This window comes from Bombina bombina, chromosome 5, assembly GCF_027579735.1.
Source record: "Bombina bombina isolate aBomBom1 chromosome 5, aBomBom1.pri, whole genome shotgun sequence".
NCBI lineage: Eukaryota > Metazoa > Chordata > Amphibia > Anura > Bombinatoridae > Bombina > Bombina bombina.
In genome coordinates, this window is record NC_069503.1 from 1,069,751,720 (window position 1) to 1,069,823,808 (window position 72,089).

Genomic DNA, 72,089 nt, shown 5'->3' on the forward strand with positions numbered 1-72,089 from the left:
ATCGCTTCTTCAAGCGCTATGTCGGTGAAGTGTTTCGTATTCATCTGCCAGTCGGTGACCAATCTGGCTAAGGCCGCCCAGTTGTATAACTTGAGATTTGGCATACCCAAGCCTCCTCCCAGGTATGGGAGGTGTAGTTTGTTCGCTGCTATTCTAGATTTACCTCCCTTCCATATATATCGCGACATGGCACGCAAGAGCATCCTCAGGTCCCTTCTGGACATCAGAAACGGTAACATAAGCAGTGGATATAAGATTTTGGGCAGTATTGTCATCTTGATCAAGCCAATACGACCCGACAAGCCCAGAGGGAGGTTAGACCAGTTCGTTAGCTGAGAGGCCAACTCTGAACATTTACGTGATATGTTGAGATCATACATCTTAGAGGGACCTCTATGGAGTTTAATGCCAAGGTAGGTTAGCCCCTCCGAGACTTCCACGAATGGATAGCTTTGGGTAGAGGATGTATGTCTATGTAGCCATAGTATCTCTGACTTTGAGGTGTTTATTTGATATCCCGAAAAGGTACAGAAGTTCAAAATCATGTGTAGTATGTGTGGTATATGAACTGCTGGTGTGTCGACAAATAGTAGCATGTCATCGGCGTACAACGCCAGATGTAGGGGGACCCCTCTTATCGTGATCCCTGGGAAGAGCTGTCGCAGTTTCATCGCGAGGGGTTCCAGTGCTAGGTTGAACAGCAGCGGCGAAAGGGGGCAGCCCTGCCTGGTGCCCCGACGTAGCTGAAAATCATAGGAAAAGAGGCCATTTGCGATAACCCGCGCCACCGGCTGGTGGTACATTTTACCTATAACCTCCAAGAACGGACCCGTAAAACCGAACCTCCGCATAGTATCTAAAAGATGTGGCCATTCTACCCGGTCGAAGGCCTTCTCTGCATCCAAGGATAGCAGAAAGGCCTCCGGTGTGTCTTTCCTATCCCTTTCCTGCCCCTGCGCCCAGTAATGCTTTATCACCTGCATGACCCTGCGAAGATTCACCACCGATGAACGTTTGAAGACGAAGCCCGTTTGGTCCGGGTGGACTAGGTCAGGGAGAATCACCTTCAATCTGTTAGCAAGAATCTTCATGAACAACTTGTAATCTGTATTTAACAGAGATATCGGTCTGTAAGATTCAGGCTTTCAGCGATCTTTACCCGGCTTGAGGATCAGCGTAATGTGCACTGAAGTGAAATTGTTAGAGGGGGGGGTCTCCGTCTGAAGGAAGGTATTGTACAGTCTGGTCAGAGTAGGTGTGATCTGGGCCTGTAGTGATTTGTAAAATTCAGCCGGTAGACCGTCTGGCCCTGATGCCTTACCTGCTGGCAAGGACCCCAGGGTGAAGGTGAGTTCCTCGAGTGTCACCGGGGCGTTTAAGCTGTCAATTTGAGTCTGTGTTAATTGGGGTGGCTGCAGCGAGCGCCAGAACTGCGTCTGAGTTCCCTCTGGAGCCGCGTCCTGTTGGGTATAGAGTTTCGCATAGTACTGTGCAAAGCACTGCGCTATGTCCTCTGGTTTAGTGTACGTTAGGCCTTGCGCTCTGATTGCTATTATGTTGGCTCTTGCTGTCTGGGGCTTCGACAAGGCAGCCAACATCCTGCCTGCCTTCCCACCGAATCTATAGAATTTTCCTGCTGTCTTTAATAGCCCAGCAGTCGCCTGTTGTTTCATAAAAGCCTCAAGCTCCGCTTTTGCCGCTAAGTATGTCTCATAGGTTGTTTTCGTCTTAGCCTGTAGATATATTTAGTATGTTAGACCCAGTTGTTTTTGTAAGTTCTTTAATTTATATTGTGTCTTGTGTCTTAATTTAGAGATGTATGAGATTATGGCTCCAGCAAACACTGTCTTGGCCGTCTCCCATAGGAGTTGGGTGTTTTCAGTATGTACTGCGTTATCAGTGAGAAAGTCCGTCCAAGTGTGCTGTAAATATTTGGTAAATGCCTCTGAGGTGGTCAGGTAGGTCGGAAATCTAAGGGTATTTCTGTTAGTGTACCTTCTCTGGGTCCCAAGTGACAGTTCCACTGGTGCGTGGTCTGAAATCAGAATATTGTGTATCTTACAATGATGTACTTGTGTGGTTAATTCCCCAGCAATCATAAATAAGTCAATTCTGGAGAGGGTATGCTTAGCTTTGGTCAGGCAAGTATAATCTTTCCCCTCTGGATTCGAGATTCCTTTTTTTTATATAGAATGAGAACTTTGTAAAGATTGGATTTGACCCCTCTCTCACAAGATGAATAAACATAAGCATTTGAGAAAAATTAAATCAGACTTATAATTAACGATTTAATTGACACCAACATTGGTGTTTTTCCCATATGAAACTTTCAAAAGACCTTAAAACTTTTAAGAGTTGGACCTGCACAAATATTGTTTAGTTTCTTATCTTCAAATACATGTATTAAGAAAAGGTTGGTGGTAAAACGTTATGGAGTGACCTTGATAACTTTTCTTATAGGGTTTGAGGGCCTAGAGAGTCTTTTATGTATTAAGCTTTATCTGTTGACCATAAATATAAATTGCTAGGTATACAAGGTAATAATCAGAAAGATCTGCTTATTTCATTTATATGTAAATGTTAATTATAGCTAGAAAAGAAATAGAACTGCAGTGAAAACCCCACATGTTCTGACCTGGCAAGTTATGGCCCTTAAAAATGTACTTATTTGCTCAAAAAGGATGGGGAAGTTTAAAACATTGGTATTTAGGGTAACACATCCCCTTAATATGATCTATATAACATTTTTATTCAACACTGAATGCCATGGGAATATGCTAAGCATGTAAATGATAGGTTATCTTTATTGTTTCTGGTTGAGGTGCTGTTTTTTAATGTGAGGTCAGGTATCATTTTAGTTGTGTAGTGCAATTGTTAGGTGCTTACAGTATACTTCCTCGGCAAGCATTGTTGCGAGCTCAGCATGCACATCCTGAGACTTACACAGTTCCAAAAGTCCATGGATAACACTTTTTGCTTGTGAGAAATGAGTGGGCAGAATCACTTCCCACATATAATTTTCTAGAACAGACTACATTTCATGGAATTTTAGTGCTCCTTGAGGCCTGTAGTAAGAGGATAAGTGCAAGTAATATTATGAATCCTCAACCAGATGTCAAGCAACAGCAGACTGTACCCCCCAGTTTTTTAATGTCACTTAAGGCCTTTGGGGGATGGTAGTCACACACTTCATGAATATTCAGAACCCTCAGACCTTGAGCAGCAACAAAAGCCTATGGATTGCACTCTCAGCTAGAAGAAACTGTAATGCGTGGGTGTGATTGCACATACAACATTCATCTTTCCTCATCTACTATACCACCAAAAATTGGTCTTTCTTTCCCTCTTTTTAAAAAAAAACTGTATTGCGTGTGTTACTTATCCCCGGTTTCTATGCCAATACTGTTAAATCCATGTATGTTACTTATTTATCCTCTGTAGCAGTGGTAGTTCTTGAGTGGCTCTATAAAATACTACATCATCCACAGTCATTACTGTAGAACCACAAACCATCCAAAACCATTGTTTATGCTTACCTGATAAATTAATTTCTTTCATGGTGGTAAGAGTGCACTATCAAGTACTCCTGGGAATTACTCTTCCTTACCACTAGGAGGAGGCAAAGATTCCCAAACACCAAGAGCTCTATAAAACCCTTCCTACATTGCAGTTCAATGTATTGCTAATCAAAATAAGGTAGAATAAAGGAACAAGAGCCATAAAAGGAGCAGGAAAACAGATTTAGGAACAAATACTCAAGCTGAGGAGTCAATGAGTGGGATTTAAAAACATCTTTTTCATTGGAAAAACAAATACACATCCTCACAGATGCCCAAAAAGTGCATATATATATATATATATATATATATATATATATATATATATATATATATATATATATATATATATATATACACAGTATCTCACAAAAGTGAGTAAACCCCTCACATTTTTATAAATATTTTATTATATCTTTTCATGTAACAAGACTGAAGAAATGACACTTTGCTACAATGTAAAGTAGTGAGTTTACAGCCTGTATAACTGTGTAAATTTGCTGTCCCCTCACTCAACACACACCCATTAATGTCTAAACCATTGGCAACAAAAGTGAGTACACCCCTAAGTGGAAATGTCCAAATTGGGCCCAAAGTTTAAATATTTTGTGTGGCCACCATTATTTTCCAGCACTGCCTTAACCCTCTTGGGGATGGAGTTCACCAGAGCTTCACAGGTTGCCACTGGAGTCCTCTTCCACTTCTCCATGACGACATGATGGAGCTGGTGGATGTTAGAGACCTTGCACTCCCACACCTTCCATTTGAGGATTCCCCACAGATGCTTAATATGGTTTAGGCCTGGAGACATGCTTGGCCAGTCCATTACCATTACCCTCAGCTTCTTTAGCAAGGCAGTGTTCTTCTTGGAGGTGTTTTTGGGGTCATATGTTGGAATACTGCCCTGTGGCCCAGTCTCCGAAGGGAGGGGATCACGCTCTGCTTCAGTATGTCACAGTACATGTTGGCATTCATGGTTCCCTCAATAAACTGTATCTCCCCAGTGCCGGCAGCACTCATGCAGGCCCAGACCATGACATTCCCACCACCATGCTTGACAGTAGGCAAGACACACTTGTTTTTGTACTTCTCACCTGGTTGCCGCCACACACGCTTGACACCATCTAAACCAAATAAGATTATGTTGGTCTCATCAGACCACAGGGCATGGTTCCAGTAATCCATGTCCTGTGGTCTGCTTGTCTTCGGCAAACTGCGGCCTTTCTTGTGCATCATAGCAACATAGAAACATAGATATTGACGGCAGATAAGAGCCACAGTTTGTAGGATAGCCTTTTGCTTGTCCCAGGCATTGTTATAGTCCCCCACAGTGTTTGACATTACTACATCTTGAGGAAGTTTATTCCATAAATCAATCACTCTTTCTGTAAAGAAGTGCTTTCTCAAATTACTCCCGAATCTACTACCCTTCAGCTTGAGATCCTGACCCTTTGTTCTTGAATTTTCCATTTTATGTAAAATACCCACAGCCTCAGTTTTACTAAGCCCTTTAACGTACTTGAAAGTTGCTATCATATCAAAAGTTGCTATCATATCAAATCATCATCTTTAGAATAGGCTTCCTTCTGGGACTACAGCCTTGCAGACCAATTTGATGCAGTGTGCAGCATATGGTCTGAGCACTGACAGGCTGACCCCCCCACCCCTTCAAACTCCGCAACAATGCTGGTGGCACCCTTACGTCTATTTCCTAAAGACAACCTTTGGATATGATGCTGACCACGTGCACTCAACTTCTTTGGTCGACCATGGTGAGGCTTGTTCTGAGTGGAACCTATCCTATAAAACCACAGTATGGTCTTGCCCACCATGCTGCAGCTCAGTTTCAGGGTCTTGGCAATCTTCTAATAGCCTAGGCCATGTTTATGTAGAGCAACAATTCATTGTTTCAGATCCTCAGAGAGTTATTTGCCATGAGGTGACATGTTGAACTTCCAGTGAACAGTAGGAGAGAGTGTGAGAGTGATAACACCAAATTTAACACACCTGCTCTCCATTCACACCTGAGACCTTGTAACACTAATGAGTTACATGACATCGGGGAGGGAAAATGGTTAATAGGGTCCAATTTGGACATTTCCACTAAGGGGTGTACTCACTTTTATTGCCAATGGTTTAGACATTAATGGCAGTGTGTTGAGTTATTTTAAGGGTACAGCAAATTTACACTCTTATACAGGCTGTAGACTCACTACTTTACATTGTAGCAAAGTGTAATTTCTTCAGTCTTGTCACATGAAAAGATATAATAAAATATTTACAAAAATGCGAGGGGTGTACTCACTTTTGTGAGATACTGTATATATATATATATATATATATATATATATATATATATATATATATATATATATATATATGTATATTATCACTCCAAAAACAGCGGAAGACCAGGATTTTCATCAACAAAATAAAGCCAAATTTATTTGACATTTTGGGGATAAAGTTCCCCTTCTTCAGAACAATAATTACACATTCCTGTGGAAAAAACACCAAATTACATCAATTTGCTGCTCCTAGGACTACACACCTATTTGAACCAGAAGTACTCATGTGCATCCAGTGTTATGCTAAACATTTCTCTCCCCTTAGGCAAATTCACCCAATTGGACCGGGAGTGCATGCCATGTACTTGTTTTGTACAAATACATTTCCTGGTATGGTCACCCATAAGAGTATTTCATAACATAAACTCCAATAATTGTGAAATTATAACCACATAGTGTGTCTATTATCATCCATCTATATCGCCATCTTGTATAGCTTTACTAACATGGAGACCAGAGGGATTCCTTCCTAATTCCAGTACGTGTTTGGCCGGACATTACGTCACATTCGGTTTCGTCAATACCGGAACCTCATTGTAACACGTAACATCCGGCAGAGGACATAACCGTAACACTTTCACAGCAAACATAAAAATGACATATATAGAAATTACAAATGTAATCCTACATCAAAGGTAAGTGAACACATCTAAACACATATCTTTTTCTATATATGTAATTTTTATGTTTGCTGTGGAAGTATTACGGTTATGTTCTCTACCGGATGTTACGTGTTACAATAAGGTTCCGGTATTGACAAAACCAGATTTGATGTAATATCCATCCAAACACGTACTGGAAGTAGGAAGGAATCCCTCCGGTCTCTATGTTTGTAAAACTATACAAGACGGCAATATAGATGGATGATAATAGACACACTATGTGGTTATGATTTCACAATTATTGGAGTTTATGTTATGAAATACTCTTATGCGTGATCATGCCAGGAAATGTATTTGTACAAAACCGGAAGTACATGGCATGCACTCCCGGTCCAATTGGGTGAATTTGCCTAAGGGTAGAGAGTTGTTTAGCACAACACCAGGTGCACATGATAAGTACTTCCGGTTCAAATAGGTGTGTAGTCCTAGGAGCACTGGATATGATGCCATTATTAGGTGCTTTTTTCACAGGAAGTAGGAGGTATTACAATATATTTGTACACTATCTAAGCACTGCACTTGTTTGTAATTATTGTTCTGAAGAAGGGGAAATATATCCCCGAAACGTCAAATAAATTTGGCTTTATTTTGTTGCCGAAAATCCTGGTATGTCACTGTTTTTGGAGTGATTTACACTGGGACTTTATATATATATATATATATAATGTTTAGGGAGAAGATACTGTCTAAAAACCGCAGCGCTATAAAATGAAACTGAATGGAAGTAACTATTCTATAAATTAAATAAATAATATATAAGTAGTGAGAATAGTTCGTCGGCGAATAGTTCCCGGCGAACATAGCTTGTTCGCGTTCGCCGCAGCGGGCGAACATATGCGATGTTCGATCCACCCCCTATGCGATGTTCGATCCGCCCCCTATTCGTCATCATTGAGTCAAACTTTGACCCTGTACCTCACAGTCAGCAGACACATTCCAGCCAATCAGCAGCAGACCCTCCCTCCCAGACCCTCCTACCTCCTGGACAGCATCCATTTTAGATTCATTCGGAAGCTGCATTCTTAGTGATAGGAGGGACAGTGTAGCTGCTGCTGATTTAATAGGGAAATTGATAGCTAGGCTAGTGTATTCAGTGTCCACTACAGTCCTGAAGGATTCATCTGATCTCTGCTGTAAGGACAGCACCCCGAAAAAACCTTTTTAGGGCTAGAACATCAGTCTGCTTTTTTTTTTTTTTTCTTGTGTAATCTGGCTCACAGCGTATACTGTGCCCACTTGCCCGGTGCCACCACTCATATCTGGTGTAACATTAGTGTACATTTAAAAAAACAACACTTTTTTGACTGTGTTAAATAATAGCAGTCAGTTTCCTTCACACGTGTGTGTTTCAGTGCCTGCCTGCCAGGGCACAGTGTCACCCCAGTGCAACTCATATCTGGTGTAATAGTAGTGTACATTTAAAAAAAAAAAACAGTTTTTTTGATTGTGTTAAATAATAGCAGTCAGTTTCCTTCACACGTGTGCGTTTCAGTGCCTGCCTGCCAGGGCACAGTGTCACCCCAGTGCAACTCATATCTGGTGTAACAGTAGTGTACATTTAAAAAAACAACACTTTTTTGACTGTGTTAAATAATAGCAGTCAGTTTCCTTCACACGTGTGCGTTTCTGTGCCTGCCTGCCTGCCTGCCAGGGCACAGTGTCACCCCAGTGCAACTCATATCTGGTGTAACAGTAGTGTACATTTAAAAAAAACAACACTTTTTTGACTGTGTTAAATAATAGCAGTCAGTTTCCTTCACACGTATGCGTTTCAGTGCCTGCCTGCCAGGGCACAGTGTCACCCCAGTGCAACTCATATCTGGTGTAACAGTAGTGTACATTTAAAAAAAAAAAAAAAAACTTTTTTGACTGTGTTAAATAATAGCAGTCAGTTTCCTTCACACGTGTGCGTTTCAGTGCCTGCCTGCCAGGGCACAGTGTCACCCCAGTGCAACTCATATCTGGTGTAACAGTAGTGTACATTTAAAAAAAAAAAAACACTTTTTTGACTGTGTTAAATAATAGCAGTCAGTTTCCTTCACACGTGTGCGTTTCAGTGCCTGCCTGCCAGGGCACAGTGTCACCCCAGTGCAACTCATATCTGGTGTAACAGTAGTGTACATTTAAAAAAAAAAAAAAACACTTTCTGGACTATGTTAAATAATAGCAGTCAGTTTCCTTCACACATGTGCGTTTCAGTGCCTGCCTGCCAGGGCACAGTGTCACCCCAGTGCAACTCATATCTGGTGTAACAGTAGTGTACATTTAAAAAAAACAACACTTTTTTGACTGTGTTAAATAATAGCAGTCAGTTTCCTTCACACGTGTGTGTTTCAGTGCCTGCCTGCCAGGGCACAGTTTCACCCCAGTGCAACTCATATCTGGTGTAACAGTAGTGTACATTTAAAAAAAAAAAAACTTTTTTGACTGGGAAATAATAGCAGTCTGTTTCCTTCACACGTGTGCGTTTCAGTGCCTGCCTGCCAGGGCACAGTGTCACACCAGTGCCACCACTCATATCTGTTGTAACAGTAGTGTAGATTTAAAAAAAAAAAACAACACTGATAGGGGACGTAACAGGGATTAAACTGATAAGAATAGTACTACTTAACACACCACTCCTATCTGGTGGCACATTAGATTGCACGTGCAGTGCCCCAAATTTGAAGTAGGAAGACCGACCAAGCATCTTTTTCCATCTCCCAGTTCCTAAAATCGATGCCATATACACGTCCCCTGATAGGGGATGTAACAGGGATTAAACTGATAAGAATAGTACTACTTAACACACCACTCCTATCTGGTGGCACATTAGATTGCCCCGCAGTGCCCGAAATTTGAAGTAGGAGGACCGACCAAGCATCTTTTTCCATCTCCCAGTTCCTAAAATCGATGCCATATACACGTCCCCTTATAGGGGACGTAACAGGGATTAAACTGATAAGAATAGTACTACTTAACACACCACTCCTTTCTGGTGGCAAATTAGATTGCACGTGCAGTGCCCCAAATTTGAAGTAGGAGGACCGACCAAGCATCTTTTTCCATCTCCCGGTTCCTAAAATCGATGCCATATACACGTCCCCTGATAGGGGACGTGACAGGGATTAAACTGATAGGAATATTACTAATTAACACACCTTATAATAATGCAGAGAGAGGCAACGCAGAAAGAGGAGTCTGAAGAAGAGGAGTCAGAGGAGGAAGGTGGCTTTGAGGAGTTTGAAGACCAAACACAGCAGGCGTCCCAGGGAGCTTGTTGTCACCTTTCGGGGACCCTTGGTGTTGTACGTGGCTGGGTGGAGGAAGAGACCTTCAATGACATCAGTGAGGACAAGGAATGGGACATGGCTAGCTTGGTATCCAACCTTGTGCAAATGGGGAGTTTGCGGTTGTGCAAATGGACTGTTCACGGTTGTTTGCGGTGCGTTAAACATGGAGTTTGGTCTGTCACTGTGAAGCGGGCATAACCCTTACACTACCTGATCGATACAACATCATACCTGATGTTTTAAAGCATGTTATTCCAAACAATTTAGGAATGTTAGGTGATTTATGCCCTTTATGGATTAAAACCAAACTCTGCATCAACTATGTAATTTTCCATGGGAGTTTTGCCATGGATCCCCCTCCGGCATGCCACAGTCCAGGTGTTAGTCCCCTTGAAACAACTTTTCCATCACTATTGTGGCCAGAAAGAGTCCCTGTGGGTTTTAAAATTCGCCTGCCTATTGAAGTCTATGGCGGTTCGCCCGGTTCGCCCGTTCGCGAACAGTTCTGGAAGTTCGCGTTCGCCGTTCACAAACCCAAAATTTTAGGTTTGTGACATCACTATATATAAGTGTATACACTATATCTACAGCTGATAATGATACTAAATAACTAAATAATATATACACTTTATCTGAGGTAGATAATGCTGCAAGGAAAAAACATATAAATATGTATAAACTAAAAAACTAATAAATAATGTTTGCAACTTATATTAGGTACATACAATGAACCGTTAGTAATACATATTTGCAGCTCAATGATTTGTATACAAGAATCACTAAATAAAAAGATTCTCAGTAGGACTTATAACCTTTTAAACTTGAGGTACAAAGTACTGTATATGGAAGCCTAGTTCAGAATGATGTTATATTGATACTATGTGTACCAAAAAACATACTCACACATATGTCCTAACGATACAATCTCACAGTTATAAATCAGGTGAGCAAAAAGTTCATATGAGTATCATACGGGTATCCCTGAACGATACAATCTCACAGTTATAAATCAGGTGTGCAAAAAGTTCATATGAGTATCATACGGGTATCACTGAATATCCTGGGGCAAACATACAGTTCATATAAGTATCAATAAGATTTCTTCAGGCAGAAGCCCCTATTGGGTATTCACTTACTAGAGATAACCTCAATCATATGAGGTAAGGCAGGCACGGATGGACAGGTGAAGCTGTGTCCAGAACTGAATCCAGTACTCAGTATCTGGTAAACTGTGTGTCTTGATAAACTTGATATATATATATATATATATATTTAATTTTTTAATGCACTTATAAATATATCAGTTAAGTGGAGACAACTGCCTGAAGGACCTTCCTACAAAAAGCTGCCTCATAAGAAGCAAGCACATCAAAGTGGTAGAATTTAGTCAAAGTATGCAAAGAAGACCAAGTATCTGCCTTGCAAATTTGGTCAACTGAAGCCTTATTTTTGAAAGCCCAAGACGTGGTGACTGACCTATTAGAATGAGTAGCCTTATAAATCAAAAGTTTTAACCAAGAGGCCAAAGAAACAACAGAAACGTACTGTCCTTTTCTAGAACCAGACAACTGAACAAACTATAAGTTTGTCTAATGTCCTTAGAAGCATCAATATAATACTTCAATGCACCAACAACATCCACAATATGCAAAGATCTTTCTGAAGCATTCTTGGGATTAGGACACAAAAAAGGGACACCAATCTTCCGTCTGATATTGTCTGAAGAAACAACCTTAGGAAAAAAGTAATATGTAGTCCTTATAACTGCCTTATCCTGATGAAAAATAAGATAAGGATAATCACAGGAAAGAGCAGACAATTCTTAAACCTTTCCAGCAGAAGAGATAGGCAAAATTAATAAAACCTTCCAAGAAAAAAAGTTTAATATCCACTTTATGCATAGGCTTAAAAGGGGGAGGCTGCCACACCAAATTAAGATTCCATGCTGGAGAAATTGCCTTGATCACAAACTTAATACAAACCAAAGCCTGAACAAATCATGAATGTCAGACAAATAAGCAATCTTCCTATGAAAAAAAAATGAAAGAGCAGAAATCTACCTCTTCAGAGAACTGGCAGATAGACCCTTATCCAAACCATCCTTTAAAAACTACAAAATTTTAGGAATGCTAAAAGAATGCCAGGAAAAGTCATGATTTATCATCAAGCAATAAAGGCCTTCCAGACCTTATAATAAATATTCCTACTTACAGGCTTACAAGCCCCACTCCCCTGGATGTAGAGATTGATGACTGTGAAAGTCTACTTCCCTGTTGTTCACTCCAGGAATTTGAATTGCAGAGACTTCCTATGAAACAAAACTGAAAGAGCAGAAATCTGCCTCTTCAGAGAACTGGCAGATAGGTCCTTATCCAAACCATCCTGTAAGTACTGCAAAATTCTAGGAACTCTAAAAAAATGCCAAGAAAAGCCATGACCTATCACTAAGCAATAAAGGCCTTCCAGACCTTATAATAAATCTTCCTACTTACATGCTTACAAGTCTGAATTAAAGCTTCAATCACAGAATCTAAGAAACCGCTATGTCTAAGAGCTTACCATTCAATTTCCATGCCATCAAGCTCAGATACTTGATATCCTGATGGAGAAACAGACCTTGAGACAAAAGGCCTGTTCATAGAGGAAGAGGCCAAGATGGGTAACTGGACATATGAATCAGATCTGCATACCAAATCCTGTGAGGCCAATCTGGGACAATCATAATTACTGACAATTTCTCTAGCTTTATCTTTGAAATCACTCTGGGAATAAGTACCAGAGGAGGAAACAGATGAGCAATCTGAAATGACCAAGGAACTACTACAGTATCCACAAACTCTCCCTTAGGGTCATTGAACCTCGTAAAGTACTTGGGACGTTTGTTATTCAAACAAGAAGCCATCAGATCTATCTCTGGGAGATCCCCAAAAATCCACAATCTGATTGAACACATCCTGGTGAAGACACCACTCCCCTGGATGTAGGGATTGATGACTGAGAAAGTCTCCTTCACAGTTATTCACTCCTGGAATTTTTTTTTTTTATTATTATTTTATTTGAGACTTTTTCACACATAATTACAGTATTCATTCATATCAAAGTCAATGTATAATATATATACTGTATATATATATATATATGTATATATATATATATATATATATATATATATATATATATATATATATATATATATATATATATCCAGAAAACATCTCAGTAATAAATGTGCAAATATAATAGGTAACATTAACCTGTAAATTAGTTTTTGGTAAACAATGTCTGACAGCCCATGTTCTGAACAAATTTCCAAACAAATGACTGTTATTATTAGGGTTATTTATAACAATTACCTGTTAAATACTAAATAGTTATACACCTTACTGTAAGGTGACAGGACAGCACTGCTTTTCTTTTTTTATTTTATTTTTATTATTTTCTTATATCAAAAATACAAAGTTCAGGTACACAATTGCTTTACATCTCATATATAAAAGGAAGAACAAGAAAGGGAAAACCTTTTACAAGAAAGAAGCATTTAAACTGCACATTCATTTCTTTCCCAAAAAGAAAAGATACGTTTTTCCTTAGTCCTAGCATTGACCAAGGAGGTAATTCTTGAATAGGTTATTTATCACTATGTGTGCTCTTAAAGATTTCAAGAAGTGCCGGATTCCTTCATTTCCTTGTTTCCAAGTATTTATCACTATGTCTAGGGAGGCGCTTTGGGGAGAAAAAAAAAAAAAAAAAAAAAAAAAAAAAGAAGGGGGGGGGGGGAAGGGAGGGGAGAGGTTCTCTTCCCCCCCTCTCCCCCCCATATTAATAGAACTCCTCTCAATTCCTCACAGCTCCTCTCAATGCCCTCTCTCCCCCTCTCCAGATGGTTGGGGGATATTAATAATTCCATTAATGTGATTCGTATAGTCATTTCCCATAGATTTAATAAATGGACCCCAAACATTAAAAAATTTATCTGCCTTAAAAGGGCAAAACTTTTTATAGTCATATGCTTCAAGAATGCCTTCTTTCAACATTGCTTTTTTAAGTTGGCTAACATTTGGAGAGTACCTATCGATCCAGCAGGAAAAGATCAATGATCTTGCTTTTATTATCACTTTATGTACAAATCTGTTATTTCCCTTCCATAAAGGAGAATGTGTAAGGAAGAAAATGTTTACTGCTGATAGTTTAATATCTAGTTTTAGTATGCTAGAAAGCCAAAAACTCACTTTCGACCATAATTGAAGTTGTTTAGGGCACTCATATATCAAGTGGAGTAAATCTGGGTTAGTTTTTGAGCATTTAATACACTTATTCTCCACCCCTTTATTCCATTTACAAACTCTATTCGGAGTTAAATAATCTTGGTGCATAAGTCTGAAATGCGATTCCCTTCCTGCCATTGAGTTCTCCAATTTATATATTGTCCCAAAACTAGTTTGTATGGTTTTATCTTCTCTGCAGATAGGTATACTGTTTTCCCATTTATTATAAAGATCTTCTAGTTGCCTTGACTTAAAGCCATTTAGAAGTATTTCGTAGATAACTGAGAGTGGCCTCTGCCTGATTTTTGGATGGTCTAAAAGAGGGTGAGGCTGAAAGAATGAATCAGAGTCCTGGTAAAGAAATGACTTTAAATAATGTTTTGCTTGTATAAAATAAAATCTATCCTTACCCGGAATCTGATAAAGCCTTTGAATTTCCTCAAATTTAAGTATTTGCTTAGTCTTCCAGTTACATAGATGTCCTAAGTTGGATACTCCACAGTCTCCCCAACGCTGAAATGTTGAATAATTTAGGCCCGGAATAAATTGGGAGTTCCCCACTAATGGTACCCATCTGGAATACATTTTCTTTTTTATTGATATAATTTTCATAGCTGCAGTCCAAGCAACCAGAATGTCTTTCAACATAGGGTGTTGATATATTTCCCTCCCTCTTTCTTTGTTAGATGCATACAAAACAAATTCTAATGCCAATGATTTACATAGTCTTCTATCTAATGAACAATTTGTATAGGTATTAGAATGGAAAATCCAATCTAGTGGGAACCGCAGTAGGGTGGCATAGTTATATAGTAACAAATTGGGCAATGCTAAGCCCCCGCTAATAAAGGGTAGATATAGTTTATCCATCTTAATTCTGGGTCTCCTGCCTCGCCAGATAAAATATCGTAGGGCTTTCGTGAACTTATTTAGATCATGTTGTTTAATTAATAAGGGAAACATACGCAAGGTGTAGAGTATCTTTGGGAGAATAAACATCTTATACGCTGCCACTCTTCCTGAAAGGGAGAGTGGCAGGTCTACCCAGTTTTTAAGCTTCTCTATACAGTGATTTAAAACATATACTGTGTTATCCCTATACCAATTTTGAGGAGAAGGGGATAAATATATACCTAGATACTTTAATGTATCTGTTTCTACAAATGGGTGAACCATATTTGTTTTTGTTTTTTTGAGCCATAAAATACTAGACTTGGAAAAGTTTATTTTATATCCTGAGATCTTTCCGTATATCTCTAACTGAGAGATCACTTCATTAATTTGAGAGTTTGGATCTGATACACATATTAGAAGATCATCCGCGAAGATAGATAACTGAAATATCTCCTCGTCCAGTCTGCAGCCTAGTACTTTCCTCCTGAGTTTCATAGCCAGGGGTTCAAGTACCAAGTCAAAAAGCAGTGGTGACATAGGGCACCCCTGTCTTGTTCCTCTAGATAGGGAAAAGGGAGCAGAGATATCGCCGTTTACCAAAAGAGTGGCCCTGGCGTCAGAGTATACATTAGATATTAAGTTTAAAAAATTACCTCTAAGGCCAAAATTAAACAGTGTCTGCTGGAGAAAGACCCATTCAACCCTGTCGAAGGCCTTCTCCGCGTCTAATGACAGGAGAAAGGCCCCCGGCAGTGCGCCGCCCCCCCCAGCATCCTCTTCAGCATATTGACAAATAACATGTTGAATTCTTCTAATATTCATTTCAGAGGTTCTCCCCTTAACACTCCTGGAATTTAAATTGCAGAGATTAGACATGAATTGATTTCTGCTCATGAGAGAATTTGAGACACTTTCCTCATGGCTTATGAACTATGGGTTCCCCCTGATGATTGACATAAACCACTGCTGTGACATTGTTTGATTGGAAATGGAGATAAGGCTCCCATTTCAATAGAGGTCAAGGGGTAGATTTACCAATTGCCAGGCGAACATGATTCTACTAAAAGGTGGTGGACAAGTTAAGGAGCAGCAATCCGGAAACTTCAGGCGTAGAAAGCAGCATCCGCTGCTTGTTAAATCGACCCACAAAGTCCTGAAAATAACACGGAGTTCTAAAATATTTATTGGCAACCTTTCCTCCTGAGGAGCCCAAACCCCCTGTGCTTTTGGAGACTCACAAAAAGCTCCCCAACCTGAATGACTTGCATTTATAGTGATCCAAGTCCAAGTAGGATGAGCAAAAGAAGCCCCCTGAATAATGAACTGATGATCCAGCTGCCAAGACAGAGACTTTTTTTTTTTAAATAGCTGAGTATGATCCCTACACCACTAATGAAGCACCACTAATGAAGCATACAAAGCTGATGATTTCTCATGTGAAATCAAGTAATTGGAATTGCATCTAAAGCTGCAGTCATGAGGTCCAGAATGTCCATACAAAGTGCAACCAAAGAAAAAGACAAGACAAGAACAAATGTAACTTTCTTCTGTTCGGTTAGAGAAAACCTTATGGAGACTGAATCTATTTAGAAAAAAACAAAATCACCTTTGTCTGAGAAAATAAAGAACTCTTTGGAAAATTGATCCTCCAACCATGCTGTTGAAGAAACAAGAAAAGTCTGTTTGAGTGTTCATTTTTTAAATAGATATCTTTATATATCTAAATATTGTTTTGAAAAATATATATCTATACGAATATATACAGATACACATATAGATACATATTGTATTTTCTCTGGTTAGCGTGCTTTAACATGTACTTGTAATATAAAATTGCGTGGTATTGTAAGCAAGTCCCAGCAATATCGCGTATCGCAACCCGTGCTATCACTAGCGAGCTACTTGTAATCTTGGCCTAAAAGTTTGTTTTTTTGTTTCATGTTATGTTTGTTTTTAGTCATCTATGGGCTAGATTATGGGTGGAGTTGTAGTTTGTGCTCCCACCCGTGCGTTAAAGTAAAAACATTTTTGCATGAGCACTCACCCAACGTGTGCAGAAAGCCAAAGGGCCTATTTATTAAAGTGTCAACCGAAAATACGCTGGAATTCCGCATCATAATTGTTGCGAGATTGATCCAACCTAGTTATCAAAGCGTTAAGATCGGCAAATTTGTGACGTAACATACAATCCCACGATCTCAATCCGACGCAGATCGATGCTTACGTCATTACAGATGTTCCGAATACACTTTCAACTCTATTTGACACTTTTTCCAATTTATCAAACTTTTAACAGGTACGATTGTGACTATTCCAACGCACCATACCTGGTCTTCAAACCCCCACCCTTGAGGCCGCAGATGCCATAGAAAACAATGGGAGCCTGAAAGCAACGAAAGCTTATGTTCGATGCTGCAAGACAATGAAATATACCCCATTGATTTGTATGGTTTAAAAAAAGTTACGTTTACACCTAACACCTTAACATAAACCCCGAGTCTAAATATCCCTAATCTGCCGCCCCGACATTGCTGGCACAAATAAAATGTCTTAACCCCTATTCCGCTGCTCTCCGACACCGCAACCACTAAATAAACGTATTAACCCCTAAACATCTGGCCTCCCACATCACCACCAATACATAAACCTATTAATCCCTAAACCGTCAGCCCTCCACATCGCCAAAAAATTAATTAAGCTATTAACCCCTAAACCTAACAACCCCTTAACTTTATATTAAAATTACAAGATCCCTATCTTATTATAAATTAAAACTTACCTGTAGAATTAAAATAAACTAATTTTAAACTATAAATTAACCCACCCTAACTATTATACTAAAATTAAATTAAACTACCAATTAAATAAACTAAATTACATATTTAGTGGGATTATTTAAGCTTAACTGGAGCTTTTGTATATATTTTAGATTTGTATAGGTTGAACTCGATGGACTTCGGTCTTTATTCAACCTCATCTACTATGTTACTATGTTAAAAAACCTAACCCTACTAAAATTATTTAAATATACAATTAAACATTATTACAAAGTACTAAATTACAAAAAAACAAACAAACACTAAGTTACAAAAAATAAGAAACAAAGAGGCCTAGATTTAGAGTTGGGCGGTAGCCGTCAAAACCAGCGTTAGAGGCTCCTAACGCTGGTTTTTACCGCCCGCTTGTATTTGAAGTCAGTCAGGAAAGGGTCTAATGCTCACTTTGCAGCCGCGACTTCTCCATACCGCAGATCCCCCTACGCCATTTGCGTATCCTATCTTTTCAATGGGATCTTCCTAACGCCGGTATTTAGAGTCTTGGCTGAAGTGAGCGTTAGAAATCTAACGACAAAACTCCAGCCGCAGAAAAAAGTCAGTAGTTAGGAGCTTTCTGGGCTAACGCCGGTTTATAAAGCTCTTAACTACTGTGCTCTAAAGTACTCTAACACCCATAAACTACCTATGTACCCCTAAACCGAGGTCCCCCCACATCGCCGCCACTCTATTAAATTTTTTTAACCCCTAATCTGCCGCTCGGTACATCGCCGCAACCTACGTTATCCCTATGAACCCCTAATCTGCTACCCCTAACACCGCCGACCCCTATATTATATTTATTAACCCCTAATATGCCGCTCCCAACGTCGCCGCTACCTACTTACACTTATTAACCCCTAATCTGCCGACCGGACCGCACCGCTACTATAATAAATGTATTAACCCCTAATCCGCCTCACTCCCACCTCAATAACCCTATAATAAATAGTATTAACCCCTAATATGCCCTCCCTAACATCGCCGACACCTAACTTCAAGTATTAACCCCTAATCTGCCGACCGGAGCTCACCGTTACTCTAATAAATATTTAAACCCCTAAAGCTAATTCTAACCCTAACCCTAACACCCCCCTAAGTTAAATATAATGTAATTCTAATGAAATAAATTAACTCTTATTAAATAAATTATTCCTATTTAAATTTAAATACTTACCTGTAAAATAAACCCTAATATAGCTACAATATAAATAATAATTATATTGTAGCTATTTTAGGATTAATATTTAATTTACAGGCAACTTTGTATTTATTTTAACCAGGTACAATAGCTATTAAATAGTTAATAACTATTTAATAGCTACCTAGTTAAAATAATTACAAAATTACCTGTAAAATAAATCCTAACCTAAGTTACAATTAAACCTAACACTACACTATCAATAAATAAATTAAATAAACTACCTACAATTATCTACAATTAAACCTAACACTACACTATCAATAAATTAATTAAATACAATACCTACAAATAAATGCAATTATATAAACTAACTAAAGTACAAAAAATAAAAAAGAACTAAGTTACAAAAAATAAAAAAATATTTACAAACATTAGAAAAATATTACAACAATTTTAAACTAATTACACCTACTCTAAGCCCCCTAATAAAATAACAAAGCCCCCCAAAATAAAAAAATGCCCTACCCTATTCTAAATTTAAAAAGTTCAAAGCTCTTTTACCTTACCGGTGTGTGATCGGAACAGCCAATAGAATGCAAGCTCAATCTGATTGGCTGATCGGATCAGCCAATCGGATTGAACTTGAATCTGATTGGCTGATTCCATCAGCCAATCAGAATTTTCCTACCTTAATTCCTACCTTAATGACGTCATTTAAAGGAACCGTCATTCGGCGAGTAGGCGTCGGTAGAAGAGGATGGATCCGCGTCGGCTGGAAGATGGTGGCTCCGGAAGAAAGAAGATTGAAGATGCCGCTTCATAGAAGACTTCATCCCGATGATGGACTTCTACAGCGCCCGCTTGGATGAAGACTTCAGCCCGATGATGGATTTCTTCAGCCGCTGCTTGGATCCAGACTTCAGCAGGAGGATGGACGTCACTCTTCAGCCCCCGCTTGGGCTTGGATGAAGATTTCGGAGGATCTTCTGGACAGATCGGGACCCGGTGTGGTGAAGACAAGGTAGGGAGATCTTCAGGGGCTTAGTGTTAGGTTTATTTAAGGGGGGTTTGGGTTAGATTAGGGGTATGTAGGTGGTGGGTTGTAATGTTGGGGGGGTATTGTATGTTTTTTTTTTACAGACAAAAGAGCTGAATTCTTTGGGGCATGCCCCGCAAAGGGCCCTTTTCAGGGCTGGTAAGGTAAAAGAGCTTTTCTATTTTAATTTTAGAATAGGGTAGGGCATTTTTTTATTTTGGGGGGCTTTGTTATTTTATTAGGGGGCTTAGAGTAGGTGTAATTAGTTTAAAATTGTTGTAATATTTTTCTAATGTTTGTAAATATTTTTTTCTTTTTTTGTAACAGTTCTTTTTTATTTTTTGTACTTTAGTTTATTTAATTGTATTTATTTGTAGGTATTTGTATTTAATTAATTTATTGATAGTGTAGTGTTAGGTTTAATTGTAGATAATTGTAGGTAGTTTATTTAATTTATTTATTGATAGTGTAGTGTTAGGTTTAATTGTAACTTAGGTTAGGATTTATTTTACAGGTAATTTTGTAATTATTTTAACTAGGTAACTATTAAATAGTTATTAACTATTTAATAGCTATTGTACCTGGTTAAAATAAATACAAAGTTGCCTGTAAAATAAATATTAATCCTAAAATAGCTACAATATAATTATTATTTATATTGTAGCTATATTAGGGTTTATTTTACAGGTAAGTATTTAGATTTAAATAGGAATAATTTATTTAATAAGAGTTAATTTATTTTGTTAGAATAAAATTATATTTAATTTAGGGGGGTGTTAGGGTTAGGGTTAGAATTAGCTTTAGGGGTTAAAAAATTTATTAGAGTAACAGTGAGCTCCGGTCGGCAGATTAGGGGTTAATACTTGAAATTAGGTGTCAGCGATGTTAGGGAGAGCAGATTAGGGGTTAATACTATTTATTATAGGGTTATTGAGGTAGGAGTGAGGCGGATTAGGGGTTAATACATTTATTATAGTAGCAGTGCGGTCCGGTCGGCAGATTAGGGGTTAATAAGTGTAGGTAGGTAACGGCGACATTGGGGACGGCATATTAGGGGTTAATAAATATAATATATGGGTCGGCGGTGTTAGGGGCAGCAGATTAGGGGTACATAGGGATAATGTAGGTTGCGGCGGTGTACGGAGCAGCAGATTAGGGGTTAATAATGATATGCAGGGGTCAGCGATAGCGGGGGCGGCAGATTAGGGGTTAATAAATGTAAGGTTAGGGGTGTTTAGACTCAGGGTTCATGTTAGGGTGTTAGGCGCAGACTTAGGAAGTGTTTCCCCATAGGAAACAATGTAGCTGTGTTAGGAGCTGAACGCTGCTTTTTTGCAGGTGTTAGGTTTTTTTTCAGCTCAAACAGCCCCATTGTTTGCTATGGGGAAATCGTGCACGAGCACGTTTGTTAAGCTGGCCGCGTCCGTAAGCACCGCTGGAATTTAGAGTTGCAGTGGCGGTAAATATGCTCTACGCTCCCTTTTTGGAGCCTAACGCAGCCCTTCTGTGAACTCTAAATACCAGCGGTATTTAAAAGGTGCGGGAGAAAAAAAGCCAGCGTAGCTAACGCACCCCTTTGGCCGCAGAACTCTAAATCTAGCCGATAATTTATATTTTTTTTTACAGGTAAAAGAGCTGATATCTATGGGGCAATGCCCCACAAAAGGCCCTTTTAAGGGCCATTGGTAGTTTATTGTAGGCTAGGGTTTTTTTTATTTTTGGGGGGCTTTTTATTTTATAGGGCTGTTAGATTAGGTGCAATTTTTTTATTTTGGATAATTTTGTTTGTTATTTTTTGTAACTTAATGTTTTTTTTTTAATTTAGGACTTTGTAATATTGTTTAATTGTATATTTAAATAATTTTAGTAGTGTTAGGTTTTTTAATATGTAATTTAGTTTATTTAATTGGTAGTTTAATTTAATTTTAGTATAATAGTTAGGGAAGGTTAATTTATGTTTTAAAATTAGTTTATTTTAATTCTATAGGTAAGTTTTAATTTATATTAAATTTGTAATGTGCCCCAAAATATACATATTTTGGGGCACATTACAGCAACCTACTTAGATCCCATCTAAATACCTGCCCGGCATTTAGCCTTAAATTTATAAGGTGCCGTACGCAGCAGGGTGTAGTAGCTTGACTTTTTGTCCCCCAGTAATATATCTTTTATGTAACATGTATATGTACAATTAATGTTTAGACTTCTAATAGTATTAATTCATCTGCATACGTGTTGGGGCACACTAACTGTAACTACTTAGATCCCAGTTATAAATCTGCCCGGCATTTAGCCTTACATACTAAGGTGCCGCTAGCAGTAGGGTGTAGTAGTCTAATTATTGTTCCCCATTCTAATTCTGCAGTTAACACATAAGGCTTTCCAGGCCTGTGTAAACAATTACATATCATGTTGATGATTTCTGTTCATGTATAGACACTATCCCCTGACCGGTCATGTTTGTAAGTATGTTGTATTTTTTATGCTATTCAACATCTTTATAAAGTGATCATATATACCTTTTGGGTCTTTTGGCATTTTTTACCATTTTGTATATACATTTGTAATTATACCGTTAGTGCCAGAGAGTTCTCTCCTTTGCAGCTACACTAGCTTTTTTGGTCGACACATCTGATAGTTCATTTTGAGCTTTAGTTTAAATTTTGAAAAAGAGTGCTGAATTCCCTGTCTTTTATCCTGGTCTTTCTTTTGTTTCCAGGATTTACTCTCTCTACATAAACTCTTCTATTTTATATAAGGGCCTGCACCAAATATTTGATATACTCTAGACCATACCAGTATTAGCCTAGAAGCCAACTGGTTGGGTACTCCCTGTTTCTAAAAAAGCTCATAGCAATTGCGTCCCCTCCGTTATTAAATTTGATATATATATATATATATATATATATATATATATATATATATATATATATATATATATATATATATATAATATAGGTATAGCTATTTACAGATATATATATATAGGAATATCTATTTAAAAATACTTAGAACATATTACCCTATGTGAAGAGCATTGGAATGTTGTATATTATGTAACGATATTGCTTATATTTATCTCAGTAGTTGCCACCAACGTGTTACGTAACTATGATTAAGATATTAATTATGGAAATTATGAATATTAATAATTAATAACAATAATAAAATTATCGTCAGCAAAACCTCCAATTAATATAGTAGAATCTTATCAGTACACTCCAGTGAAATGTTATATAATCGTTGTAGTGTATTCCTAAATAATACTATTGCGATATCTAGAAATTAATGACAATAAACTTATTATTAAATATTAATATTTAATTCCAAATTAAAATAGTTCCTAAGTTCTGAACAAGTATATATCTTCATAAACACAGTGATTATATTTATGCAGTAAACAGAATATGACTTATGAACAGATATATATTGCTTGATTATTACAATATTAAAATAATTTAACAAGCTATATAAATCTTTAGATCAATTAATATTCAATTAAATCATCTGTTATCCCGCATATGGACACATTATTATCTATAAATTTACCCAAAATGAATCAAATATCACACTTGAAGTTTACTTGAACAATTTATAATTAACTAGTAACATTAATCAATTCAACATATAGCTTATTTACTAACATTCGGCTAACAAGTATGAACCACATATTACAGTACAAATCTTAACCAGTAAACACAGTAGATTTGCATATTCAACAAATACAAGATAACAAAACAATACAATAGCACTTACTCTGAATTTCAAATGAGTAGTAGATTTTTTTCTAACAAATTTCAAAGTTATGTATATTTCCATTCTCCATGTACTATGTGATAGCAATCAACCAATCACAAATGCATATACGTATAGTCTGTGAGTTCTTGCACATGCTCAGTAGGAGCTGGTGACTCAAAAATTGTTAATTTAAAAAGACTGTGCACTTATTTTTTAATGTAAGTAAATTGGAAAGTTGTTTAAAATTACATGCTGTATCTGAATCATGAAAATTTTATTTGACCTGAGTGTCCCTTAAATCTTATTCGGCTAGATTTAGAGTTTTGTCGGTAAAGACCCGCGGTGCTAATGAGGCATTTTTTCCCAACGCACCCTTCCAACAACGCTGGTATTTAGAGTTGTCTGAGGGGCTGTGTTAGGCTCAAAAAAGGGTGCGTTGAGCCTAACTTAGCTCCACTTCAACCCTCAATACCAGCGTTGCTTACGATAGCGGTAAGCTGGGAAAACGTGCTAGTGCACGATATCCCCATAGGAAACAATGGGGCTGAGCTGGCTGAAAAAAAACACCTGCAAAAAAGCAGCGTTCAGCTCCTAACGCAGCCCCATTGTTTCCTATGGGGAAACACTCTCTAAGTCTGCACCTAACACCCTAACATGAACCCCGAGTCTAAACACCCCTAACCTTACACTTATTAACCCCTAATCTGCCGCCCCCGCTATTGCTGACCCCTGCATATTATTATTAACCCCTAATCTTCCGCTCCGGAAACCGCCGCAACCTACATTATCCGTATGAACCCCTAATCTGCTGCCCCTAACACCGCCGACCCCTATATTATATTTATTGCCCCCTAATCTGCCCCCCCAATGTCGCCGCTACCTTACCTAGACTTATTAACCCCTAATCTGCCGACTGGACCTCGCCGCCACTAAAATAAATGTATTAACCCCTAAACCGCCACACTCCTGCCTCGCAAACACTAGAATAAATAGTATTAACCCCTAATCTGCCCTCCCTAACATCGCCGCCACCTACCTACAATTATTAACACCTAATCTCCCGCCCGCACCGTCGCCACTACTATAATAAAGTTTTCAACCTCTAAACATAACTCTAACCCTAACCCTAACACCCCCTAACATAATATCATTTATATTAAACGAAATAATATTCCTAAAATTAACTAAATTATTCTTATTTAAAACTAAATACTTACCTATAAAATAAACCCTAATATAGCTACAATATAATTAATAATTACATTATAGCTATTTTAGGATTTATATTTATTTTACAGGCAACTTTGTATTTATTTTAACTAGGTACAAAAGCTATTAAATAGTTAATAACTATTTAATAGCTACCTAGTTAAAATAATTACAAAATTACCTGTAAAATAAATCCTAACCTAAGTTACAATTAAACCTAACACTACACTATCATTAAATAAATTAAATAAATTAGCTACCAAAACCTACAATTAAATACAATTAAATAAACTAAACTAAATTACAAAAAAAACAAAACACTAAATTACAATAAATAAAAAAAATATTTTTAGAAGATGGCTCCACTCCGCATGGATGAAGATAGAAGATGCTGCTTGGATGAAGACTTCTGCCGGTCCGGATGACCTCTTCTGCCCCATCGGATGAAGACTTCGGCCCGGCTGGGTGAAGATGACTCAAGGTAGGGAGATCTTCAGGGGGGTAGTGTTAGGTTTATTTAAGGGGGGTTTGGGTGGGTTAGAGTAGGGGTATGTGGGTGTTAGGTTTTAATGTTGGGGGGGTTGTATTTTTTTTTACAGGCAAAAGAGCTGATTACTTTGGGGCATGCCCTGCAAAAAGCCCTTTTAAGGTCTGGTAAAAGAGTTGATTACTTTGTAATGTAGAATAGGGTAATATTTTTTTATTTTCTATAATTTAGTGGGGGGTTTTTTTGTAATTTAGTTTAGTTTATTTAATTGTATTTAATTGTAGGTATTGGTAGCTAATTTATTTAATTTATTTAATGATAGTGTAGTGTTAGGTTTAATTGTAACTTAGGTTAGGATTTATTTTACAGGTAATTTTGTAATTATTTTAACTAGGTAGCTATTAAATAGTTATTAACTATTTAATAGCTTTTGTATCTAGTTAAAATAAATACAAAGTTGCCTGTAAAATAAAAATAAATCCTAAAATAGCTACAATGTAATTATTAATTATATTGTAGCTATATTAGGGTTTATTTTATAGGTAAGTATTTAGTTTTAAATAGGAATAATTTAGTTAATTTTAGGAATATTATTTCGTTTAATATAAATTATATTTATGTTAGGGGGGTGTTAGGGTTAGGGTTAGAGTTATGTTTAGGGGTTAATAACTTTATTATAGTAGCGGCAACGGTGCGGGTGGGAGATTAGGGGTTAATAATTGTAGGTAGGTGGCGGCGATGTTAGGGAGGGCAGATTAGGGGTTAATACTATTTATTCTAGTGTTTGCAAGGCGGGAGTGCGGCGGTTAAGGGGTTAATACATTTATTATAGTGGCGGCGAGGTCCGGTCGGCAGATTAGGGGTTAATAAGTGTAGTTAGGTAGTGGCGACGTTGGGGGGGGGCAGATTAGGGGTTAATAAATATAATATAGGGGTTGGTGATGTTAGGGGCAGCAGATTAGGGGTTCATAGGGATAATGTAGGTGGCGGCAGTGTCCGATCGGCAGATTAGGGGTTAATTTTTTTTATTAGAGTGGCGGCGATGTGGGGGGGCCTCGGTTTAGGGGTACATAGGTAGTTTATGGGTGTTAGTGTACTTTAGAGCACAGTAGTTAAGAGCTTTATATTCCGGCGTTAGCCCATAAAGCTCTTAACTACTGACTTTTTTTGGCGTTAGGAGTCCTGTCGGTAGAGGGTCTACCGCTCACTTCTCCCAAGACTCCAAATACCAGCGTTAGGCAGATCCCATCGAAAAGATAGGATACGCAATTGGCGTAAGGGGATCTGCGGTAGCCTGGAATCGCGATAGGGAAGTGAGCGTTAGACCCTTTCCTGGCTGACTCTAAATACCAGCGGGCGGCCAAAAGCAGCGTTAGGACCCCTTAACGCTGCTTTTGACGGCTAACGCCAAACTCTAAATCTAGGCGATTGAATTTCCAGGAAGTTTAATTTAGCTATCTTACCAAAATAGTCTTATATAATTTCAAATAACCATACCAGAGATTTTTACACAACATTATCAATTCAACATATATCTGTCAGTATAGCATTAATAAATCCAATTCAGCCACAATAATAAGTGCAATTTCTAAAATATATCACAGTAACTTAAAATCAATTTATAAGTATGGAATACAAAATCTCTCTTTTCCTCAATGGTAAATTTACCTAATGCTAAATATAATTATAATCTAGAATACCCTGGTCTGTGCAATATTAAATTATAAATATAAAATACTCTTTTAAACCACAGCTTCAATTAAACTATTGCTATAAAGAATATCTTTGCTTCAAACTATAGAAATATTTAACCCCTATTATACTTCACCAGTTTAGAAAAGTTGAGAGTTCCAACTTCAGAATTCTTTCTTGTCATATGTGAAGGTATTTACTATATTTCAAGCAGGGTAACAGATCACAGAGTTGTATCTCTTTTTCCCCAAAAGAGAGTGCTAGCAACGTTCATAGACTGTCCACCAGAGACTTTTCCAAAAATCAGGCCCAAAAACAATGTGCCAGTCTGTGTAACAAAGTGAGTCTGTTTCCTTTCTTGCGTATTGCAAAGCTTTTGCGTGTTCACTAGCTCCTCCTCCATTATTAAATAGAAAAACTCTGGGTGTGACTCCTCTCTCATAGGCCCTTGCTCACTTGCACCTAGATTACGAGTTATGCGCGCTATAGGGAAATTAACTAACGCAACAAAAGTTGAGTTATTTAACCCCTATTGCCATTACAAGTTTTCAAACAGCTGACTTGTTCGTGCGATATGGCTGCATTGAGCTCCATACCACACACAATCCCAGCGCTGTTTTGACATGCTCGTGCACGCTTTCCTCATAGACATCAATGGGGAGAGTGGGTCAGAAAAAAGCCTAACACCTGAATCGCAAAAAGAAAAGCTCCGTAACGCAGCCCCATTGATGTCTATGGGGGAAAAAATAAAGTTTAAACCTAACACCCCTAATCTGCCGCCCCCAACATCGCCGCAACCTACATAAAGATATTAACCCCTAATCTGCCGATCCCGATATCACGGCCACATAAATAAAGCTATTAACCCCTAATCTGCCCCCACCGACATCGCTGCCACCTACACAATGTTATTAACCCCCAATCTGCCGCTCCCGATATCACCGCCACCTAAATGAAACTATTAACCCCTAATCTGCTACTCCCAATATCGCCGCCACTATACTAAAGTTATTAACCCTTATTCCCCTTTTCCCTTAACATCACCCACACTATAATAAATCTATTAACCCCTATTCCGCCACTCCCCCACAGCACTACCACTAAATAAACCTATTAACCCCTAAACCACCAGTCCCCCACATCGCAACAACCTAAATTAAACTATATTAACCCCTAACCCTAACCCTAACGTAAACCTAACCCTAACCCTAAACCTAACTCTAAACCTAACAACCCCTAACTTTACACCCTGTTCCAAATTATTATGCAAATTCTATTTCAGTGTCACAAAGATTAAATATTTTTTTCTTCAGTTTAACTCATGGATGGCATTGTGTCTCAGGGCTCTTTTGATCACTGAAAACAATCTCGGACACCTGTGATAATTAGATTGCCAGGTGAGCCCAATTAAAGGAAAAACTACTAAAGGAGGCTGTTCCACATTAATAAGCAGAGCACCATTTTCAAGCAATATGGGGAAGAAAAAGGATCTCTCTGCTGCCGAAAAGAGTGAAATAGTTCAATGCCTTGGACGAGGTATGAAAACATTAGATATTTCATAAAAACTTAAGCGCGATCAACGCACTATTAAGAGATGTGTGGCTGATTCAGAGCACAGACGGGTTTGTGCAGATAAAGGCACATTGAGGAAGATTTCTGCCAGATCCATACATCGGATCAAGAGAGCAGCTGCTAAAATACCATTACATAGCAGCAAACAGATATTTGAAGCTGCTGGTGCCTCTGGAGTCCCACGGACATCAAGGTGTAGAGTCCTCCAGAGTCTTGCAACTGTGCATAAACCTTCTATGCGGCCACCACTAACCAATGCTCACAAGCAGAAATGGCTGCATTGGGCAGAAAAATACATGAAGGGCCGGAATCATGGGAAGAGAGCTGGTCGGCCCCTTTAGGGTCCCCGAAGGTGTAAAGATGACCTCTGCAAAGTATGTGGAGTTCCTGATTGACCACTTCCTTCCCTGGTACAGAAGGAAGAACTATGTTTCCGTAATAAAATCATCTTCATGCATGACAATGCACCATCTCATGCTGCAAAGAATACCTCTGTATCAATGGCTGCTATGGGGATAAAAGGAGAGAAAGCCATGGTGTGGCCTCCATCCTCCCCTGACCTCAATCCTATTGAGAACCTTTGGAGCATCCTCAAGCAAAAGATCTATGAGGGTGGGAGGCAGTTTACATCCAAACAGCAGCTCTGGGAGACTATTCTGACATCTTGCAAACAAATTCAAGCAGAAACTGTCCAAAAACTCACAAGTTCAATGGAAGCAAGACTTGTGAAGCTACTATCAAATAAGGGGTCCTATGTTAAAATGTAACATGACCTGTTAAAATGTTTAAACAGTTAAAATGTTGTTCAAAGTTTGATTGAAATAGCTTTTGATTTCAGTAAATATGCTGCAAACACAACAAATGACAATTTCAGTTCTTTGCAACCTATAAAGTGTTTTGAAACTTACTCTACGTAATAATTTGGAACAGTGCATTGTAAGTTTTTTATTTTGAAAAAAAAATAGTTAGTTATCATTAGGAGGTTTGTTCAATAAAATTTGAATTGTACTCTTAATAGTTGATAACATGAGAATTATGCTGACTTTTGTTTACATCAATAATTTAGGTAAATGAGAAAGATATCATTGGCATAATAATTTGGAACAGGGTGTAATATAATTAAAATAGAGCTAAATTAAACTTAGAATTATTAACTAACGGCTAGATTACGAGTTTTGCGGTAAGAGCTGCTCGGTGCTAACTTGCAAGTTATTGTAACCGCTCACCTCCCTGCAGCGCTGGTATTACAGGTTTGCAAAAATTGAGCTCCATACCACACTCCAATACCAGCGCTGCGGTGAGCTGGTTTTACGTGCTCGTGCACGATTTCCCCATAGACATCAATGGGGAGAGCCGGCTGAAAAAAAGCCTAACACCTGCAATAAAGGAGCGTAAAGCTCCATAACGCAGCCCCATTGATTCCTATGGGGAAACTAAATTTATGTTTACACCTAACACCCTAACATAAACCTCGAGTCTAAACACCCCTAATCTGCCGCCCCCGACATCGCCGACACCTACATTACACTTATTAACCCCTAATCTGCCACCCCCAATGTTGCTGCCACCTACATTATACTTATTAACCCCTAATCGATTGTCGTAATGAATAGGTCATATTTTATACAGGAGGCCCATAGACAATTAAGAGACTCAAAACAATACACTCTTTTGAAAAGTGATCCTACATCACTATATGATAGAGAAATGAGAAATGTATTAGATGATAGAAGAGAATTGGGAATCTTTAATGAATATACATATGATTATTTATTATTATTTTAAAGATCCGGTAATTCCAGTCTTTAATCATTTGCCCAAAATTCATAAACAGGGCCCAGACATACAAGGTCGTCCTATAATAAGCGGCATTGGCTCCCTTATAGAACACCTTTCACAGTGGTTAGATGCCATATTACAACCCTTTGTGATGAGTCTAACCAGTCATCTAACTGACACAAAACACCTTTAAAGTTTGTTGAAAGAACAAAAGTGGAATGGAAACAAGTTGTGTCTAACAATTGATGTAAAAGCCCTATATTCTTCAATACCACACAAGGAGGGCCTTAGAGCCATATAATTTTTTTCTAAAAAGGTCTAGTCAATTTAGTGAGGAACACTTTCAATTTATTCTGAGGGTAACCAAGTTTTTGTTAACCCACAATTATTTTTGTTTCAAGGGTGACTACTACTTACAGAGATGTGGGACCACTATAGGGGTGAAATTCGCCCCCTCCTATGCAAACCTCTATGGGGTTCTGGGAGCAGTCTCACATCTATGGGGGTAGAAACTCATTCAGAAACAACATTACATTTTTCAAGAGGTTTATTGATGACCTCATCCTGATTTGGAATGGGGATAAGAAAGATATAGGGGAGTTCATAAAGCCATTAATACCAATGATGTTGGGCTCTCCTTCACTTTTGAAGTAGGTGAGACACAAATTAATTACCTAGATGTCACACTAAAACTGCAGAATTACATATGTAGTATACTTATTGACGGGCTCTACCTGTAATCTGCAATACACAGGTATTACCTCTAGGGAAATCCGATCACGTATCCGCGAACATGTTTCCAATATAAAAGCTGGTGTTTTAACTACACCACTAATTATGCATTTTATAATTTATAATGATAAGAATCCAGAAAGTCTAAAATGGACTATAGTAGAACAAATACCAGTTTCACAAAGAGGATACTAACATTGAAAACACGAAAACCGTATGGTTTAAACAGTGAATACAATTTGATTAAATTTTGGAACTAACTAATCTAGTTAGAAATAACAGGTTGTCTGACAAAAATAAATCTAATGTATATGGTCTGTTGTTTATCATGTGGTTTATTGAGGGTTACTCTATCACCTAGAAAGTGGATATGGTGAATAAAACAAAAGATAGTCCAGTCTACTCTAACTACGCAGTCTAAGCCTGATTATGCAAAATGTAAAAAGTATATGTTATTCATACTTTCTGCCAACAATATTATCTGTCAAAGAATTTAAAATTTAAAATATTTCCCTCCAAGTATTGAATTCATCGATATACCATATTAGTATATGATCTTAAACCACTATCAGTTATCTTTAAGTAACTCTAGCTGTATGAATACATAAGTTCTTCATTCAGAAACAGTAATAATGAATTCAACACTTAGGAGAGATTAAGCTTAATCAACATGGTGGTAAAACAATAAACTTAAGAATGTTCTTCAAATTACCAAACTAGTGTTAAAAGGAAAAAGAGTATCATGGTATAGTCTACATTGTATATAGATATTGTAAATATAGTAAGTGCTTCTTAGCAATTAAGCAGTAAAGTGATGTCACTTGATTTTAGCCAATCGTTGGAGAGTAATTGTTTTCTCCTGGTTTGCCTGTCATTATCATGCTATGACTACAGCACACAGCCGAAATGCATCAGCACTAATGACAAGCGAACACTACTACTGAAGAAAGGTGGTCTCTGTTAACCATGGAAAGATGTACTGAAAATTAAAAGTTTTTATCTGTATGGATATCGAATAAAAGTGGTTTTATTCCAAGCAAGAATCAAGGTGTACTCGCAACTTTCTTTCAAGTCCCTAATCTGCCGCCCCCAATGTCGCGGCCACCCACCTACACTTATTAACCCCTAATCTGCCGCCCCCAATGTCGCCGCCACCTACATTACACTTATTAACCCCTAATCTGCCGCCCCCGACACCGCTGACACCTACATTACACTTATTAACCCCTAATCTGCTGCCCCTAACATCGCCGCCACCTACCTACATTTATTAACTCCTAATCTTCTGCCCCCAATGTTGCCACCACTATACTAAAGTTATTTACCCCTAACCCTAAATCTAACCCTAACACCCACTAACTTTAATGTAATTAAAAAAAATCTAAATAAAACCTACTATGAAAAACTAAATAATTCCTTTTTAAAACTAAATACTTACCTGTAAAATAAACCCTATGCTAGCTACAATATAACTAATAGTTACATTTTATCTAGCTTAGGTTTTAGTTTTATTTCACAGGTAAGTTTTATTTATTTTAACTAGGTAGACTAGTTAGTAATTAGTTATTAACTATTTACTAACTACCTAGCTAAAATAAATACAAATTTACCTGTGAAATAAAACCTAACCTGAGTTACACTAAAACCTAACCTTAGACTACAATTAAATAAATTATATTAATTAAATACAATTAACTAAATTACACAAACAAACAAACACTAAGTTACACAAAATAAAAAAGAAATTATCAAATCTTTAAACTAATTACACCTAATCTAATAGTCCTATCAAAATAAAAAAGCCCCCACAAAAAAAAAACCCTAGCCTAAACTGCCAATAGCCCTTAAAAGGGCCTTTTCCCCAAATAAATCAGCTCTTTTACCTGTACAAACAACCCCCCAACAGTATAACCCACCACTCACACAACCAAATCCCCCAAATAAAATCCTAACTAAAAAAACCTAAGCTCCCCATTGCCCTGAAAAGGGCATTTGTATGGGCATTGCCCTTAAAAGGGCATTTAGCTCTTTTTTTGCCCAAACCCTGAGCTAAAAATAAAACCCACCCAATAAACCCTTAAAAAAACCTAACACTAACCCCCGAAGATCCACTTATAGTTTTTGAAGACCCAACATCCATCCTCAATGAAGCCGGGAGAAGTCTTCATCCAAGCGGCAAGAAGTCCTTAATGAAGCCGGTAGAAGTCTTCATCCAAGCAGCAAGAAGTGGTCCTCCAGACGGGCAGAAGTCTTCATCCAGACGGCATCTTCTATCTTCATACATACGGCGCGGAGCGGCTCCATCTTCAAGACATCCGGCGCGGAGCATCCACTTCTTTCCACAGCTCTTCTCGAATGAAGGTTCCTTTAAATGACGTCATCCAAGATGGCGTCCCTTGAATTCCGATTGGCTGATAGAATTCTATTTAGGATTCGGAGTCCCAACATGTTAGATCAAGATTATTTGGGGCATACAAATTACAGAGAGTAAATATATGATTTGCTATTTTTAGCTTGACTATCAAGTATCGACATTCTGGGTCTACTATGGTTAGGATCATTTCATATACTAAGTTTTTGCCCATCAAAATTGCAACCCCCCTTTTCCTAGCTATGCTAGGAGCAACAAATACCTCCCCCACCCAAGAAGACTTCAATTTCAGGGATTCTTCTAAATTCAAGTGTGTTTCCTGTATGAATGCAATATTAGTATTTAGTTTTCTAAGGTGAGAGATTATTGTTTTGCGTTTATACATGTTGAAATTGTAAGATTCTTTAAGTTATGCATATCAAGGTTTTAGGAAAGGTACACCTGTCTTGAATAATTGACCGCGGGGAGAGAGAAAAAAAAGGGGAGGGGGAGGGGGAAAAAAGAGGGGGAGGAGGGAGGAAAAGCCCCTGGGAAGGGAGATAACATATTGAATGTTGTACATTTTTAACCATTCTGTCCAATGGGGAGTGACCATCAGCAACTTTAACAATATGTAAGAAAAGAAAAAAAACAAAAACACAAAAGGGTAGCCATAATATTACTTTATATTTTGACATTTTTCAGCAAACTTTTTCTCCGCCTCTACAGCAGAGTCAAAAAATAAGTTTGACCATCAAAAATAACTCTTAGTCTGGCTGGATAAGTTATCGTGGCCTGAAATCCTGCTCTGATCATCTTACTACAAACTGGGGAGAGCTCCCTCCTCCTCGTAGACGATTCAAAGGAAAAATCTTGAAAAAGTAAAATTTTGGCTTCTCCAACAAATATCGGTTGGTTTTCACGGAAGTACTGTAAGAATCTTATTTTATCCTGAAAATTCAGGAATTTGGTGATTACCGGCCTAGGTTTAGAAGATACGTTAGAGGATGAGGGAGGCCTTCCCAGCCTGTGCGCCCTTTCGACTATAATTGGGGAGGTAAAGGTAGGTATGTTTAAAAGCTGTGGAAGTGTATGTGACATGAAAGTTACCAAATCTTCTTGTTGCTTATTTTCAGGTTGACCTATGATTCTGATATTGTTTCTCCTTGACCTATTTTCGAGATCTTCTAATCTGTTCTGTAATTTGACTAGGTCATTATGATTACTTTCTATTTTTGAATCATGAGATTCAGTTAGATCCTTCAAGTCTGAAATTCTTTGTTCTGCTTCTTGCATTCTTGTGGAGAACTGTCTAACTTCTTTTGTTAAGGAAGATAGGTCTTGTTTGATCTCTAATCTTAGTGAATCAAACTTGGGAGTCAGTGCTTTAATTATGCTGTGAACAAGAGGTTGAGAATCCTGGGAATCAGCATATTTTGGAATGTTGCTCTCATTTCAGGGTGGATTTCGACTAGGATTTCTGAGGAGTTTTTGTTCCTCCTTTCTCTGTGCTTGGCCGCCATTGCTGGATTCAGATTTAAGGGATGTGAAGGTGATGTGAGAAATGTATCCATATACATTGAATTTTAGTGACTAAATCAATTTGTGAAAGAGATAAACACAGGCAAAATAGTGTTAAAGCCTGTGTACATGGGCCAAAATGTGAAAGGAGAGAAATATGCCTTTTTAGAGACATTGTGCACTTTAGAACATTTATCTTTAGCACTCCCTCCCCCTCACTCATTTACCCACCTCTCTCTCCAAGAACCTTTCCTTACCCTCTGATCCCCCATCCACTCGGATCCTCTCTACCTCATCCTCCCTCCCTGCCGCTCTCAAAAAAAAAATTCTTCAGCACAGCGGTCCTACCCGCTCCCGCCCCCTCCAGTAATGGGCCACCTACTCACCTCCCTCCTTACTCTCCCACGACATCAACAATCGGCACTACCGCTGCCCAATACAGAGAGGAACACAGAGTGTCCCTCTCTGCTTCTGTACCTCTGCAAGACTATTTCTACACTGCCCCACTTGTGGGGCATGCAGAAATAGTGCAATCTCGCTACTTTTAGCGAGATCGCAGCAGAGAGAGGCCCAAAGGCTTTAATGACCAGCGCCATACATTGAGCCCATATAACTTTTTGTATTGCATTTTTTCTTAATAATTTTTATTAGATGTTGTTATTATGAGTCTAACTGTACTTTTAAATGTATTTTTACTGTTTTGTGTGCAACTTTTTAGTTGGGCGTAACAGTTAACTAAAACTTGCATTTACTTTTAACTTGTAATACACACGCTACTTCCAACATGTGCAAAGAGCAGCGATAAACACCTTATCCCACGCATACAATAGTTAGTGCCCCAGTCGTAATTTGTTATAGTTAGCCCCTGTGCCTCTGTACTCCAGAAACAAATAATAGCAATGCCACAGGTGGTACCTTGAAACATAATTTCTAAACTATGAAACACACTGGTAATTTCTCATCCATACTTTTTTTTATTTATTTATTATTTGTATAACTTTTACAAGTATACATCGGATAAATACATATCTCTTCTAGTTTCAAATATATTAGGATATCAGTATTCAGAGATACTGGTTAGGAACAAGACATAATAAAATATACCTCCTCGTAAGGAGGGTGAAAGGGGGGATGGGATAGCTCATGGATGGGGAGGAAGGAGGAGACTCAGGGGAGTACAGGGGAAAACAACAGGGGAAACATTGCTCACTGCTTATGACTTATGTTACCGCTCTTCTTTAATACAAAGTTAATGTGTATGAGAGGTGCGTCCATCTGCTGTATTCTGTGTCCTCAAAGGATGTAATTTTGTAGCGCGTTTTGCAACAAGTTAACAACATATCCACAAAATGTGTAAGAAACCAAGAATGATTACTGTAAAGTGACTAAATAGTTAGATGCCCTGCTCCTAGGGATTAATATTTAGCGGAGTCATACTTTTTTTTTTAAATTCATCTATATTTTATTATTATTTATTTCAAACACGCATACATTTTAAAATAACAATTAAAAATATAATATGTCTTTAGAAACAAAATAAACAGAAATATAAAGAAGAAATATCAAAGAAGCATTAGAATTGGTTTTAAATACACGCTCATTAATCTACAGTGATTCATTTCTTTTTTTGTAAATATAATTTTTTTTTTTTATTATTTTAACCAGTCTCTGAAATTAAAAGTTTTAGAAGTAGTCTGGTATTTAGAAGCAATGCTGTAAAACTCTCATCCAAATGTGCGATACATAGATGCAGAAATCTCATAAAACTAACTCATTAGCTTAGTATTGGCAGCTTACATGATATAAATTCACAGTGTCTGTGCAAATGGCATTTTTTTTTTCCGTGTTTCTTTTTTTGGAATGTTCTCAAAGCAACATAATGACCTGAAATCGAATAAAAAGTCTGGATCTATAGAGCAATTGCGTGTCAACAAATGAAGAAATATTATTTTATTCAACAGTCTCCAGCGTGATGTAGTTGAAAAAAAGGTTATAAATAATTTGAATAGCAAATAAAGAAAAAAAAAAACTGTTTGACATGCAACAATTTAGTGCTGTTTTGATTTCAAAGAACTGGTAATTTCTTATAAAGAAAAACAATCTCTCAAATCCCTCTTCTACCAACATAGAAGCCAAAAAAAAAAAAAAAAAACGTAAAGCTCATTAAAATGTAACAATCATTTAAAATAAAAATAAAAAATTCAGAAATGTTTGACTGACACAATTCTATTAATGGAAAAGGCAAGCAGATTATTATTTTGCTGTAGATACCAAAATACAAATTTTGAAAACAGGTGATTAGGAAAAGGAAATGATTACATACAGAAACAAAAATGATCTGGGTATTTTTCTTTGAGAAGTCTCACTGAGCTTTACTTATATATTCAGATTCATGGCTTGGAGATACTTATTCTGCCCCTGTTTTCAGTTTTCCCTTGAGGAAATAAAGCTTTACAGAACAAGTAAGTCGAAGAATTAGAATGAAAACGGGGAATAATATATGACCCTTTGCATATCCCACTGAGTAAAAATATGCAGTTATGTCTTATAAAACACATTGATATTCTAGTGTCAATAGCAGTGCCTTTTTCCCCCTGAATTACAATGAAGGAATTAATCTAAGTAACAATTTTTATTACAGATAGTATTCCTGAAAAGTGGAAATTTATATTCAGTTCTTCAACATAGTTTATTTACAAGCTTTGTTAGTGGACAATTTTTTTTTGATGCAAAAAATATTGATTTGGTGTGATGTATTTTCTTGCATTTCATGCAGGGCTATTTCTAAAGCTAAATCTCAGAGGGTATGGATTATTTAGGAGAGGAAAAGAATATTGGGGAAGGGGGGGTGAAATCAATGGAATCGAATGGCATGAAGACAAAAACTGTTTTTCATAAATGTTATTTATTTGGTCACAAAGGTAATGCACAGTAAAACTCCCTATTATATTAATTTTGAAATATGTAGACAAATTGAATATTAGTATTTATAAATTTTATGTAAAAGTTTCATATAACATCTTGATATTGTAAATTACTTGTACCCATCATTATTTTGGTCAGAATACAACGAGAAACAGTTTATCAAATATATCTAAATATTAATTGTAACTGCAGACACCTATTAAAACCTGCATATTAGGCCAATAAAATATGTATAGAAATGGGTAATGTTTTAATACTACTAAACCCTGTATTTATGTAAACATCTTTGATTTAACCTTTAAAATCTTCAGTCATTGAGACATTACCCTCAAGTTATTAAACTGATCTACCCGAAAACCATATGAACTTGTTGGAGGGCTGGAGGGAAAAATGGTTGCCTTAACAACAAATATGCCCGTTTGTGGTGCACAATAAATAATCAGCCATTACAAGTGGCTGGTTATTGCTTCCGGAAGCTCGTTTACAAAATTAACCAGCGATGAGATCACTGATTAATTTTATAAATGTCCACCAAACTCCCCCAAAATCAAGTGTACTATACTTTTTTAAAAAGAAAAGTAGCATCTTTATTTTTTAAAAAGGAACTGCACTTAGCAATGTTTGGGGGCTAGTTGGGGGCTGTATGGTGTTAGAAACAAAAACGACACTGAAAAGTGCTTTACATTGCAGTCTACGGGAACTGTGTGTTCCCCGTAAATATATACACTGTATGTACTGTACATGCTTATATACATATATATTTATGTGCCAATATGTGTCTTTGTTACCATTGTTGCGTGACGTACCCCTTGTGTGTCTCACAGCATATGAATGAGGTTCCCATTGGAGCCTATGGAAGAGCACTTTCATGAGCGCAATGCTTCCCAACATTTGCGTGCACTGGTATTACTCAGAGGAGCGTAAAATCGAGTTCGCTGGACATCCACAATATCTGTTAAATGTATATATTACATATGTGGCATTACATAAGATGCTTTAATTCTCCTACTTAAAGGGATATGAAACCCAAACATTTTCTGTTGTAGTTCAGACATAGCATACCATGTTAAGAAAAGTTTCCAATTTACTTCTAGTATCAAATTTGCTTTGTTCCCATAGTATTCTTTGTTGAAGAGATATAGGTGTCTGGTGCACTACATGGCAGGAAATTGTACTGCTATCTAGTGCTTTTACAAATAGTTAACATGTTTGCACAACTGTTCCAGACACGTTCATGACCCCCCACTTACATTCCTGCTTTTCAGCAAATGATACCAAGAGAACTAAGAAAATTTAGTTACAGAAGTAAATTGGAAAGTTATTTAAAATTGTAGGCTCTATCTGATTTAATGCACCTATAAAACATTCATATACTTTGATGATTAGCCTATTCTTTAGAGATATTGGTTAATAATGCCAGAAACCGATACCAAAATTATGGAAATCGAATATCACATGTATACGCCGGTCTTGGGTTCAACACAGATCTGTGCAGAAGGGGCATATGTGATTACAAGCGGGACTTACCTCATGTCGATTGATGTCATTTAACCCCTTAATGACAATGACTTACCCTGTAATATTATATTTATCCTGACATTGAATCTTCAATAAATTACTTAATGTGCATGGATTTTGAATAATTTACTATATTCTGTACATTGTATTTTCTTTGCAATTTTTTACTGGAGAAATGTTTATGTTATTTTCCATTGTTTTTAAAATGTGCTTTTTATTTAAGTGCCTGTTTTCACCTATAAGCAAACAAGAATACTAAAGATTATTACCATGAAAGCTGTGTCACATTAATCTCCTTAGGACAAGATCCTTTAGATATACTAATGTTCCTAATGAGAGTAGATTAACAAAATTTAATTCAGATATAGAGATCATGCTGTAGGAATATATTGCACTATTCTAAAAAGAGAGAACTTCAACACAGAAAAATGTAAAATGCTTTGGACAAATGTAAAATATGCACATGACTAGCCAGACACTGGGCTATCTAAAATCTTTGTCCAAAATATATATTAAAAAGGAGATGTTTAGGAGGGCTTGTCTCTGGGCAGCACCTTGAATGGTTGCAATATTGGTTGCTCTGAGTGAAACGCTGATAATATGCCTTTTATCTGTGTCTAAGAGGATCATCCATCTACCCCACCCTGATACCTAAGGAATACACATCAAGCTGAATTGAATGGTACCACAATATTGAGAATATCACTCTGAATAACCAATCCGGAACGTTGAGGCCTAAGGCAGGCTCCACAGCAAGAGGCTCTCAACACCCCCCCCCCCGGTATCTTCTACACCGGGTATGCAGTGTAATATCACTGAAAACTTCACTACTATCAAAGCATCATGCAAACATTGGAGAAAACGCAGATTATTGCTATGATGAGTTCAATCTTAGAGACCTACAGGATCCAGCTATGAGACCACATAGAGAGGGCATTCCGAACTGACTTCGGCTGCCATGTGACAACAGAGGAGCATTAGGAAGCAGTAAATCCACCTAGCTATTGTCAGGAGACTTACATGGAAGGGGAGAGTGGTGCCGCGGCTGCCGGCAGTGGCGTCGAGATCAAAGTTATTTCTGACCAACATGGGGCGAAGGAACGGCAGAGAGTTTACATTGCTACTACAGAAACTACACCATATGTTCCTGATGCTGTGACAATGCAGCAGCGACCCTCGCAGAGACAGGCCCAAGCTACAGCACTCTTACCGCTACTTTGGAGGATCCCGGACTACAGCTCCCGCAGCACTGCAACGAAACATAGGGGAGAGGTTATGCAGATCTCATTTGGAGGAGTCCGATATAGGTCAACGCCACACACGTTATTAAACTAAGCTATCTCAGAAACTCGGGGCTCATCAGGGTACTATGATCGTAGCGCACCTACAACAGCCCTTCTGCAAGTGGTTGGTGCCCTCACTTATCTGTGTACTCCTGTGACTGTACCTTTGATGCCGAAGCCTTTGATCCTGTCCCCCTTCATGGTTGAGGCGGTACCGAAGCAGTCTAGGGGCATTGATAACACTCCACTACAGGTCAGTAGGCTTCCCACGGATCCGGACAGTACTGTCTCAAAGGTCCCATATTCTACTAGTGGCCTTGGATTTATACCTCCTGTGCGACAGCAGCTAGCCACCTTAATACTCCTAGAGAGTGCCCCTCGATATGTGAGATGTGGTGTGGGCTAGGCTGACATGACAATACAGAGTACAGCCGCAGTATACAGAAATCTGTGCTATCTTCCACCTCACTTTTGCCGGCTTGGAGCATGAAGTATGTATATAACTTCCCTCAAAATAGACTTGGGGTTGTGTTTAGTTGAAACTCCGCACTTTTGATTAGGTTGTATTTTTAAGTAGAGACCTGGGCTATTTATGATTACATACAAGTAAACTACTGGACTGTGCCTAGTCGCTGTAATTGGACTTGATTAGGTCTCAGTCACATTCCAGCACTGCATGTCATTATTTACATATATATCACCCTTTAATCTCTTACTCATTTTCTGCTAACGGTCCTTCTGTTGTGCCGATAAAAAGATACCTCTCTTTACTATGACCACCAATGTAGCTACACCGTAACTGTTTGACTAACAATGGGGGAGAAAGCTAATGATGTATACTCTTGTTGGGTTATGTGAGTACAAATATTTCACTGCTCCGTTACTTTTGGAAACTAAAAGGAGACCCATGGTACCATAACTGACCGCCATAGCTTAGTTTTCCTTATTGTCGCTGTCACTGGACATTATATAGTGGGGCTTTATGACCCATAATTTTGCTAGACGAGTTTGTTAATACCATGAGCATTGTTCCTTAATCGCTATGACAAATGGCTTAAAGTCTTCATGGCATTAGTATATTATGAGCCAAACAGGTCACTGCTATCAGGGGGTTTATTTTAGGCATCCTATTTTTTAAATTTAAGGTTTGCTAAACCCTTATTTGTCCTATTGACCTAGGTTATACTTTAAGTTGCTAGATCCCGGGATGGTATATGACCACCATTACTCCTTCCATATTAGCCTCTGTTCTGTTGCCTGTGGCCAGGGCAATAGAGCATGCAGCTGAAGCTAGCATTACTATTACCCCCCTACATACAGCTTTACTGGTAAGGTAGCAAGGTGAGTTTCCACAATTAGGAGACCTTTTTATACCAATAGCAGACTACTCTATATATATCTCTATGTACTGTGAGCACTGATATACCCCCTTCTAATACTTATGTCATAAGGTACTACATTTTTTCCTGTTATGCAGGTACCTCCTTACCTCAATCATTTGTTCTTGAAAATAATGCTTGCTATGAGCAGAATGTATGTTGTATTAGTATGTATATATTAGTTGATATAGCTACATAGCCTGTTAATTAAATCCTCACGCCTTCGCTTAACTTGCTGCCCCATATATATTCTAGCCAAACACTACGTATCTTCATATACCATATTAAGGGAACAAGTGTTCTTTAAGTTATATAATTGGTTGCATGTGCCAAGAGATATAATTTAGTGCACTTCCTCTCACTAAAGTTTCAACTATTACCCCTAAGATACCATGCCCACCACCCTATTATATATATTAATGAGCTCCAGAAAGTTTTGCATTCCCATATGCATATAAGCTAAACCATGTAAAATCTCTACTGGCTTCAATCTTGGTGTATAGTTTGCTCCCTTTCTATCTGGTATGACATCCGTACTCTGTGTCTGTTTGTCTTCTATTGTTATTCTTATTTGAGCTAAAAGTCTTTTAACTTTATATAATTCTTGAAAGCGTTTAAAGTGTTGTCTCATTTGTTAAGCATATACACATTTAAGCAAATAACAAAATCCAAAATGAGGTTTGTTTTGAGGCCCAAAAGTGGTCTCCTTTATGTCAATATAACCTTCCGTAATGGTTGCATTCTATAATATGGTCCAAGAGTGATCTTCTGAGTGTCTGAGAAGGTTAACCTTTAAAAAGACAAGCTATTTCAATACTGCATGATCTTGTCTGCAAATGTCTTATTTCCTGTATTTTTTCAACTATTTGACATTGAAATGTGTTTGAAACGTGTTGTGTATTATAACTTGTATGCCTTCAGCCTAACCTCAATAAAAAAAAAAAAAAAAAAAAAAGGAGATGTTTAAAGATTTGAAAGAAAACATTGAAATATATTTTTGCTTAGACATGGCTTATAGGCTTGCCACATTCTATTGCTTCCTTTTTTCTGATATTTTTTTTCTTAGGTACTCGGGGAGCATGAGAACAATTTGCTTTAGTACCTGCCTCTCAAGCGCTCAACCTATACCATCAGCATGATTTCAGTTCCCCAGGGCTGGTAAGTTGATATCTAGGGTTAATACTCCCTGACCATAGCTCACAAAAGGTAAATACTGATCTAAATATGACACAAAGGGAATAGTTTGGAGATGGTCCAGACTTCTCTTCTTAGTTAATTTAACACTGATATGACAAGCTGATGATAAAGGTTACTTCATTACTCATCATCTGTGATTGATGCAGAATGTCTAGGAGATTTTTTAATAGCTTCTGAAAAGCACACTCTTTACAGAATCACGCAAACATAATTATATCAAAATAAAAGTTATCAGCGCAAAATTGATCATTGTAGCAAAAAGTCATATTTAGCAATTGATATTAATAAACAACAAGTGTTTAATAAACAATTATGTTTATAAATCGGTTGTTTTGGTAGCAGGATCATAATAATACCATTACCTAGCAGAAATAAGTTGAAGTCACTTGCTTGTTCTGTGTAGTTTTACAATATACTCCCTAAGAATGCATAAACATTATAATTGATTGTTGACTGCTTTATAATATTGCATAACAAAGAAAAGACTGGTGTAAAGGAAGATAACCTAATTAGTTCTCATGCTCACAAACAATTTGCTTTAATAGGTCTAGCAGGTTAATTTAAACAGAAATATTCACTAGGAAGGTCATAAAAGCACTTTATTTCATCTTAGCAAATATACTGTGTGATAGAAACAAACATAATTTAAAGGTACTTAAAAAAAATGTTTAGGCCTCGATCCGATATACAGCGTTGCCCGCAGAAGCCGGCGACGCCAAAATTTGCGCTGGTTTGGTATCCTATATATGGCGTAACCTAGAAGTTACGCTCGTATATTTCTGCCTTTGCCCGTAGTTTTTTGGGCCATAGACAGGTATACCAAACCCGCGCAGTTTGGTATCCAATATACAGCGTAAGGACTTACATGGCGAAAATGGAGAAATCTTACTCCATTTTCACCTTGCCACAAATTGCAGCCGTATAAGCCTTACGCTGTGTATTGGAGCCCCGTAACTCTCTAAACTACCTGCAAAATAAAACCTAACACCTAACGCATGCGCAATGTCTATCTACCTGTCAACCGCGATCCCCGCCGCAATCCCTAATAAAGTATTTAACCCCTAAACCACCACTCCTGGACCTAAACCACCACTCCTGGACCCCGCCGCCACCTACATTAAAAGTATAACCCCCTAATGTGATCCCCCTACACCGTCACCAGCTACATTACATACCCCCTAATGTGAGCTCCTACCCCGCCGCCAGCTATATTAAAATTATTAACCCCTAATCTAATCCCCCTACACCACCGCCAGCTATATTAAAAATATTAACCCCTAATCTAATCCCCCTACCCCGCCAACAGCTATTTTAAATGTATTAACCCCTAATCTAATCCCCCTACACCGCCGCCAGCTATATTAAATTGATTAACCCCTAATCTAATCCCCCTACACTGCCACCAGCTATATTAAATAGATTAACCCCTAATCTAATCCCCCTACACCGCCGCCAGCTATATTAAATACATTAACCTCTATTACCAGCCCTTAAAAGGGCCTTTTGCGTGACATTGCCCCAAAGTAACAGCTCTATTGCCAGCCCTTAAAAGGGCTTTTTGCGGGGCATGCCCCAAAGAAATCAGCTCTTTTACCAGCCCTTAAAAGGGCTTTTTACAGGGCATTGTCACAAAGTAATCAGCTCTTTTGCATCTAATCTAAATCCCCCTATACCGCCGCCACCTATAATAAATGTATTTCCCCCTAATCTAATCCCCCTACACCGCAGCCATCTATATTAAATAGATTAACTCCTAATCTAATCCCCCTACACCGCCACCCTAATTATATTAGGGTTAATATAGTTAATATAGTTATTATATTATATATATTAACTATTTTAACCCTAATTATATTAGGGTTAATATAGTTAATATCGTTATTATATAATATATATATTAAGTATAATAACCCTATCTAACTCTAACATCCCTAACTAAATTCTTATTAAAATAAATCTAATTAATATTAATATTATTAATTAAAATATTCATATTTAAATCTAAATACTTAACTATAAAATAAACCCTAAGATAGCTACAATGTAATTAATAATTACATTGTAGCTATTTTAGGGTTTATATTTATTTTACAGGTAACTTGGTATTTATTTTAACTAGGTAAAATAGCTATTAAATAGTTAATAATTATTTAATAGCTACCTAGTTAAAATAATTACCAATTTACCTGTAAAATAAATCCAAACCTAAGTTACAAATACACCTACACTATCAATAAATTAAATAAACTACAAATATCTAAACTAAACTACAATTAAATACACTAAACTAAATTACAAAAAATAAAAAAAGATTACAAGAATTTTAAGCTAATTACACCTATTGTAAGCCCCCTAATAAAATAACAAAGCCCCCCAAAATAAAAAAATTCCCTACCCTAATCTAAATTACAAAAGTTAACAGCTCTATTACCAGCCCTTAAAAAAAACAACCCCCCCCCATTACAACCCACCATCCACATACCCCTATTCTAACCCACCCAATCCCCCCTTAAAAAAACCTAAGTCTAACCCCCAAGTGCTCCTTACCTGTCCTGAAGATCGGCGGAGAAGGTCCTGTTTCAGGCAGAGATGTCTTCTTCCAGGCGGCGACCTCTTCTTCTTCCAGGATCCAGCCGGCGCGGAGCGGAGGAGTTGAAGACCGATGACCGCGGAGCTGAAGACCGTCCATCTGGAACTGAAGACCGGCGACGCTGGAACCGAAGACCTCTGGAACTGAAGACTGGAGCCGGAACGTGGAGGATCCTCTTCATATGATCGCCGCCGTACACTGAATAGGAATTCAAGGTATGCGATTAAAAATGGCGTCCCTTGAATTCCTATAAGCTGATTTGAGCCTTCAAATTCAAATCAGCCAATCGGATGCAAGCTACTTTAATTCTATTGGCTGATTTGAATAGCCAATAGAATAAGAGCAACTGTAATTCTATTGGCTATTCTAATCAGCCAAGAGAATTAAAGTAGCTCGCATCCGATTGGCTGATTTGAATTTGAAGGCTCAAATCAGCCAATAGGAATTCAAGGGACGCCATTTTTAATCGAGCTCCTTGAACTCCTATTCAGTGTACGGCGGTGATCGTATGAAGAGGATCCTCTACGTTCCGGCTCTGGTCTTCAGTTCCAGAGGTCTTCGGTTCCAGCATAGCCGATCTTCAGTTCCAGATGGACAGTCTTCAGCTCTGCAGTCATCGGTCTTCAACTCCTCCGCTCCGCGCCAGCTGGATCCTGGAAGAAGAAGAGGTCACCGCCTGGAACATGACCTTCTCCGCCGGTCTTCAGGACAGGTAAGGAGCACTTGGGGGTTAGACTTAGGTTTTTTTAAGGGGGGATTGGGTGGGTTAGAATAGGGGTATGTGGGTGGTGTGTTGTAATGGGGGGGGTGTGTTGTTGTTTTTACAGGCAAAAGAGCTTATTTCTTTGGGGCATGCCCCACAAAGGCCCTTTTAAGGGCTGGTAATAGAGCTGTTAACTTTTGTAATTTAGATTAGGGTAGGGAATTTTTTTTATTTTGGGGGGGCTTTGTTATTTTATTAGGGGGCTTAGAATAGGTGTAATTAGCTTAAAATTCTTGTAATCTTTTTTATTTTTTGTAATTTAGTGGGGTTTTTTTTTGTAATTTAGTTTAGTGAATTTAATTGTAGTTTAGTTTAGATATTTGTAGTTTATTTAATTTATTGATAGTGTAGGTGTATTTGTAACTTAGGTTTGGATTTATTTTACAGGTAAATTGATAATTATTTTAACTAGGTAGCTATTAAATAGTTATTAACTATTTAATAGCTATTGTACCTAGTTAAAATAAATACAAAGTTACCTGTAAAATAAATATAAACCCTAAAATAGCTACAATGTAATTATTAATTATATTGTAGCTATCTTAGGCCTAGATTTAGAGTTCGGCGGTAGCCGTGAAAACCAGCGTTAGAGGCTCCTAACGCTGGTTTTGGCCGCCCGCTGGTATTTGGAGTCAGTGATTAAAGGGTCTAACGCTCACTTTTCAGCCGCGACTTTTCCATACCGCAGATCCCCCTACGCCAATTGCGTATCCTATCTTTTCAATGGGATCTTCCTAACGCCGGTATTTAGAGTCGTTTCTGAAGTGAGCGTTAGAGCTCTAACGACAAAACTCCAGCCGCCTGAAAATAGCAGGAGTTAAGAGCTTTCTGGGCTAACGCCGGTTCATAAAGCTCTTAACTACTGTACCCTAAAGTACACTAACACCCATAAACTACCTATGTACCCCTAAACCGAGCTCCCCCCACATCGCCAACACTCGATTACATTTTTTTAACACCTAATCTGCCGACCGCCACCTACGTTATACTTATGTACCCCTAATCTGCTGCCCCTAACCCCGCCGACCCCTGTATTACATTTATTAACCCCTAACCTGCCCCCCACAACGTCGCCGCCAGCTACTTAAAATAATTAACCCCTAATCTTCCGACCGCAAAGCGCCGCCACCTACGTTATCCCTATGTACCCCTAATCTGCTGCCCTAACATCGCCGACCCCTATATTATATTTATTAACCCCTAATCTGCCCCCCTCAACGTCGCCGACACCTGCCTACACTTATTAACCCCTAATCTGCCGAGCGGACCGCACCGCTACTATAATAAAGTTATTAACCCCTAACCCGCCTCACTAACCCTATCATAAATAGTATTAACCCCTAATCTGCCCTCCCTAACATCGCCGACACCTACCTTCAATTATTAACCCCTAATCTGACGACCGGAGCTCATCGCTACTATAATAAATGGATTAACCCCTAAAGCTAAGTCTAACCCTAACACTAACACCCCCTAACTTAAATATAATTTAAATCTAACGAAATAAATTAACTCTTATTAAATAAATGATTCCTATTTAAAGCTAAATACTTACCTGTAAAATAAATCCTAATATAGCTACAATATAAATTATAATTATATTATAGCTATTTTAGGATTAATATTTATTTTACAGGCAACTTTGTAATTATTTTAACCAGGTACAATAGCTATTAAATAGTTAAGAACTATTTAATAGTTACCTAGTTAAAATAATACCAAATTTACCTGTAAAATAAATCCTAACCTAAGATATAATTAAACCTAACACTACCCTATCAATAAATTAATTAAATAAACTACCTACAATTACCTACAATTAACCTAACACTACACTATCAATAAATTAATTAAACACAATTCCTACAAATAAATACAATTAAATAAACTAGCTAAAGTACAAAAAATAAAAAAGAACTAAGTTACAAAAAATAAAAAAATATTTACAAACATAAGAAAAATATTACAACAATTTTAAACTAATTACACCTACTCTAAGCCCCCTAATAAAATAACAAAGCCCCCCAAAATAAAAAATTCCCTACCCTATTCTAAATTAAAAAAGTTAAAAGCTCTTTTACCTTACCATGCCCCAAGAATTTCAGCTCTTTTGCCTGTAAAAGAATAAATACAATACCCCCCCCCAACATAATTGTATTTAATTAATTTATTGATAGTGTAGTGTTAGGTTAATTGTAGGTAATTGTAGGTAGTTTATTTAATTAATTTATTGATAGGGTAGTGTTAGGTTTAATTATATCTTAGGTTAGGATTTATTTTACAGGTAAATTTGGTAATTTTTTTAACTAGGTAACTATTAAATAGTTCTTAACTATTTAATAGCTATTGTACCTGGTTAAAATAATTACAAAGTTGCCTGTAAAATAAATATTAATCCTAAAATAGCTATAATATAATTATAATTTATATTGTAGCTATATTAGGATTTATTTTACAGGTAAGTATTTAGCTTTAAATAGGAATAAGTTATTTAATAAGAGTTAATTTATTTCGTTAGATGTAAATTATATTTAAGTTAGGGGGGTGTTAGTGTTAGGGTTAGACTTAGCTTTAGGGGTTAATACATTTATTAGAATAGCGGTGAGGTCCGCTCGGCAGATTAGGGGTTAATAATTGAAGGTAGGTGTTGGCGATGTTAGGGAGGGCAGATTAGGGGTTAATACTATTTATGATAGGGTTAGTGAGGCGGATTAGGGGTTAATAACTTTATTATAGTAGCGCTCAGGTCCACTCGGCAGATTAGTGGTTAATAAGTGTAGGCAGGTGTCGGCGACGTTGAGGGGGGCAGATTAGGGGTTAATAAATATAATATAGGGGCCGGCGATGTTAGGGCAGCAGATTAGGGGTACATAGGGATAACGTAGGTTGCGGCGGTTTACGGAGCGGCAGATTAGGGGTTAAAAAAATATGCAGGGGTCAGCGATAGCGGGGGCGGCAGAATAGGGGTTAATAAGTGTAAGGTTAGGGGTGTTTAGACTCGGGGTACATGTTAGAGTGTTAGGTGCAGACGTAGGAAGTGTTTCCCCATAGGAAACAATGGGGCTGCGTTAGGAGCTGAACGCTGCTTTTTTGCAGGTGTTAGGTTTTTTTTCAGCTCAAACAGCCCCATTGTTTCCTATGGGAGAATCGTGCACGAGCACGTTTTTGAGGCTGGCCGCGTCCGTAAGCAACTCTGGTATCGAGAGTTGCATTTGCGGTAAAAATGCTCTACGCTCCTTTTTTGGAGCCTAACGCAGCATTTGTTTGAACTCTCGATACCAGAGTTAAATTTATGGTGCGGCCAGAAAAAAACCCGCGGAGCGTTAACAGCCCTTCTACCGCCAAACTCCAAATCTAGGCCTATGGGTTTATTTTATAGGTAAGTATTTAGTTTTAAATAGGAATATTTTAATTAATAATATTAATATTAATTATATTTATTTTAATAAGAATTTAGTTAGGGTTGTTAGGATTAGATAGGGTTAATATAGTTAATATATATAATATAATAACTATATTAACTATATTAACCCTAATATAATTAGGGTTAATATAGTTAATATAGGTGGCGGAGGTGTAGGGAGGTCAGATTAGGGGTTAATCTATTTAATATAGGTGGCGGCGGTGTAGGGGGATTAGATTATGGGGTAATAAATTTATTATAGGTGGCGGCGGTGTAAGGGGATTTAGATTAGATGCAAAAGAGCTGATTTCTTTGTGACAATGCCCCGCAAAAAGCCCTTTTAAGGGCTGGTAAAAGAGCTGATTACTGTAGGGCAATGGCCCGCAAAAAGCCCTTTTAAGGGCTGGCAATAGAGCTGTTACTTTGGGGCAATGTCACGCAAAAGGCCCTTTTAAGGGCTGGTAATAGACGTGATTACTTTAGGGTGATTAGATTAGGGGTTAATGTATTTAATATAGCTGGCGGCGGTGTAGGGGGATTAAATTAGGGGTTAATCTATTTAATATAGCTGGTGGCGGGGTAGGAGCTCACATTAGGGGGTAGGTAATATAGATGGTGGCGGTGAAAGGGGCTCACATTACGGGGTAGGTAATATAGATGGTGGCGGTGGAAGGGGCTCACATTAGGGGTAATATAGATAAAATAGGTAGCAGCGGTGTAGGGGGCTCACATTAGGGGGTAATATAGATAAAATAGGTAGCGGCGGTGTAGGGGGCTAACATTAGGGGGTAATATAGATAAAATAGGTAGCGGCGGTGTAGGGGGCTCACATTAGGGGGTAATATAGATAATGTAGGTGGTGGCGGGGCCCGGGAGCGGCAGTTTAGGGGTTAATAACTTTATTAGGTGCTGCGGGGTCCGGGAGCGGCGGTTTAGGGGTTAATACATTTATTATTATTAGGAGAGTGAGGGGGGATAGCGGATAGAGGGTTATACGTGTCGGGCTATGTTTAGGAGGCGTGTTAGACAGTACGGGAGATTTAATAACTTAGTCAGGTTATTAAATGCGGCGGCAGTTTCTAAAGTGCCGTAAGTCACTGGCGACTCCAGAAATTTGTACTTACGCAGATTTATGGACATCTCTGGTTTGTGAGACTTACGGCACTTTAGCCTCTGACGGCGCCGTATATGGGATAGCTCGAGTTGCGAGCTGAAACTACGGGCGGCGCAGGTTTCCACACTTGCGCCGAAACCTGCACCGTATATCGGATTGCGCCCTTAGCATCTAAATATGTTGCTTTTTTCTGATAAAAAAGGGAAGGAAAATCAGTTAAATGGATATTTCAACCAAAATTGGAAACCACATGGGGGCATTTTAGTTTTGAATAGAAGCATGATGTATTAGCAAAAATGCTTCTAATTAAAGCTGTAGCTGTTTCAAAAGTATATTTAAGTAGGTGGGGCACTAAGAATATCTAGCTATGCTTCACGTGCACGTGCAGAGAAAAATGTTAACACTAAAACAATGATAACTTTTACTAGAAGCATTTTTGCCAATACACGTATATTATAAATATGCGTATATTCAATTATGTAATTCATCTATGTGCAAATAAACTGAAACTAACAAATCATTCATAGTTATTTAATTCCTTACTCTTATTGGTTGATAGGAATTTCCAACTGAAGCTCATTGGCTGAAATAGTACATATTGCTTATGCTCAAGAAGTTGCAAAGTTACTACTTGCTAATGTTTATTTTGCATTAGTAGAAAACACCCATAATACAAATAATATGAGTAAGAAATGCGTAACTGATACATGTATATTAGTTTACATTTATATTTAAATAGCTTTTATATAATAATATGTTTTCAGACAAAAAATGTCAGCATTCGCTGCTCTTTCATATAGAAGATATAACATTGTTTAGTACAATGTCCCTTTATAGACATCCCTGTGTAACTACAGCTCAGACACTTTGATTTACTTACACAGGAATATCCCTATAATCAGGTCTGTCCCCTGCATGGTTACATGTTGGGCAGCCCAGGTCCTGCTATGTGTATCCACACTCTAATACTTACAGTAAAATATTTTTTTGTGGTCAGATTATGTTCTTTTACATTTATAATAAAAAATGTTTAAATTCAACGTAGACATGCCTTTTTTTAAAGGACCACTCAATGCAGTAGAATTGCATAATTGGCAAGTACAAAATAAAAAGACAATGCAATAACACTTAGGGGGCAAATTATCAAGGTCCGAATGGAGCCTTCAGGCTTGCCGGAAACAGAAGTTATGAAGTAGCAGTCTAAAGATGGCTGCTCCATAACTCTGAGGCCGCGGACAGAAATGGACACCCCCTGCTAGCGGCCGATTGGCCGCGAATATGCAGGGGGCAGCATTGCACAAGCAGTTCACAAGAACTGCTGGTGTAATGATAAATGCTGACAGCGTATGCTGTACATTGTATCATGTCCGCTTGCACATTTATAAATAGGCCCCTTATTCTGAATTTCAAATAAGCAGTAGATTTTTTCCCATCAAATTTATTTTGTCTCCCATTATCTGGCCCCTTGTATCATGTGACAGACATCAGCGAATCAAAGACTACTATACGTATACCCTGTGAGCTTGTGCACATAATCAGTAGGATCTTTTTCCCCAGAAAGTGTGTATAAAAAAAAGACTGTGCAAAATGTGATAATAGAAGGAAATTGGATTTTTTTTTTTTAAAACTGCATGCTCTATCTGAATCATAAAAGTGTATTTTGACTTCAGTGTCCCTTTAATCATACAATTGTTGTCAAAAACTTAAATCTATCTCCATTCACTGACCTAACTGAGTTCACCATTGCATGCAGCACTTCACCAAACATGTTTACTTTCAGCGGGGAGATGAGCTATTGTAATAAATATAATGTATTGACTGCCATAATTAGTTTGCATATAGATTGTTTGAACTATTACAAAACATAATCAATGTTTACATTTCTGAAACGCACTTTATGGGCCAGATTACGAATGGAGCGGAAACATTTGCGTGCAAGCTGTAAGGGGTTTATCACGGGTGTTTGCACTTGTTGGGCTTACCTCTGGTATTACGAGTTAAAAGTAAAGATTTATGATAGATTGATTACCGTGATTTCAGAGCCCTAGTTAACTGTTTCGCGAAACTAAAAAGTTACACAACAAAACACATCAAAAATACAAATTAGAGTTACACTCATAATAACACTGTCTAATGAGATATTTTTTTAAAAAAACTCAAAGATATGAGGTCTCAGGTGTTAGGAAAAAAAGGCAGGCAAAGGGTTTTAACATAGACATGCATACATATACATGTCTAAATATCATATTTATGCAATATTCATATTAACTAAAAGTTTAACTATGGGGAATTCATGATACGCACGCAATATTCTAAGTTTGGCTTTTTGCATTCATCGGGTAAGCAAGTCAAAATAATCACCACTCACCTGTACAGCAAGGATCAGCCCACTTTTTTAGAACATTTTTTTTTTTTAATATCTTTATTTATTGTTGGAATCCAGTACATACATGGCAGAAAAGCATAAGTCAACTCAAATTTATGACAATGTTCTGTTAAAGTCCAATATGAAGGTCTAAGAAGCAGTACAGTGCAAGATTCTGCATTTGGTTACATAAACAACGACCTGTATAACTCCTCCATGTAGAGGTATGGGTTCACATTTTCTTATATGTAATATAACAGCATAAAACAGAAACAAACAGAAATACAAACAAACAAAAGGTAGCGCAGACGCATAAAACAAACACAGAATAACTCACCTGGGGCCCCCCGGTGTAGTTCACCCCCCACGGACACGCGCTTGGAGCAAAAAAAAAAAGGGAGAAAGAGGTGTCAGTGAAAGTGACATCATGCAAAAAGGCATCAGGGCAGGAAAGCTTGTGTCCCACCAGCGCGGTATTACTGGTTAACTTTGGCGGGGGCAGGGAAAGACCAATTTCCTTTAAGGTTTTCATTTAAGATAAAAAGGCTGTTTCTAAATGGGTATATGATTTTTTCCCTGACTGCCTCTGGTAGATATAAAAGATAGGTCCCCCATTTAAATATGAAGCATTTTATTTGTTTTTCTGGATCACCCTTCACATCTGCCTGTTCGATTAGCATTTGCGTGTGTATGTTTCTAAGAAGCTTTTGGAGAGAAGGGGTTTTGTCACTAGCCCAGCCCTCCAGAATCACTTGTTTAGCTAAAACTATGACTGTGGATACTAAGCTGTCAAAAGAGGGTGGGTTATCATTAAGGGTTAGGAAAATTATACGTTGAGCTGAGAGAGCTATCTGAGTCTTTGTTGCTTTCGTGAGCCAGTATGAGATCCTGAGCCAATAACTCCTTAGTTTGGGGCAATTCCATAGCAAATGCAGCCAGTCTGGAGAAGCCAAGCTGCACTTGGGGCAAGTATCTTTAGCTCCAGGAACCCATCTAGAACGAAGATGCGGGGTTATGTAGGCCTGGTGTATGAATTTTAAGTGTGACTCCCTCAACTTAGCAGAAATGGTGACTGTCTGTATTTTTCTCAGACTTGCATGAATGAGCTCTTCATTAACTAGTAAGTCCCTAAATCCATCCCATTTTGATATAAGCCCACACATAGTTGAGTCTTCAAATCGCTTTAGGATTAAGTTGTATGTGTGTGTGATTTTATATGAACCCTGCCTTGCTAGCGCACATAGATTATCAATCTGGGTAGGCCAGTGGCGACTCTAGGAAAAATATATAGGGGGGGCACAAGATACCATAGTAAAAACTGGGGGGGGCACTAATAATTTTCACCATTAAATCATACCACTGTAAAAAACAAAATAAATAAGATTCCAAAATACCAGAGTAATGCAGTATACAAGTCTCCTGTATCCTAGAGAACAGCAGGCAGGAAGGCACTTCAGCACGGGGACTAGGGAGGAGACTAATGCAGAATATTTCAATACAGCGTGGCTAGTAAGCTACATTGCATTATTCAAATTCTCCAGCCTTCATGGTGCACTTAGGGTTGCCAGCTGTCCACCACAAAAATACTGGACAATTTGGCAAATGGCAGGTGGGGTCACACAACACTTCCCCGCCCCCACAATAGCCCCGACTTTGGTCCAACCATGTGTATTATACACAACTAAGCAGTAATTTTACCCCATGGCTGCTAGTTACACATCAATCATTTTTAATCTTCAGCTGCTGTACCACATATAAACAGTAGTGATCTGCATCAAGACATAGGAGGCATTTTACATTTAAACAAAACCCATGGACTTTAAGAAACTGGACATTTAAGTGTCCAGTATTTATGTCAAGATTTTACATACAACCTGCTAAATTACTGGACTGTCAGTTGGAATACTTGACGCCTGGCAACCCTAGTTGGTAATGCAAAAATGGAATAAGTAATAACCAGCCAATCTCACTGTTAGAAACAAGCCATGCAACCAGTTTAATATATAAACCAATAATAGTATAAGGAGAGACTGACCCATATGCCAAGGAATTGATTACTAATAAAGTATAATAATATAAGAAAATATCTCCTCAGTTATAGATGGGTTTACATATAGAATAACAAAATATTACCAGTAACACAGAAAACAATGCTAAAATCTAAGGCTGCTCCCCATTCAAACAGGGTTAATGGGATACATGATGCAAACATGACATTGTACATTCTTTACTGACCTTGAATAAATATGTATTTAACCCCTGCATAGGAGTTATACACATAGGTAAATTCCCACTCTGAATCCACATCATTGCAGAACATGAATGGTCAGGAGTCAGGGGCCACCAATCACAGTCTCCTGCTAAGGAGCTGCGGTGTTTTAGCTGTTGAGTGGGGCTTTGTCTATGTATTTAACACCTTTACAAGGGTTAAACATATAGTTATCTAGGGTCAGTAATGCAAAAGTGTAATTCTGTAAACAAATTAGGGCATGTCACTTTTAGAATGTCCCATAATCCTATAGAGTATAAAGTGAGATTTAAAGTAAAGTACAGCAAAAATAATAGTAATATATAATATAAATGCAGAGAATAATATCACAAATATAAATATGTACAGAGAAAATAAAATAAATAATTTATACAGAGAAAAATATAAACAAATGTAGAGAAAAATATAATATAAATGTATGTAGAGAAAAATTACATTTATATAGATAATAATATAATAAAAATGTAATAGGGGAATACTATAATATAAATTGACAGAATAATATACTATAAAGGTAAGCAGATTACCAGACCGACATATTTCCTCTGGAAGATAGCACATGGCACTGTAAAACCCTAGATAAACATCAAAAGGGCACATAATCATGATTTAATATACAAAAAGTAAATATAATCGAAGCAATATTGTGGACATGGACAATAACAACAATTCTTGTACATTTAAGTGCTGTTTCGCCATGATGATGATGACTGATCTACCTCAAATACTGTACTAAATGGAAATGGGCAATGGCTATTTTTTTTTTTATTAAGAATCAATCGGATTAATAAGAAGTTCTAACTTCTATGATCTATCTTAATCTTATATCATACCCGGCCCCACCCCACCAAAACCAAATTAATTTACTGAGCTCTGAACGCTCTCTCTTACCGGGGAGGACAACGTCACAGACCGCCGGTCTTCAATATGCAATTTGCCCCGGGTGCCCCGCAGCCACTGACAGTGCACTCAGTCAGACAGTGTTGTTCATTTGAGACTTGCACACAGAGAGACCGACTGTGCCCCAGTGTGTCGTCAGCCCAGCTCCGCCTCCTTCCCCCGCGCTTCTGCAGAACTTGGCTGCCGCTTGCTCCTCCCTCTTCTCTCCAGAGTCTAGTCTCCGTGACGAGTGCGGCCGGTGTGAACTTCGTTGTGATTGATCTGGAGGAGGAGGAGGAGCAATTGCCAGGACCAGGCCAGCTGTCACCTGTCAGCACACACAGCACAGCATGATGATGCCATATTTTGCCACCAGCAGCCATTACTTAGGCAACGGCGTAATTTAGCTGCCGCCGCCGCGTGTTGAGCTGGCATGAGGCACGTGCTGTGCTGTGGTGTGTGAGGACTGAGGCGGGACTTTTTACTCACTGAGAGAGGCGCGCTGCCTTTAGCCCTGCCCGCAGCCCTTATGCTACAGCTTAGCCGCCCTCATCAGACATCATCGACATGATCACCACGTGGTCAGGTGTCGTATCACATTTTAGTCTGTCTCTCCCTCAAACAGCAAGTGAAGATCGAACAAGTTACAGTACAGAGAGTGAGACAGTAAATATATATACACAAAAAATAAACACTTACACAATTTAAAAATAATAAAATAATTTATTCTCATACTCCTGATTCAGCATCCTGGTCCACCACTACTCCAAAATTATAAAAAGTGGTGGGGGGGCAGGCGGGGGGGGCAAGCCATTTTTTGGGGGGGCTAATGCCCCCCCTAGCTCCCCTGTAGTGACGCCACTGGGGTAGGCTCCTTGGGGAGACGCCCTTCTGTTTTTAATTTGTTTATATAATGTCTGCACTGAAAATATGCGAAGCTATGGGAGTTTGGGAGACCAAACGCCTCCCTTAATTCCTGAAAAGGGATAATTTCTGAAGTCAAAGGGTTGATAAGCTGTTTAATCGTAGTAAGCTTTTGATTACGCCATTCCTGAAATGCCTTTGTAGTGTATCCAGGAAGGAAATTTAGGTTACCCTGGATTGGCAAATATTTACTCACTGATTTATCCACCCCCCACAGCCTGCACAACCTGGCCCAAGCCCTAAGCGGATCCCTATATAAAACGTGAGACTGTATGTGTGAGGGTAATGAAGTGAAGTTTGCATGGGGCAGGAAAGCCAAGCTTATTGGTTTAACCAAGTTATCTTCTAGGGCGAGGACAGTGAATCGATTGTTACCAACAAGCCAATCCAGTATGAGTTTAGACAAAGTGGCCCAATTATACCATGAAATGTTCGGGAGTCCTCCCCTCTCCAGGGGCATAGCTAGGTAATTTTGCCCTATCCTATGTTTCTTACCTCTCCAAATAAACTGCCCTAGAGCGGATTGAAGTGATTTGGTGTCATGTTGGGTAAGAAGAAGAGGTAACATCTGCAGAGGGTATAAAAGTTTGGGCAGCGCCACCATTTTGAACAGATGAATTCGGCCCATAAGAGATAGGGGTAAACTATGCCAACCTGAGAGTAAGAGTGTTACATTGCTTATAGTATTTCTCAAGTTTAACTGGTATAGTTTATTAGGTTTCACATGTACTTGAATACCCAGATACTTAAATGATCCGTCTGTAATTTTAAGTGTGGTGTTTGTCAGAGTGGTGTTTTGCTTATTTTGCAGCCAAGTAACCTCCGATTTATTGACATTAATTTTGTAACCTGTGAAAGTTCCGAAACTTCTAATTACCTCTAAGAGGGGGTTCAAATTAGTAGCAGGATTGCCTATAAATAACAACAGGTCGTCTGCATACTGCGACAGATGCTGTTTGTGGTCCAAGACGTCTAATCCCGCACATTTTTGTCGGATGTGGCATGCTAGGGGTTTTATTGTCAGGTCGAATAGCAAAGGGGACAGAGGGCATCCCTGCCTAGTGCCCCTCTGCAATACAAATGAGGGGGATAGCTCCCCATTAACTATCAAAGACGCCTTAGGGGCTGTATATAACCGTTGGAGAAAAGTTTTAAAGTTGCCTGAGAGGCCAAATTTTTCTAGTGACGTGTGTAAGTGATCCCACTCAATCCTGTCAAACGCCTTCTCCACGTCAAGGGTGAGGAGACAGGCGTCTTGTAGGTCCACAGGACTAGAGGAGTGGGAGTTGTACCAATAATGGGAGGTAATTGCCAATGTTTTCCTGATATTGATCACTGATGATCTCCCTTTTACAAACCCGGTCTGATCTGTGTGTATGATTGAGGGAAGAACCTGGGCCAACCGGTCAGCTAGAATTTTAGTCAGTAGTTTATAGTCGCTGTTTAATAATGAAATTGGGCGATATGAGGAGGTATCCGTGGGATCTTTGTCCGGTTTGGGGATAAAACAGATGTTTGCCTCCGAAAATCTGGCATCTATTTGAGAGGAACCTTCTAGGTATGCGGTATATAGAGAGGCTAGGGTTGGGGCTATCTCATTCACAAGGAGTTTAAAGTATTCTGCAGGTAGCCCGTCAGGGCCTGCTGCTTTTCCAAGCTTGGCTCTATTTACAGCCCTAATTACTTCCTGGGGAAGAATGCTGGCGCTAAGTAGTGAGTTATGCTCTTCTGAGAGAGTCGGGGTATGCGTGGCGTCCCAAAATCTCTGCTTGGCCTCTAAACTAATCTCCTGACTGGTGTATAATGAAGTGTAGTATTTAACAAATTCTGACAAAATTTCCTTGTTGTTTGAAGTTAAATGTGATTGGGCTTTTATGGCTAATATGTGTGATTTAGGCGTATAGAGTTTGACCAAATTTGCTAGCAGCTTACCCGACTTGTTGCCATGCCTGAAGTACCGCCCCTGTCTGTGTATATCAAAATTGATATTCTGCTGAGCTAAATATGTGTCCCTAGCCATTTTAAGGTCATAATATTTTTTTTTAGAACTAGAGGTGGGGTTAGAGAGGTACTCATTATATGCCTCAGTAAGGTCTGCTAGAAACGTCTCGTCAAGTTTTTTGACACTTTTATTGTGATGTGCAGTAAAAGAGGTAATAACACCCCTCATGAGTGGCTTGGAGGCGTGCCAAAACAAGTTAGGGTCCTCTTTATGTTGGTCGTTATCTGAGGCATAATTTACCCACGCACTCTTCAGATGCTGGCGAAAATTTATGTCGTTGTATAAATAAGAGGGAAATCTCCAGGATCTATCCGGAGGTCTTATGGGTGTTGGCTGAAGTAAGAAATGAATTGGGGCATGATCTGAGATTGTTATGTGTTCTATGGTCGGATGCAAGATTTGGGGCGTTATAACAGAGGAGGTGAGGAAATAATCTATACGTGAAAGGGTGCTGTGTGTCTTAGACAGGCAAGTATAATCTCTCTCCAGTGGATTCAGTACTCTCCACACGTCAACAAGGCTCAAAGTGACCTTTAGGTTGCTTATCAGTGAAACCTCCCTCTTGTACCGTGAGTGTGAGTATCTTAAGGAGCTAGATGCTGCCGGGTCCCTGAACCTGTCCAAGGGGAGGGCCTGGGCCAAGTTATAGTCCCCTCCAAGAATAAAAGGAGCAGTGTAAGTGGCTAATTTAGCTATGAGGGAGGACCAAAATGAAGGGCTAAATTCATTAGGGCCATAAACATTACATAGGGTGTATTCAAGATTCCCCACTTTTAGGACTGCTAGTATATATCTACCGTTCTTGTCTATCTCTACTTGTGAAAAGGATACCTGGAGGCCCTTTCTTACCAAAATGGCTACCCCTCTCTTTCTACCCTCAGTAGGGGAGTACAGAATATGCCCTACCCATCTAACCTTCAATTTTTCATGTTTCTCAGAGGTCAATTTGGTCTCCTGGAGCAGAGCTATATCGGTGTGAAGTTTTTTAAGCTGTTGTAGAATCATATTCCTTTTTGCGGGGGACGTAATGCCCCTCCAGGAAGTTAACCTAAGGTTTATAGCCATATGGTTCTAGTATGAAGGTAAAAGTGGGCAAGAGTGAGTAGTGAGCTGCGCGGTATATATCTTTGCTCCTGAACCTCTAATCTGAAACGTATTAGGACATAGGCCCTGCCAATGGGAGGAACCTGTGTGTAGACAGTAAATGGAGGTTTAAGGAGTTGGAATTCAGGGGATTGACTCACCAGTAGGAAAAAAATACGGGTAATTTTCTCTGAATTCGTGTCCATGGGGGGGAAGACCCGGGGTGCTCCGGAAGTGATCTGGGCACCGGAATGACACAGCCTGGTGTGCGGCAGTGTTAACCGTCAATCCAATCCTCTGCAATGTCTCCCCCTCTCACCCGTTTCTCCCAGCAACAGCACTGAAGTCCGGTGTACTTCTAAGGGCTCCGATTAAGCTGGAACACATGGGAGGTGGGGAGGGCCCCGACAAGGTGGCGCTGACCTTCACTTCTGTGCGCGCCGCGCGGTACAATCTTCTTATCCTTCCGAGGCAAGGGCGGTCTTTCTGCCCTTCACGATGTTCCTCCGACCAGCTGGGGTATCTTAGAGGGCGACCCAGCAAGGCAATACCGTGGGATAAGCTGGCTGGCAGCAATAAGTATTGTATATATGAAGCTGATTCACGGAGCTCTTTACTCCCGCTGCCAGCCGCTAGCTCCGCCCACCGGAAGTCCTTTTTAGAACATTTTAACGTACCTGCATCATAAACATAATTTAACCCATTGTGCTACTTCTCTTACAGTTTACCTAAGATCCTCTGTATAAATAGGGACATTCTGTTTAGATTTACCTACTTTATATTCAGCAAGGAATAAAGCTTTAATCCCTTCACTTACCTAGGAGCCATTAGTAAACAGGTTAAGAAGACACATCAGCCGTAAACCTTCAGGCAATCTGCTCCCAATGCAAGATCAAATCCTATTCTTAGCTTTTTTTGTTAAACAGTTCTTCATATGAATATTTATTTAATCCATATATATATATATATACTGTATGTATGTGTTTGTATATATATATATATATATAGTATATAACAAACTGGAAAGCACTTACTGCTTTTTTTCTACTGCTTTTAATACACACACATCTTAAAGGGACACTGAACCCAAATTTTTTTCTTTCGTGATTCAGATAGAGCATGCAATTTTAAGCAACTTTCTAATTTACTCCTATTATCAATTTTTCCTCGTTCTATTGCTATCTTTATTTGAAAAAGAAGGCATCTAAGCTATTTTTTAGTTCAAAACTCTGGATAGCACTTGTTTATTGGTCGGTTAAATTAATCCACCAATCAGCAAGAACAACCCAGGTTGTTCACCAAAAATGGGCCAGCATCTAAACTTACATTCTTGCTTTTCAAATAAAGATACCAACAGAATGAAGAAAATTTGATAATAGAAGTAAATTAGAAAGCTGCTTAAAATTGCATGCTCTAGCTGAATCACGAAAGATATACCTTCTCTCACCCTGTCACATATTGCCCTCCCTAGCAGAACACTGTGGTGTGAAGCTGCTATAGCTGTAAGCATGTGCACCCTAGATAGTGCGTCAGCATTACCATGTAAAAGACCAGCCCTTTGTTTTACCACAAAACTAAAAGGCAGTAGGGACAAGAAAGACCTTATGATCATTTAATTCCTGTCACTATTGTTGTGCATTCACCACAGTGGGGCATAGTCTGTTACCAGGGTGAAGCGCCTGCCAGGCAAATAGTACTTAAGAGATTCTGTGGCCCACTCGATTGCTAAACATTCCTTTTCTATTGTGGAATAGCAATGTTCATGGTTTAAAAGTTTCCTACTTAGATATAGAGCTGTATGCTCCTACTTGTCTATATATTGCATGAGTACAGCCCCCAAACCAGCCTCAGAGGCCTTCTGTTTGCAAAAAGAATTGTTTGTTGAAATCAGAAGCCAAGATGACAGGTTGTTGACAAATTGCAGAGTAAAGATCTGCAAGAGTTTCCACAGTCTTGCAGTTCCACCTCACTGTATCAGACCTTTTTGTTTTGGTAAGTTCAATGAGGGGAGCAGCCCTTGTTGCAAAGTGAGGAATCAGTAATAACCAACAAATCCCAGGATGGCTCTAACCTGTTTTTTTCTGAGTAGGCCAGGCCATCTCTGTATTGCTACTATCTTGTCTACTTGAGGTTTCACAACTTCCCTCCCAACAATATAACTGAGTATTTATCCTCAGCCAAGCCAATGGTACATGTTGGTGGATTGGTTGTTAACCAAGAGAATCCCAATCTGGACTTTGAATAATGATGACATCCAAATATGCAGCAGTATGAGGTTGGAGTAACTTATCCATCAACCACTGAAATGTTGCTGGAGCTCCATGGAGGTCAAAAGGCATCACTTAGTAGTGAAACACACATTCTGGAGTAGCAAAATCCATTCTCTCTCTAGAGCACTCAGATAATGGTATCAGCCAATAACCGTCAGTGAAGTCCAAAATAGAGAGAAATCTGGTCTTGGCTAGTCTTTCTACAAGCTCATCAACCCATGGCATAGGGTAGGCATCAAACTTTGCCATCTCATTTAATTTTCTGAAATCGCTGCAGAACCTAAAAGAAGCATTTGGTTTGGGTACTAACACAATTGGGCTAGACCAGTTACTGTGAGATTCCACAATCAACCCAAGCTCAAGCATTGTTTCTTTATTTCTGCCTTTACAGCTTCCCTCTTGGCTTTGGGTATTCTATATGATTTTACTTTAAGGGTTATCCCAGGTTTTGTAATGTCATGGGGGATTTCACTAGTTCTACCTGGCACAGGTGAAAATACATCCCTATTCCTTTCTACCATTTCTTTAGCTTTCTCTATTTGTTCAGGTGTGAGCTCTGGGTTAGTAGCTATTGAAGGTTCTAAGTACACAGATTTAACTCTTGTCTTTTCCATTACAGCTATACAAGCCTATCTGTCTCTGCATGGTTTAAGAACATTTACATGTAAGATTTGTTCTTTTCTATGGTGCCAAGGCTGACAAACTTTGTAATTTACAGTGATTCATTTTTCTATGATTTCATAGGGAACCTGTCAATGAGTCAGAATCTTATTTTCAGCTGCATGGACTAAAACCATTACTCAGTCACCTGCATACACTGTGTAGAACTCTGGTGCTAATTACATTTTTAAATAACCTTAGCTTTCTCCATATTCTGGAGGAAAAAAGGAACATCATGAGTTATGCATTCCTGTATTTGTTCTATGTGTTGTAGCACATTGTTTCTTTGGACCCTTTATTCTTAAATTTTCTTTTAGAATGTCTAACATACCCCTAGGATGCCTGCCTTACAAACATTCAAATGGGAAAAAGCCTGTATCTTAAACAATTGACAAAACTCATTCATGAGGTGAGAGACAAAAGGTATCTCTTGGTCAGTAAATCTTTTTTTGGGATGCCTACCCATGAAATCATTTGTAACAACTCTTTATCTATGTTCTTATCAGTAGCTTTATGTAATGGAATGGCCTCAGGATATTGAGTTGCGTAGTCTATGATAACCAAACAATATTGGTTATCTTGAGCCAATTTCTCCAATGGACTACCAGGTCTTTGCCTAATATTTCACAATACCACATTTCCCTCATACACCCAAGCCAAAAGAATCTTCTTAGGACCATGTCCTGTGCTTTTTACCCCCAAATGTCCCCAAAACATGTGAATGGGCAAAATATAGTAATTTTCTAGTAGGAGATGAAGGTACTACAAACTGTTCAATCTCCACGCCTTCTTCGGAGGTTACGCTGTACAGAAGGGCCTTCCTGAGAATCAAATAGGGATACCCCATTTACTTCTAACACTCAGATTATTTGCCAGGTCATGCCCAAAGTGAACACTAGAAGTATCCAAAATACATGAGTCACTCTCACTAGTCACCATTTCTGATATTCTTATAATATCTTTGCTAAAACCTTTTCTCCTTTCATTCAACAAAACCTCAGATAAAGCTTTATTACATTTATACCAGCAATGCCAGTGTTCCCTTTTGGTTTTACTCTTTTTTAGATTGGTTAAAAACAACTCAGGATGATAAAAGGGAAAAATGTCACAGTGGTTCTTGACCTCTAATTCACTTTTCCTGTTTTGAGGAGAATTGAGAATTAATTAGTTCTTCAGTCGTGAAAACCCGACGAGGGCAAATTATGTTTGTGCTCAAGCGCATCCATTTACTTTCAACTTGTAATATGCGTACAAGTTATCATGGTCACGATATTGCTTATTGTGACCCACACTAACTTTAGAGTGCCACTTGTAATCTAGCCCTTAATGGAGAGCAGCTTTGAAACTTACCCAACTGACCCTCTTTAGTAGCAAGGAAACATTGTTCTGTCTAATTGCATGTTAATGTATACACCTTTTCTCACCCTGTTACAAAATAAAACAATAAACTATATAGTCACTCAATTGAACAAACAACTTTATATATCAACATGCAGGTAATACCAACAAATTATCCAACAGGAATAGCCATTGATGCTATTTGTTAAGTGAAGTTGAAAATTCAAATCAGCCAATAAAATAGCTTTCGTTTTATTGGTTGGTAAAACCAACAAATAGTATTGTGCACAAATTATATTGTGTTGCTTTGAATTAAAAAAAAAAAAAAAATAAGCTCAAGAAACAGATGAAAATAACTGATTATACATTTAATAAACATGAAAAACAATCCAATTTCCAATTTACTAACTTACTTACTTACTAGTATCTATACTAAGCCAGTATAAATAGTTTTAAATAATGATAGCGTAAATGATATCCAAATTTATTGTAAGACCATTAGCAAATACATAATTTGTAATACTAATAGAAGATAAGTGTAGCATATACTACTACTAATAATAATACTTTTAAAATACCTACAGTTTTTTACTAATTTTTTTCTTATATTTTCTATATAAAGCTCTCTCCATGGAAATCAGATTGAAAAATTCACAGTTTGACTAAAAGATGACCATATCAAGAGAGCCAACACATGGGATTTGAGAAAAGATTTGAAGAACAAGGCAGAAAATTTGATAAATTGAGTGCCAACATGATTTGGCAGTAAAAGAGACAGAATAATATGGTGTTTAAACTGTACACTGATGCACTGGGAGCCTACCATTTTTAGGGATGTATTTCAAACAGATGGTGTATGGTACATGGCCAGCTTAAAGAAAAAAGTCAAGTTTTGGTGGAAATATTTTTCCTCTTTTTTTTGTGAGTTATCAGTTATTTAGAGATAAAGTATACTTTATGGGTAACACTAAAGTGGTGCCAAGCAAAATTAATTATATATTCATTTTTTTCCGAGGAAAGACATGGTGATGAGCATAAGAATAAGATAGAATGAGGAACATGGATGTTGGCACTCTACAAATAACAGATAATAATAATAATAATAATTGATACTAAATCAAATTATGTAATTATCTATAGAATTGATTCAACAATTTAATACCTAGCTAAGCAATGACTAAAGTGTGGTAATATTTTCTTGAGAGTCATAAAATAGACACAAGCTGTCCAAAAGCTTTAGATACATTCCATTGCCATCTCAGTTAGTTCTTTAGTAGGACCTACACTTTATAGGATAAGAATAAACCATCACAGATCTTCCCAGACCCTTAGTGAATCCAACGGCAAAGAAAGAAGTGACACTCCAAGGTATTTTGTAGGCAAAAAAAAGTAAGATACTTTATTCAAACTCAATCATTATCAAAGTTTTGGGGCTCTTGCCCCTTTATCAAGCTAAAATCATACTGTGCACAACAAACTTTTAAGCACATGCCAGTAAAATGAGGGACAATGAGATAAACGGGCATGGCTTCCTATATTACACATTTTTTCTTTATTTTAATCCTTGCCCCAACTTTACTCTAGATAAACCCCCAATATAAAAACAACCTAGAAGGATATTCTAAATAAAGGGGATAAATAAATAAAGAAGTAAAAATGGAATGGAACATATTTTTCACACTTATTATATACCCCTGACAAATATTGTATTTGTTGCATATAACAGTAGTTACCATTAGATAAAGGGGATACCATTAAATTAGGAAAAAGTTGAACAGTGTCCCTCACTCCAGATGTGGCTTCCTTTCACTAGTGGGGTCTTCTCACCTCTGACCTCACCAGGGTAATAGAAACAGAATAGGTATGATAAGGAAAGGGGCGCTAAAAAAGCAATCTGGGTATGAAGTAACGTTATCCAAAAAAATGTAAAAAATATATATATTTTTTTTAAAAATCCTAATGGATCCAAATAGTGAAATAAATAGCTATTGGATATTAGAAACCAAATGGTAGGACAGAAGAGTACAATAACAGATACCCTAAGTTAAGAGTGAACAATAAAGAGTTAACAATAATAAATATATATAGTATGTGTACGTATATAAAAAGACGTGTATTGAATGTAGTCTAGTGATGTTAAAAGCAATTCATAAAGTTGCTTATTAGTGTAAATATAACAATAGTGTGTAATCTTAAAATAAAATAAAAATAAAATAAAATAATTTTTTTTTATTTTTATTTTTTTATTTTAAGATTACACACTGTTGTTATATTTACACTATTAAGCAACGTTATGAATTGCTTTTAACATCACTAGACTACATTCATTACACGTCTTTTTATATACGTACACATACTATATATATTTATTATTGTTAACTCTTTATTGTTCACTCTTAACTTAGGGTATCTGTTATTGTACTCTTCTGCCCTACCATTTGGTTTCTAATATCCAATAGGTATACCAATACCATTAAATTCCCTGTTTAGGCCTATTGGATACATAGTATCCAATTTCCATATCCATTTAGCCTTGTTAAATAATAAATCTTTCAATCTATCCCCTCCTCCTGTTTTTTTACCAGATTGAGCTATCACAATAAACCTTAATTGGTTAGCTTGGTGGGCTTTTTCCAAAAAGTGTGCCGGTACTGGCAAATATGTTGCTTCTGGTTTTCTAATTGGGATTTTATTTGGCATATTTTTTATACTTTTTGAGTCATCTCTCCAATGTATAAAATCCCTCATTGGCATTTAAGGGCATAAACCCCATAGGTTGAATTACACGTATAGAACTCTGGTATTTTTGTCCTGTATATGGGTGGAGAATTTCCCCACCTTTGATGACGCTGTGACATTGTGCACATTCCAGGCATGGAAAAGTGCCATGCCTTGGTTGTCCGAAAAACACAGTGCCATTTTTTTCACAAGTGTCATATCAGCTCGCACTAGGCATTTACCACTTTCATTGCTTTTGCGGTAAGATGCCCTGGGGAGTTGGACAAATTCTTTAATATTAGGACATGCATCCTGGAGAATATGCCACATCCTCTTTATGATGTAATATATCTGATTGCTCCAGGTATATGTGCTCACAAAAGATAATTTATCAACTTCTTTCCCCTTTTTTTAATGATTGCATCGTATTTTTATTTCCTGTAATTCTTTCTCTTTGTATCCTCTCCTAACAAATTTCTGCATCTGAATTTTCATTGTTTAAAAAGTTAGATAAACCCTTTATTATCCATTCCCCTGTTTTGCATAACCAACACGGTTATATTAATATACTTTTCACCTCTGTAATTACCTTGTATCTAAGCCTCTGCAGACTGCCACCCTATTTCAGTTCTTTTGACAGACTTGCGTTTTAGCCAATCAGTGCCCTCTCATAAGTAACTCCATATGGGCGTGAGTACAATATTATCTTTATGGCACACATGACCTAACACTTTCTAGCTGTAAAAAACTGTCAAATGCATTGAGATTAAAGGTGTACTTCGAGGGCATAGAATTTAGCGTATGAGCCTAACTAGCTTTAGCTTTCAACTAAGAATACAGAGAGAACAAAGCAAATTTAATGATAAAAGTGAATTGGAAAAAATGTTTAAATTTGCATGCCCTATCTGAATTATGAAAGTTTAATTTTGACTAGACTGTCCCTTTAAATGACTGTATTTTAGTGAACATGTTAACCACTTTGCCAACTTTTTAAATATTATATTGGGAATGAAAGTAAATCTCTGTTGCATTCCAAGATACCTGAAAATTATTATTAATACTAAAGCTGTCTTGTTTCTACAATATTATAATTATTATTATTATTATTATTATTATTATTATTATTAATAATAATAATCATCATCATTTTCATAAATTTAAATGTATCCAAACATTTTACAAGGTTACAGCTTTGTTTCCAAACCTGGAAACCTTTTGATACAGTGTGATTGGAGGGAATAGCTGTACACACTATTATGGCAACTAAAATATACCCTTAAAATAAAATGATACACTTCAGTAGGTACAATAACATGGAATTAGTGTAGCTCTGCTCAGATTCACTTATTAGTAACCCAAGTTTCATTAGCATAAGCAGATATAAAAAAACACTGATGCATAAAAAGCCACAGGGCACAAGCACAAATATGCACAGTGATTTTGTACATCAATAAACTAATCCAAATATATATACGATTTGTTACTGATGTCTTGTTTAAATTAGTCTAGGGCTTGTTTCTCTTCACACCAGAATGCACAAGTAAAACATCTCATTAGCAGATAACCAGCTTGCCGATCAACTCCACAGATATTTTCTGCAGGATGTGATTTATATTTACTGTAATGTTTATATGTTGTTTAATAACTCATTAACCTTACAATAAATATTCATTTTGAACTATCAAAGTGTGTTATTAAAAAGAGCCCACAGTTGTGTATTTGTTTAGCTTTTTCCTCATTCATGAGGCATATAGTGACTGTCCCTTTAGCATTATTCACTAAATATATTAACAATATTTTAAAATAAATGTCTTACTTAATAAGGGGTCTATAATTATGGTACTAATATAAACAGATAGATGGTAGTTTTTTGCCCTTTGTGGAAATATTGTACATAACCAGAAGCCATATTACATGTCTCTAAAGTAATTACTTTGGCCTCATATCAAAGTTTTCATGTCTAATCCAATGTCTGAATGTGTAGCTGTAATTAGCTTGTCCTTGTCTGATAATAACATTCATGGTTTCGTAAACTGGTAATGAATTTTTAATTAACGGATGTGTAATTTGCTGTCTTGTTTAATGAGAGTCAGTTGTTCATTTACTAACAACTATTTGGTCTAGGTTCACTGATATCCAAAGAGAGAACAAGGTTTTAAATTGCAAAAAACAAAAAAAACAAAAACAAATCTACAGCCTACCTTTAGTTTTAGCACTAAAATGTGTTATATGGAGTGCCAAGGTGATGCTTATCCTGAGTTACACTGGAAATGAAGAATTCATGTTGACTTTGACAAACATACCAACCATCTGTCAATGTCATAATCTTTTAAATCTAAGTGAAAAAAAAGAGATTGCAAAATTAAAGGTCATGCATATATGTCCTGCAAGAGAGAATCAGATATCAGCTGTGACATAATAGAATATTTGAAGGGTCAGCTCGTTAGTCTTAGCTATATGCATTCTACCTATTCTAATATCTAGTGGATATAATTCAATTAAAGGTCAATGCTGGTCTACCTCTTTTCTACACTTCCGCTAGGTGAGTCTTGTAATAAAACTCCCTCAATAATTCTCTAAAACCCCTATTCATGACTTACCATGTTCTGTTATATCTATGACACTACTTTGTTTTTTTTTACATATTTTTTTACATCATGCATGATATTGTTATGCAGCACACTGTACTATTTACTTAAAGGGATAATAAACCCAATTTTTGTCTTTAATGATTCAGATAGAGCGTGCAATTTTAAGAAACTTACTAATGTACTTGTATTATCATGTTTTCTCTGTTCTCTTGCTATCTTTATTTTAAAAGCAGGAATGTAAAGTTTATGAAGACGGTCAATTTTAGGTTCAGCATACTAGATAGCGCTTGGTATTGGTGGCTACATTTAGCCACCAATCAACAAGAGCTACCCAGGTGCTGCACCAAAAATGAGCTGGCTCCTAAACTTTACATTCCTGCTTCTTAAATACAGATAGCAAGAGAACGAAGAAAAATTGATAATAGGAGTACATTACAAAGTTGCTTAAAATTGCCTGCCCTATCTGAATCATTAAAGAAAAAATTTGGGTTTAGTATCCCTTTAAAGTTACCACTTTAAAACTACCGTACCTACAATGTTTATATGTATCTATTTCCCCTTTCAATTGCATTCTTTAATAACATTTTTATACAGTGTAATTGACAATAGATATCTGTTTGAATCTATTTCATTACTCATATATTTAGAAATATATGGAAAGCAGTTATATATATATATATATATATATATATCTATCTATGTCTATATCTATATCTATATCTATCTATGTCTATATCTATATCTATATCTATATATATATATATATATATATATTTATTTATATATATATATTATTAGCTCTAGGGGCTTTATTCAAAAAGACACGCCATATATTTTCAAAGCTTGTTGGCTCTAATACTATGGGCTCCATGTACTAAGCCGTCAATTCATCCGTCATTGTAGACGCGGATAAACTCGCCGTTACTCGCCGCGGGCGAAATGGTGTCCGCTGTCGCTATGTACTAATATTCCCCCAATAAATAGACAAGTCTAGCCCGCCGCGAGCAGTTGCGGATTGTTGATAAATTTGACGCCTCGCTCGCCGCGACTAAGCTGATGTACTTAACTTTCAGTTGAATTGTCTGGCCAATTATTAACACGTGACATGCAAGGTGTCACGAACATCATAGTAGTCACGGGAATAGAATTTTGCTCCTATAAAAGTTCAACTTATCTAAACAACTTTATTATTGTTCAAAATTTTTTGAAGAGTGATAACAGAGCGTTATTTTTGTAATATTTATTTACAATTTGCATATGGCTTCATCTGGATCTGATAATATATAAATATTAATATAAAAATAATTATAAAGATTGACAACTATACAATACAAATTTAAAATATAGATTACTCTTTAATTACAGTCGACAAATTGGGCGCAATTTATGTACATGGAAATGAGAGACAAATTAGACGCCAGTTATGCTGTAAGTACAATGCTGATATTACTGCCTTTTATATATGTCTAGACTGGCGTCTAAATTGACTTTCCTATTGTTTTGTACCTTGCCCGCCACCTAAAAGGTGGCGAGGCAAAAATAACGAGGTGGGAGCGGAAATTGTAGCGAGCGGACAAATAGATTTTTTAGTACATTCGTTTTTGGCGAGTTGGTGGTCAAATGTGTCTAATTACAGTGAAAAATGGAGCGGTAGCGAGGTTTGGCGGATAAGTACGCTCGCAATTTTAAAGATGCGAGTTTTAACATAATTGACGGCTTTGTACATATCAGTTTGCGAATTTTGACG